Source organism: Macaca fascicularis, chromosome 8, assembly GCF_037993035.2.
Source record: "Macaca fascicularis isolate 582-1 chromosome 8, T2T-MFA8v1.1".
Lineage (NCBI taxonomy): Eukaryota > Metazoa > Chordata > Mammalia > Primates > Cercopithecidae > Macaca > Macaca fascicularis.
In genome coordinates, this window is record NC_088382.1 from 93,128,203 (window position 1) to 93,200,291 (window position 72,089).

Below are 72,089 nucleotides of genomic sequence, written 5' to 3' on the forward strand. Positions count from 1 at the left end.
GTCATCACTGGCCATCAGAGAAATGCAAATCAAAACCACAATGAGATACCATCTCACACCAGTTAGAATGGCAATCATTAAAAAATCAGTAAACAACAGGTGCTGGAGAGGATGTGGAGAAATAGGAACACTTTTACACTTTTGGTGGGACTGTAAACAAGTTCAACCATTGTGGAAAACAGTGTGGCGATTCCTCAAGAATCTAGAACTAGAAATACCATTTGACCCAGCCATCCCATTACTGGGGATATACCCAAAGGATTGTAAGTCATGCTGCTATAAAGACACATGCACACGTATGTTTATTGCGGCACTATTCACAATAGCAAAGACTTGAAATCAATCCAAATGTCCATCAGTGACAGACTGGATTAAGAAAATGTGGCACATATACACCATGGAATACTATGCAGCCATAAAACAGGGTGAGTTTGTGTCCTTTGTAGGGACATGGATGCAGCTGGAAACCATCATTCTCAGCAAACTATTGCAAGAACAGAAAACCAAATACGGCATGTTCTCACTCATAAGCGGGAATTGAACAGTGAGATCACTTGAACACAGGAAGGGGACCATCACACACCGGGTCCTATTGTGGGGAGGGGGGAGGGGAGAGGAATCGCATTAGGAGATATACCTAATGTAAATGACGAGTTAATAGGTGCAGCACACCAACATGGTACATGTATACATATATAACAAACCTGCACGGTGTGCACATACACCCTAGAATTTAAAGTATAATCTTAAAAAAAAAAAAGAAAGACAGATTTATTAAAGAAAGTATGAAAACACATTGCCAGGGAGCAATGGGCAAACCAGCAGGAGAGGAGCTGACTGCAAGAGACAAGGGCTTGTTGGGCATTTTTGAGAATGGTGCTTGTGCTGTGTTCAGAAGAGGACTTTGTGTAGTACTAATAATGTCAAGGTTGCAGGGAGTTAACTTGCAATTTTCTATAAAACATGGATGTGGTGACAGCTAGGTACAGGAAGATTGTGAGTTGTTTGCGCAGGAGGGTATGTGTCCTGGACTCCATACAAAGGCAAACTTATAACTTATATTCTTTCTCTTTTTGCTTTCGCCTGGTCCCACAGGTCCATTATTTTCCCTGATTAAGATTCCACATATCTTTTAAACAGAAAATGTTGCTTTTGTTCAATTTAAAACTATTTTGTAGAAGATGATTTAAAAACTCATATATGTGTGTGTGTACACACACATGCATATATTGTATATGTATTTATATCTATGTGTATGTGTGTGTATACATACACATCAGGTTAGTCAGTTTGGTGCAAAAGTTATTGCAGTTTTTAGCATTAATTTTAATGGCAAAAACCAGAATTACTTTTGCACCAGACCAAAATACACACACATATTCTGTAAAGAAATTTAATTTTTAAAATGGATGTAATAACTGAGTGAAGATCTAAAGGCCTTTTATTGTATGCTACTCTAGCTTTCACTTAAAAGGAAAACTAGGTCTTCATAAGTTGCAGCAAATGATGGGGTATGTATACACATACACACAAGAATACACCTACACATACAAATACACATATATACATATACAAATACATATATACTAGTATATATATATACACTTTAAATATATACTATATATATACACACACACACGTGTGTGTGTGTGTGTATGTGTATATATATTTATCCTTTTTTTCTAAGCCGTGGGGAAAGATTCCTTTCTTGCATCAAAAACTCCATTGTAAATTTCATAGCCAAATAGATATGATATCATCCTTCTCTCTGGACACCCTAAAAAGTATGAGAAAAAGAACAGATAAAAAAGGAAATGAAAGTTAATCCCTTAGATTGTCCCCACAGAGTTTCTATGGCAAGGTTTTGTTTTTTTAGCCCAGTTGTATTTTCTGTATGTATTTTTAATGCAGAATAGATTTCTTGCTTAATATTACAATGAAAGGAAAAAGAAGAGACAGTCTCTCTTAGACAAGCTATTAGTGTCTGTGGGAAGCCAGACAACTCATTCAGCCTTTTATGATTTATATGTGACGGATTGAGTTCTGTTCTTCTGGAAATATTAACAAACATTTGATGGGTACATGACTACGTGTCACTTTATTAACAAGTAAATACATTGTATTAGTAGAGAAATAAATAGTAGCCCAATTTTGGAATTGTATTTTAGTATTAACAAGATGGTTCTAGTAATAATGGTAATTGCAATAATTATCTTGAAGTTTTACATAGATTTGACTAGAAACCCATAAACTATAAAGACAATAATCAAATTTGGGGTAATTCAATAGATAGAAATGTATGAACCGTTATAATTAGCTTTTCTGGCGGCGCTTTTGTCCTAACCACTGGAAGTGTTCAACACTTGATGGAAATTAGGCCTAACAATGTCGTCAGTTTCCTTAAGATAGTGTTAAAAAAAAAAAAAAAAAAAAAAAAAAAAAAAAAAAAGGCCAGGTATGGTGGCTCACGCCTGTAATCCCAGCACTCTGGAAGGCCGAGGCGGGTGGATCACGAGGTCAGGAGATCAAGACCATCCTGGGTAACACGGTGAAACCCCTTCTCTACTAAAAATACAAAAAAAAAAAAAAAAAAAATTAACTGGGCATGGTGGAAGGTTCTTGTAGTCCCAGCTATTTGGGAGAGAGGCAGCTATTTGAGGCAGGAGAATGGCATGAACCCGGGAGGTGGAGCTTGTAGTGAGCAAAGTTTACACCACTGCACTCCAGCATGGGCAATAGAGTGAGACTCCATCACACACACACACACACAAAAAGACTACCTTCACTTATCAGATGAAGAGCTAAGAAATTAGCCCAAGAAATTTCCTGGAGTCTTAAGATGAGTTTATAATATTGGACAGAGCCTAATTACAAGAGAGAAAATAATGGCAAGCACAGGTAAGTTTGATGAATATAGATGCTAAAACTTAGCAATTAGGCTTTAGTTTAAGATCCATGTTCAAGAGTACATAAAATTAGTAATAATTTTCTTCAATTATCTCAGACAAAAATCAATAAAAATTAAGTTTGGGAAAAAAGCTAATGAGGAAAAGCTACAAAATTTTAATTATCCACAAATGATAAATGGCTCTCATTATAAATTACTGTCTATGACTTTTTTATTTCACCCTACAAATTATATTTAGTTGATTAAAACAACTAGATTATAAGTGAAAAATTTAGGCAAACATGACTATTTGGCATTACAGTCTAACAAAACAAAAATATAAGCTTGTGCCTAAGCATGATCATATTATTTATGTTATTTTTTGCTTTTCTGAAATCACAACAAATCTATGTGTCAATTGATATGAATTAAGTTCTGATCATTTGGCCTCAGTCTTCATGACGCATAGTAGAAAATGCAAAAGTATATGACATATGTCTTCTTGTGCAAACTCACAATTTACTTGTTAAAATTATCAGATATGTAAAGATAAAATGCACAACTGTTAAATATTATGTTATTCACTCAATTATAAGAAATTCTCAGCCAGTGGTGCCATAAATATGATAAGAAAGTGGCACATGTAATAGGAAAAAAATAAACTTTGCATTCAGAAAGAAGTGGTTTTGGTTTATGGCTCTTCCACTTGTTTTATGATTCTGTAGAGTAATGCTTTTATGCCTCTAAGCTTAAATTTCCTAACTGTATAAATTTACTTCTTACTTCTATCTAAGTTGTTGTGAGGCCATCATAAAAAAATACCAAGTGTCTATCACACAGATTTCTTCTAAATTTTGTTTATTTATTCCAACAAACAATAATTTTGCCTTAGTAGGTAGAACAACATGCTCAAGGATCAGAAACAAATGAAATAAACTTGTTTTATTTCTGGAGACCTCAAACTGCCTGAATGATTACAAAATTGTTCCAGGGATTAGTTCATTTTCTCCCTGTAGAAGAGTCCACTAGAAGATAACCTATATCTGGAAGTTTGTTATATGGTGTGAAATTAGAATCAAGGAAAGGAATTGGATTATCTTTATTAGTAAGTCATAACAGCCAGATACAGCAGTGTTATTTATAGGCTGAGAGCAGGAAAGGGATAGATCTAGTTTAAAAAAAAAAAAAAAGCCAGACACAGGAAGGTTCACCATCTTCATGATTATTATCTATTTTCTTTCAAAACATTCTTTCTCCAGAAATTGTTCTTTCTCATTGAGAAAAATTTGTCCACCTAATTTCCTAGTGGTGGCTTCCCAGTGTCTTTAATAGAATGTAAAATTCTACAGACATATTGACCACCTTATGTTGATTTGGGAGTCTTGTTTGTATATTTGACACTTGTGCTTTCTCAATTTCTTTCTCCCAAAATAAACAATGCCAACCTCTGCTTGTATCTTTCATTGTGCCCTATAAAGTATTTACAAATAAATACTTCCAAAGACTTGTAATTTTTAATATTAAGTAAACAAAACAAACTGCTGCTTATTTCAGCAAATTTCATGGTAAAAAATGTCTGTAATGATGTACTGTGAAATATCTGAAAAAATGCAATAGTTATCTAAGTCCTATAAAGTCTTAAATAACTTATTTGAGAGATAATGCTCTCCTTGCTTAACAGAAGCTTTAAATTAGTAACACTTCTTAAAAGGATCTTCTTTTGAAACCAGCCAAAATGACCCATAGAACTAATGTCTATGGTTTGTTTTGAATAAACATAGAAATTGGCCCTCCCAGTGTTAAAACGTGAGAAAATTACATTTGTCTTACTGAGTTCCTTTCTCAGGAAACCAACCATCAGGCCTCCTAGATAATACCAAGGAACTGAAACTTACCAAACTACCACATCTGGTCAATGAGACACCAGACAACCCCATCATGAGTGCCTAAATGGACCACCTGCTTCTTGTTCACCAACTCCTTTTCCTTACACCTCTCTAATTCCTGTTTTGCTGTGTATAGTATACATTTCTTCCTTGCTATATAAGCCCCTGATTTTAGTTGGTCAAGGAGATGAATTTGACACTGGTCTCTCATCTCGTTGGCTATGGCACCTGAATAAAGCCATCTTCCCTGGCAATACTCATTGTCTCAGTGATTGGCTTTCTATGCAGTGAGCAGCAGGACATAGCCCCAAACCCTGGCACTTCAGTAAGATCTTTCCACCAAAATAAAGGACCTAAAGTGCCTAAAATTCTTTTACAATCCAAATGCTGATAAATGACCATTTTTTCTTTGGTTCTCTTCTTTTTACCCTCTCTCTTCTTTCTCTTCCTCTCTTTTGTCTCCTTTTCCTCCTCCTTTCTTTTTCTTATTTTTCTTTCTTGAGTTGCCTATTTGATTTGCACTTAACAGTTTGACCTAATAAAAGGAAATTTGGTGATTATATTGCACATGCTCATAATTTCTTTATAATTTTGTGAAATCAAAACTCTTAAAAACATTGTCTCGTCCTATGCCACTCCCTCAAGATAGTTATACTGTTATACAGCCAATGAAATATGAGAAGAATGTTAATTAATATGAGATTTTGTCATGTTTTATCATGTATCACTGTGTCCAGAGTTGGTTCCTTCCGGTGGGTTCTTGGTTTCAGTGACTTCAAGAATGAAGCAGTGGACCTTTGCAGTGAGTGTTACAGATCTTAAAGGTGGCACAGACCCAAAAAGTGAGCAGCAGCAAGATGTATTGTTAAGAGCAAAAGAACAAAGCTTCCACAACATGGAAGGGGACGTGAGCATGTTGCCATTGCTGACTGGGGTGGCCAGCTTTTATTCCCTTATTCGTCCCCACCCACATCCTGCTGATTGGTCCATTTTATAGAGTGCTGATTGGTCCATTTTACAGAGTGCTGATTGGTGCATTTAAAATCCTTTAACTAGACACAGAGTGCTGACTGGTGCATTTTTACAGAGTTCTGATTGGCGCATTTACAAACCTTTTGCTAGACACAGAGCATTGATTGGTACATTTCTACAGAGTGCTGACTGATGCATTTACAATACTTTAGCTAGACACAGGGCGCTGATTGGTGTGTTGTTACAGAGAGCTGATTGGTGGATTTACAATTCTTTAGCTGGATAGAAAAGTTATCCAAGTCCCCACTGGACCCAGAAGTCAAGCTTGCTTCACCTCTCATCACTACAGGAATTTTTAGACAAAATATTTTCTTCACATAAAGGAAAAATTATTTTTGTTATTGTTATCTAACAGTACCTAAGTTCATACGTATGAGTATTTTGACAATTACAGCTTGTCTACTTGTGCTTCAAATATACTGTTTGTATCATCTTTAACATATATAGAGTTATGTATAATGGAACAATTAAACATTAACTCTTAACCAAAAAAATGTTAATTTGAGTCCATTTTCCATTTGTGTGAGGAAAAAAAGTACATAAAAAGAAAACATCCAATAAAATATAGAATACTAGTTTCTATCTTTGAAAAAATAGAACTACTATTAAATATTGATTCCTTTTACAGAATTCTTTACATAATGAAGACTATTTTCTTCAGCATTTACCTTAACTTACTAGAGTGCTTAGTTAATTAAATATACTCAGTCACTTTAATTTTTCCAGCTAACTGTGATTTGACTAATTAAAAAAGTAAAATTATTGTATTAGACATTTTTAAGGAGGGACATTTGCTTCACTTCAACAGCTTTAATGACACAAAATGCCAGTTAATTAACTGTCATCATTTACGCCATTTGAGTGCATGGCAATTTTCAACAAATAAAGTTCTTCACAGATATGTGTTTTTATATGTGTATATGTGTATTAAGCTTCTGTTATGAACCAAATATAAACTACCCAAGAAAGTAGACTATACCAAAATTCCAAGAAAAAATAAAATGGTTTCCAGAATACAAGGACTAGATCACATTTTGACTAGAACAAACAAACACAAAGCAAATCTCAGGAATGTATCTTAGAAATAAAATACACTGAGATTGAAATGTGTTTCTGGATATGGAATTTTGATGTATCCCATATTGCAAACACTTGATTTGAGCATTTCCAGATATTTGTATGTTTCCATTTATTTTAGTATATGAACATATTACTATTAAAAAAATAGCTTTCTAGTGTCCTTTCTCTTTTGTGTTTGCCATTCATACAGGCATGATCAAGGAAAGGAAAATGTTGCATGAAAGACAACAAAAAGGATAGCTAGTCAACTTTATGTGTCAGAAAGTTTTTAGTGGGAACTGCTATGACCAATCAACTTTTTTGATATATTAAGATATATAACTTGGTGTATATCACTTTACAAAATCAATTTTTATCCAGACTTAAGAACATTTTTCTGTGTATATTAAAGTGTACATTATGAATACACACTAAAATATGAAAAATTTAGAAATTTAATTCTTTTTTTTTTTTTTTTTTTTTTGAGATGGAGTCTCGCTCTGTCGCTCAGGCTAGAGTGCAGTGGCGCGATCTCGGTTCACTGCAAGCTCCGCCTCCCGGGTTCACGCCATTCTCCTGCCTCAGCCTCCCGAGTAGCTGGGACTACAGGCGCCCACAACCGCGCCCGGCTAATTTTTTGTATTTTTAGTAGAGACGGGGTTTCACCATGGTCTTGATCTCCTGACCTTGTGATCCGCCCGCCTCGGCCTCCCAAAGTGCTGGTATTACAGGCGTGAGCCACCGCGCCCGGCCAGAAATTTAATTCTTAAGTTTCATCTGAAAGGTATTAGTTCAGTTATTCATAAAATATATAATATATATATACCAGGCACTCTGTGAGGAGATGACTCGTGAAGCACACAGGCTAGTAAATTTAAAGAAAAAAAAAAAAAAAAAGAAAGAAAGAGAATATAATCTCAGACTAACAATTATACCAAAGCTTTTTGAAGGGCATAATTAAAGTAAGGAAAATATGAGACAGTCCAAGAAAGACAGTTAATCCATTTCATGGTAATTACATGCCGCTTCTTATAGAAAGGGGTACTTCTAGATCTTGACATTATTTTAGTAATTAGGACAAGAAACAACAACAACAAAAATATGGATTATGTACATGAAAAGATTAACTTGTGTTATAAATACCACCACTTATCTAATGCCTGGCTTTCCCCTTCTTCTTTATTAAAACATCCTCAGTTTTGCTCAGATACCACTCCAGCAGTAAATTGCATGGGAAAATAATTTATGTTTCATAGTAGCTAGAAGAGAAGAACAGTAATTTCCTAATGCAAAGAAAATATAACAGTTTGAGGGGATGGATGCCTCAATTACCCTGAATTGATCATTAAACATTGTAAACATGTATCAAAATATCACATATACCCCAGAAATATGTACAAGTATGAAATATCAATAAAAATACAAATATAATAATAATGTTCATAGGGACATATAGGTAGGGGTTTTCATTCACTCCAATACCCATAGAAATACTTCACTTTGGTTCTTATCCACCGTTATGAAAATTGGTTCTTACTCATTAGAAATTTGTTAAGCAATTGATTAAATTATAACTTGTATTTCAATAATTAGGATAAAATTTATAAATTATGATTCAGAATTTGTATATGTATATACAAAATCATGGAATAGAATAGAATGTGTCAGATGCAATAATATTAGAGTAAGTATTTCTTCATAAAACCTCTGATGAAAAATAAATATTCTTGGGATTCCCATGCAAGATGGCTGAATAGGAACAGCTACAATCTGCAGCTATAAGCGAGATCAACACAGAAAGTGAGTGACTTCTACATTTCCAACAGAAGTAACCAGTTCATCTCACTGGAACTGGTTAGAAAATGTGTGCAGCCCACAAAGGGCAAGTAGAAGCAGGGTCAGCTGTCACCTCACCCAGGAAGTACAAGGGGTCGGGGAACTCCCTCCCTTAGCCAATGGAAACCATAAGGGACTGTGTTCTAAGGGACAGTGCTATCCAGCCCAGATATCACACATTTCTCACTGTCTGCAACCCACAGACCAGGAGATTCCCCCAGGTGCCTACACCACCAGGGCCCTGGGTTTCAAGCACAAAATTGGGTGGCTGTTTGGGTTGACACCGAGCTAGCTGCAGGAGTTGTTTTTTGTTTGTGTGTATGTGTGTGTGTGTGTGTGTTTTTTGTCCCCCCCCCCCCCCCCCCCGGTCGTGCCTGGAATACCAGTGAGACAGAACCATTCACTCCCTTGGAAAAGGGGCTGAAGCCAGGAAGCCAAATGGTTTTGCTCAGTGGATCCCACCCCCATGGAGCCCAGCAAACTAAGATCCACTGGCTTGAAATTCTCGCTGCCAGCACAGCAGTCTGAGGTCAACCTGGGATGTTCCAGCTTGGTGAAAGGAGAGGCGTACACCATTACTGAGGCGTGAGTAGGCTGTTTTCCCCTCACAATGTAAACAAAACCACCAGGAAGTTTGGACTGGGCAGAGCCCACCACAATGCTGCAAAGCTGCTGTATCCAGACTGCTTCTCTAGTTTCCTCCTCTCTGGGCAGTGCATCTCTGAAAGAAAGGCAGGAGCCGCAGTACAGGGGCTTATAGATAAAACTCCCATCATCCCGGGACAGAACACCTGGGTAAAGGGGTGGCTGTGCGTGCAGCTTCAGCAGACTTAAATGTTCCTGCCTGCTAACTATGAAGAGGGCAGTGGAACTCCCAGTAAAGCACTCAAGTTCTGCTAAGGGACAGACTTCCTCCTTAAGTGGATCCCTGACCCCCATGCTTCCTGATGGGGAGACACCTCCCAGCAGGGGTCAACAGACACCTCATACAGGAGAGCTATGGCTGGTATCTGGTGGGTGCCTCTCTGGGACAAAGCTTCCAGAGGAAGGAGCAGCCAGCAATCTTTGCTGTTCTGCAGCCTCTGCTAGTGATACCCAGGCAAACAGCATCTGGAGTAGAACCACAGCAAACTCCAGCAGACCTGCAGAAGAGGGGTCTGACTGTTAAAAGGAAAACTAACAAACAGAAAGCAATAGTATCAACATCAACAAAAAGGATGATCAAGGAAAAACTCCATCTGAAAGTCACCAACAGCAAAGACCAAAGGTAGGCAAATCCACGAAGATATGGAAAAAATAGAGCAAAAGTTCTGTAAAGTCAAAAACCAGAATGCCTCATCTCCAAAGGATCACAACTCCTCACCAGCAAGGGAACAAAACTGGGCAAATAATTAGTTTGAAGAGTTGACAGAAGTAGGCTTCAGAAGATGGGTAATAACAAACTCCTCCATGCTAAAGGAGCATGTTCTAACCCAATGTAAGGAAGCTAAGAACCTTGACAAAAAGTTACAGGAATTGCTAATTAGAATAACCAGTTTAGAGCAGAATATAAATGACCTGATGGAGATGAAAAACACAGCACTAGAACTTTGTGAAGCATACACAAGTATCAACAGCTGAATCGATCAAGCAGAAGAAAGGATATCAGAGATTAAAGATCAACTTAATGAAATAAAGTGTGAAGACAAGATTAGAGAAAAAAGAATGAAAAAGAACAAATAAAGCCTCCAAGAAATATGAGACTATGTGAAAAGACCAAACCTATGTTTGATTGATGTACATGAAAGTGACGGGGAGAATGGAATCAAGTTGGAAAACACACTACAGGGTATTATCCAGGAGAACTTCCCCAACCTAAAAAGACAGGCCAACATTCAAATTCAGGAAATACAGAGAACATCACAAAGATACTTCTCGAGAAGAGCAACTCCAAGGCACATAATCATCAGATTCACCAAGGTTGACGTGAAGGAAAAATGTTAAGAGTAGCCAGAGAGAAAAGTCGGGTTACTCACAAAAGGAAGCCCATCAGACTAACAGCAGATCTCACTGCAGAAATCCTACAAGCCAGAAGAGAGTGGAGACCAATATTCAACATTCTTAAAGAAAAGAATTTCCAACCCAGAATTTCATATCCAGCCAGATTAAGCTTAATAAGCAAAGGAAAAATAAAACCTTTTACAGACAAGCAAATGCTGAGGGATTTTGTCACCACCAGGCCTGCCTTACAAGAGCTCCTGAAGGAAGCACTAAATATGGAAAGAAAAAAACAGTATCAGCCACTGCAAAAACAACCCAAAATGTAAAGATTATCGACACTATGAGAAAACTGCATCAACTAATGGGCAAAATAACTGGCTAGCATCATAATGACAGGATTAAATTCACACATAACAATATTAACCTTAAATTTAAATGGACTAAATGCACCAATTAAAAGGCACAGGTTGGCAAATTAGATAAAGCGTCAAGACCCATTGGTGTGCTGTATTTAGGAGACCCATCTCACATGCAAAGACACACATAGGCTCCAAATAAAGGGAAGGATGAAGATTTACTGAGCAAATAGAAAGCAAAAAACAACAACAACAACAACAACAAAGATCAAAAAGACAAAGAAGGCCATTATGTAATGGTAAAGGGATCAATGAACCAAGGAGAACTAACTATCCTAAATATAATGCACCCAATACAGGAGCACCCAGATTCATAAAGCAAGTTCTTAGAGACCAGCAACGAGACTTAAACTCCCACATAATAATAGTGGGAGACTTTAGCACTCCACTGTCAATATTAGACACGTAATGACACAGAAAATTAACAAGGATATTCAGGACTTGAACTTAGGTCTGGACCAAGCAGATCTAACAGACATCTACAGAATTCTCCACTCCAAATCAACAGAATGTATTTTCTTCTGAGCACCACATAGCCCTTATTCCAAAATCACCTCTATGAAAATAAACTATAAAATCTAGAAGTAATGGATAAATTCCTGGACACATGCACACTCACAAGACTAAACCAGGAACAAGTCAAATTCCTGAGTAAACCAATAACAAGTTCTAAAACAGGGGCAGTAATTATTAAAATATCAACCAAAAAAAGCCCAGTACAAGATGGATTCGTAGGTGAATTCTACTGGTGGTGTGAAGAGGAGCTGGTACCATTCCTTCTGAAATTATTCCAAACAATAGAAAAAGAAAGACTCCTCCCTAACTCATTTTATGAGGCCAGCATCATCCTGATACCAAAACCTGGCAGACATACAATAAAAAAATAAAATTTCAGGCCAGTATCCCTGATGAACATCTATACATAAATCCTCAATAAAATACTGGAAAACCGAATCAAGCAGCACATTAAAAAGCTTATCTACCACAATCAAGTTGGCTTCATCCCTGGGATGCAAGGTTGGTTCAACATATGAAAATCAATAAATATAATCCATCACATAAACAGAAACAATGACCAAATGTACATGATTATCTCAACAGATGCAGAAAAGGCCTTCAACAAAATTTAACACCCTTCATGCTAAAAACACTCAATAAACTAGGTACTGATGGAACTTATCTCAAAATAATAAGAGCTTCTTATGACAAACGCACAGCCAATATCATACTGAATGGACAAGAGCTAGAACTGTTCGCTTTGAAAACCAGCAGAAGATAAGGATGCCCTCTCTCACGACTCCTATTCAACATAGTTCTGGTCAGGGCAATCTTGCAAGAGAAAGAAATAAAGGGTATTCAAATAGGAAGATAGAAAGTCAAATTATCTCTGCTTGCAAATGGTATGATTGTATATTTGGAAAACCCCATTAGCTCAGCACAAAATCTCCTTAAGCTGATAAGCAACTTCAGCAAACTCTCAGGATACAAAATCAATGTGCAAAAATCACAAGCATTCTCATACACCAATAATAGACAAACAGAGAGGCAAATCATGAACAAACTCCCATTCACAATTGCTATAAAGGGAATAAAATACTTAGAGATAAAACTTACAAGGGATGTGAAGCACCTCTTCAAGGAGAATTACAAACCACTGCTCAAAATAATAAGAGAGGACACAAACAAATGGAAAAACATTCCATGCTCATGGATAGAAATAATCCATATCATGAAAACGGTCATACTTCCCAAAGTAATTTATAGATTAAATGCTATTCCCATCAAACTACCATTGACTTTCTTCACAGAATTAGACAAAACTACTTTAAACTTCATCTGGAACCAAAAAAGAGCCCGCATTGCCAAGACAATCCTAAGCAAAAAGAACAAAGCTGGAGGCATCACGCTACCTGACTTCAAACTATACTACAAGACTACAGTAACCAAAACAGCATGATGCTGGTACCCAAACAGATACATAGACCAATGGAGTGGAACACAGGCCTCAGAAATAACACCACACATCTACAACCAGCTGATCTTTGATACACCTGACGAAAACAAGCAATGAGGAAAGGATTCCCTATTTAATAAATGGTGTTGGGAAAACTGGCTGGCCATATGCGGAAAACTGAAGGGGACCTCTTCCTTACACCTTATACAAAAATTAACTCAAGATGGATTAAAGATTTAAACGTAAGACCTAAAATCATAAAAACACTAGAAGAAAACCCAGGCAATACGATTCAGAACATAGCCACGGGCAAAGACTTCATGACTAAAACACCAAAAGCAATTGCAACAAAAGCCCAAATTGATAAATGGGATATAATTAAACTAAAGAGCTTCTGCACAGCAAAAGAAAGTATCATCAGAGTGAACAGGCAACCTACAGAATGGGAGAAAATTTTGCAGTCTATCCATCTGACAAATGGCTAATATCCTGAATCTACAAGGCACTTGTAGGGGGACAAGAGGAGGGATAGCAATAGGAGAAAAGTCTAATGTAGATGACGGGTTGATGGGTGCAGCAAACCACCATGGAACATGTATACCTATGTGACAAACTTGCATGTTCTGCACATGTATCCCAGAACTTAAAGTATAATAAAAAATAATAAATAAATAAATAAATATTCTTTTGAATTTTTTGGTAAAAATTACCACACACTCCAGCTAAGTTCATCTGAGTAGTGCTTGTTTTTATAGTATGTGATTTGCCTCTATGTGGGCATCAAATGAGTGGTGAGGGAGAAACACATGTTCACTATGAAAGATGGCTTTTTCTGATCAAATGAGGGAAAACCCATAGTTCTGCTCCTCCTTTGTCTTCCCGTGTGAGATATTTTCACATATATATATGGTGAGTCTCTTTCTTGCATGTGGATACAAGATAAAGAACTAAAAGCCTGTGTACTGAGTATGACAAAGCAGGAAGCTGGATAACACCTGGGTCATTGTTGATTTTTTGAGCTTTTTTTTCTTTTTTTTCTTTTTTTTTTTTTTTGAGATGGGGTCTCCCTCTGTCACCCAGATTGGAGTGCAGGTGGAGCGATTTTGACTCACTGCAACCTCTGCCTCCCTGGTAGCTGGGACTACAGGCATGCATCACAATGCCTGGCTAATTTTTGTATTTTTGGTAGAGATGGGGTTTCACTGTCTTAACCAGGCTGATCTCAGACTTCTGATCTCATGATCTGCCAGCTTCAACCTCCCAAAGTGCTGGGATTACAGGTGTGAGCCACAGCGCCCAGCCTGAGCTGTTAAACTAAACTTGGAATAGTCTATCTTCAGATTCTCTTTATGTGAGATAAATAAATGTCCAGCTTTGAAACTACTTTTGGTTGCCATTGTGTTTCTTGCAGCCAAATACATCTTAACTGATACACTACGAGAGTGCATGCTATTATCACAGAAAAAAGCAAATAATGTACTAAAATAGGAAATTAGGTTCCATGTGCGTTTTAAGTAGGAGTACAGTAAGTCAGTTTGCACTTTAAAACTTTTGTGTACAGAGGAAAAATTAGTAAGGGTCTGAATCTGAGAACAACAGGCATATGTAGAACATGTTTAATTCATAAAATATACTGACCAATGTTAATGAGTAACTATGGGGTTGGACAAAATTTGAGGACAATTTGGAAAGGTAACTGATGTACATAAATATGCTCTTAGAATAGCTACCTGCTTTCTAAATATATTAGTATATAATTCATATACATGAAGTGTTGAAGGAAAGGCATATTTGGAAAGTTCATCATTGGTGATAATTTGGACAAGTAATTTAGACAATGCTTGTGAAATTTGTGAATGTATGTCTGATAGCTGGTTGAATATATGGATTGAAGTATCAGGAGAGACGTTTTAACTAGCAATATAAATATGTAAATCATAATCACATAGTGATAAATTCAAACCAAGTGCATTCCTTTATTTTACAAGTATTTATTAAGTGTCTAATGTATACTAGGACACATTCCTATGTGTCTTTATATGTATATTAAAATAAGTAAGTAGTATGCAAAAAAGAAGCAGTCACTTATTCTTCCATAGTTGAGCTTATTTTTTTTTTTTTTAGTGGAGACAAAAATTAAAATTAAATGTAATAAATATGTAAAATCCATTTATTATAATTTATTATATAAATAAAAATTATTATACAAATACTAACTTATTATATAAAAATTAACAATTACATAAACAAAATTTATTAATAGTTTTCTATAATTTGGTAAATGCTGTGAAAACAGAAAAAGAGAAAGAACAAAAGAGAGTTAGGAGTACATGCTTAGTGTGTGTGTCTGTGTGTGTGTGTGTGTGTGTGTGCACGTACACATGCTTTCATGTGTGTATTTAAGGTAGGGTAGACCTAATTGAAAATTGTGTCATTTGAGTATACTTTAAATAGTCTTTCCATAAAAAATAATTTTCATCACCTATATTGTTGTTTTGCTGGAGAGTCAGTTCATCAAGGTCCTTACTCCATGATTTTAGAAGTTCTGTGCCAACTTTTTTGAGAAATGTTCTTTTTAATTGTTTGTTTATCTAATCTTTGGGAATGCTGAGTGATATTACTTACCAATCATAGCTCTCAGTATGTTAGGATCCTTGGTAGTCACTTTATTTTTTCTGTTCTTTACCAAAATGGCACCCACTTGGCATCTAGCAGTTTAGTGTCACCATCTGACTTATAGCTTTAGGGTTAAATCATTGCCATTACTCCCAGTTAACCCAGTCCTGAAATGTATTCTGGATCATAAAATAGATTCTTAGCTATATTGGTTTATTATTCTTTTCTCATGCTGCTATGAAGAAATACCTGAGACTGGGTAATTTACAAAGGAAAGAGGTTTAATTGACTCACAGTTCTGTTGGGGAGGCCTCAGAAAACTTACAATAATGGAGGAGCACACCTCTTCACAAGGTGGCAGGGGAGAGAATGAGTGCAAGCAGGGGAAATGTAGGACACTTATAAAACCATCTGATCTCATGAGACTCACTCACTATTATGAGAACAGCATGAGGGAAACTACCCCATAATTCAGTCACCTCTACCTGGTCTCCCTCTTGACACATGGGAATTTTGGGGATTACAATTTAAGACGAGATTTCAGTAGGGGCACAGAGCCAAATCATATCATTCCATCCCTGGCCCCTCTCAAATCTCATGCCCTCACATTTCAAAACATGGTCATGACCTTCCAATATTCCCGAAAAGTCTTAAGTCATTCCAGTATTAACCCAAAAGTTCAAGTTCAAAATCTCATCTATGTCAAGGCAAGTCCCTTCAATCTATGAGCCTGTGAAATCAAAAGCAAGTTAGTTAGTTCCTAGATACATTGAGGGTATAGGCATTGGGTAAATAAATCCATTCCAAATGGGAGAAATTGACCAAAACAAAGGGGTTACAGGCCCCATGCAAATTTGAAACTCATTAGAGCAGTCAAAGGAGACCATTTTGAAACTTAAAAATCTCACATCCAGGGCACACTGATGCAAGAGGTGGGCTCCCACAGCCTTGGGCAACTCTGCCATTGTGGCTTTGCAGGGTACAGCCCCACTCCTGGCTGCTTTCACAGGCTGACATTGAGTGTCTGCAGCTTTTCCACGTGCATGGTGCAAGCTGTCAGTGGAGCTACCATTCTGGGGTCTGGAGTATGGTGCCCCTCTTTTCACAGCTCCACTAGGCAGTGCCCCAGTGGGGACTCTGTGGGGACTCCAACCCCACATTTCCCTTCTGCACTGCCCTAGCAGAGTTTCTCCGTGAGGGCTCTGCTCCTGTAGCAAACTTTTTCTTGGACATCTAGCATTTCCGTACATCCTCTGAAATACAGGCAGAGGCTCCCAAACCTCAATTTTTGACTTCTATGCACTCGCAGGCCCAACACCACATGTTAGCTGCCGAGCTTCCGGACCTGCACCCTCTGAGGCAATGACCTGAGCTGTACGTTGACTCCTTGTAGCCCCAGCTCAGATGCAGGGCACCACGTCTTGAGACTGCGCAAAGCGGCAAGATCCTGGGCCCCACCCACAAAACTAGTTTTCCCTTCTAGGCCTCTGGGCCTGTGATGGGAGGGGCTGCTGTGAAGGTCTCTAAACATGACAGAGAAATTTGTCTCATTGTCTTAGTGATTAACATTTGGCTCCTGATTACTTATGCAAATTTCTGCAGCGGGCTTGAATTTCTCCCCAGAAAATGGGTTTTCCTTTTCTATTGCATTGTCAGGCTGCAAATTTTCCAAAGTTTTATGCTCTGTTTCCTCTTGAGTGCTTTACAGCTTAGACATTTATTCTGTCAGATACCTTAAATCTTCTCTCTCAAGTTCAAGTTGCACTTCTAGGGCAGAAGCAAAATGCTGCCAGTCTCTGCTAAAGCATAGCAAGTGTCACCTTTGCTCCAGTTCCCAACAAATTCCTCATCTCCATCTGAGACCAGCTCAACTTGGACTTCATTGTCCATATCACTGTCAACATTTTGGCCAAAACAATTCAAGGAGTCGCTAGGAGGTTCCAAACTTCCCCACGTGTTCCTGTCTTCTTCTGATCCCTCCAAACTATTACAATCCCTGTCTATTACCCAGTTTCAAAGTTGCTTCCACATTTCAGGTATCTTTACAGCAGCATCCCATCTACTGGTAGCAATTTACTGTATTAGTCTGTTCTCACACTGCTATGAAGAAATACCTGAGACTGGGTAATTTATAAAGGAAAGATATTTAATTGACTCACAGTTACGCATGGCTGGGGAAGCCTCAGGAAACTTACAATCATGGAGAAACACATATCTTCACAAGGTGGCAGGAGAGAGAATGAGGGCAAGCAGGGGAAATGGCAGAAACTTAAGAAACCATCAGATCTCATGAGACTCATTCGTTATCACAGGAACTGCATGGGGAAAACTGCACCGATGATTCAATTACCTTCACCTGGTCCTGCCTTTTGCACATGCGGATTATGGGGATTAACAATTCAAGGTGAGATTTGCATGGGGACACAGAGCCAAACCGTATCCATTGGTATCTTCTTCAGATATTCTTTAATTGTTTACTGAATAGTTTCCTACAGGACCTCCTAAGGACATGGTCAGAAAGTTGATTGTCTGTCCTTACATGTTATATGTACAATACCGTGATGATGTCTGTAAGCCTTTCCTCCCCATTTCCACTCTTCCCTATAGCAGATCTGGCATTTCTTTCTTACTTAATGAGGGTTATCATTTTTAATAGTCATTCTAGGAGTTTCTTAGCATCATTTCCTTGAATTCTGGTCAAAGTATTACATTCTTGGAAATTGCTCTCAAATTAATAAGGCTTCCCTTATCTAATTTTGTTATCTTTCCCCTTTGATCTAACACACTGAGCATATATCCTGCCTTCTCTTTCTGGTCCTGCAACCCTTTCTTGATATTATTTCTTTCCTCCTTTAGCATGTCTGGCAATTAGTAATACTATTTGACCCAAGTTATGGATGAGGCGACCGGAGGTCAATGTGTGTAATATCCTGAGGAATCTTGAGGAAGCATATGTTGTCTTGCAGGACAGAGTCCTCTGGTCCTCTTCAAGGAAAGTGGAGTGCTAGCTCTTTAATAAAAAGGAGCTGACCATTTCTGCAATCCAAGTTCATCAACCTAGACATGCCTATTTCGTTGTCCAAGGTCTAATTTTTTTTTTCATCAGGGACCTGAGCTTGGCATAGCATATTTTTCTAGCTTGGGAATTAATCTCCAGAGCTCTCCTCTTCTTATGACTAAGTTCTGCTCTCAGTTCTAAGTTCTCTTTGCTCTCTAGGTTCAGGAAATTAGTTTCCCAACAAGTTGGTTCTATAGCTTTTACCTTTAGTTTTTAATTATTAATTATTATCAGCTTTTAAAATACCATTTTTTCCCTAGAAACCACTGTTAAATTGTTTACATAAATTGTAATTCTCCCATATTTCCTAATACCTGATATATGCTACTGGTTCATTTTCATCTACCAATACAGTATTCTAGTTTTGCACACTCTAGTTTACCATTTACCATTGCTACTGGTAAATGTTACCATTGGTAACAACTGCAATGCTACTTTATTCCAAGGGCCATGTATACTGACTGCATATGCTGCCAACAATAGGAATACTCATTGGGGATCATCCAACTCCAAAATCCTATTTAAGCATCTGCTTTCTAGGATGATCCCTATACCAGTGTTATAGGTTAGATTTCCTGGGAGGCAGACTACGAGATGTACGTTAGCATGTGCAATGTTTATTAGCAAGTGCTCTCAGGATAAAAATCTGCTTGGGAAGATTAAGAGGCAGGATAGGAAAATCTGGGAGAAAAGTTGAAAAGTGAGGTGGCTCTTCAAAGAAATTATTCTTTGGGAATGGGGCCAGAATATAATACTCCAGCATCCAGTTAGGACATGGGCTGCATGTTGGCTCTTTTTAACTGGATTATTTCCCAGATAGATGGGAATGCTGGAAGCAACTGTGGATGGAATAAGTCCTTTACCCCTGCAGGAGAGATTTGCATCACAGCATTTATTACAACCTTGCAGTTCATTGGAAGGCCTTTACCTTTTCCTTTCAGTGAAAAGCAGTTTTAAGCAGAATAGTATGAAATGAAGAAGAGGGGAAGACAGAAGAGTAGCTTGGGAACAATTAAATTTCAAGTGTTGCAGGAAGGTAGGAAATTCCATCAAAATCACCTAAGAAGAAATGAGCAAGAATGACATGATCATTTTTTAAGACAGAATTTCAATGGGGAAGTAAATAACAGTGTCAATACAACCCAAAGGCAAGATTGGATTTGGTAAGTAAGAGATAAATGGTGGCTTGGGTGAATTAAGTTTAGTGAGGAGTTGGGATGAGTGTGCCCACTGAATGAGTGGTGAGAAAGAATCCATTCATAAAGATTTTTCTTAGCAAAATGGAGAATAAAAAGAAGAAGAAAAATATATACAGCAGGCTACGAAATGCCAGTCTTTTATTTGCTTGTTGTGGTCTTTTGGAAGAAACTTAAACACATTCATATGCTGAAAGCAATAAGCAACCAAAGAGTGAAAAGTTGAAAATGAGGAGAAAGAATAATGGCCTGATGCATGACGAGGATGAGATCCAAATTTGCTTTTAACAAAATTCTACAGTACTTGAAGAAATGGAGAGAAAAAAAGGGAAAGAAACAGAGCAATAACATCAAAGGCAAAATTAAAGGGCATTGTGCTTAGTGTTCTCAATGAAAATAAATACAACATGAGAGTGAGAAGACAGATGAGCATTTGTGATTAGAATAAAGAGCACTGCAATTCAAGGGTTCAGACATGGAATATTTCTGAGTGAGGAAACATTAGAGATGGAAGTTTAGAGATAATGTTGCAATATCTGTGTGGAAAAATAAAAATGATGCACCTTGTCTATCCAGACCGAAGTCAGCTTGTCAGCAAGAATGAGGTCTGCCTTGAAGTCGTCTTTCACAAAACTTGGGGAGAAACGAGAATATTCGCAGGTAATAAGACTGAGGGAAGGTAGAATGATCCATAGATTCAGATGTATAACTGAACCTCAACACAGGGAAATTTATAGAACAATGCAGCAATCTGAGAGTGGCAATGCACAACCAAAAGAACATCAATCTCTTTCCTTCTGTTTGGGCTTGTGAGAAAACATTTCCCTCTGAGGAGAGTGTCACACATAAATGCCTTTTCTCAGGTTGGAGCTGGGCTTCAGCAAAGCAAAGAAAGTATCAGAAACATCTTGTCAAGACCTGGGGAATTTAGGTAAACTTATCTAAAGTGAAAAAAGGAAGGCTTATAGATTGATTATGGTACTGATCATTCAAACCTGGGTGCTGTTGCACGTATCGGGGTCAATATCAGTAACTGTGCACTGAGGAGAGGTTCATATCAGGAAACCAGAATGTAAAGTCATCCTAAATATAAAAGATGCACTTAAAATATTCTGGAGAGATGAAAATGGTAAAAGGTGAGCCCATGAATTTGCACAGGGTTTTGGAGAGAGGAGAGAAAAGGCTACTGTGTAGAGCCTTAGAGAGAGATAGGTGAATAAAGACAGAGTGGGATTTTATATACATTTTCCAAAAATCTAAAAGGAAAACACTGTTAACCTGAAAGTTTTTTCCTCAAAAATATACATTTATGAATATCAGTATCAATACATGAATTCAACCTATTATATTGCTGTTTTTATGATATATTATTATAGATTTAGAAGGTACAATGCCAATTTGTCACATGCATTTAAGTCTTCGCTTTCAGTGACCCAGAAAGTGACCATTGCACCCAATAGATAGTTTTTCTTTTTGATTTAGTTTAATTTTATTTCACTTTTTGAGATGGAGTCTTGCTCTGTCACCCAGGCAGGAGTGAAGTGTCACGATCTCAGCTAACTGCAACCTCCATCTCCTGGGTTCAAGTGATTTTTATGGCTGCATAGTATTCCATGTTGTATATGTATCACATTTTCTTTATCTGATCTATCATTGATGGGCTTCTGGGTTGGTTCCATGACTTTCCTATTGTAAATAGTGCTGCAATCAGCACACACATTCATGTGTCTTTGTAGTAGAATGATTTACACTCCTTTGGGTATATACCCAGTGATGGGATTGCTGGGTCAAATGGAATTTCTGATTCTAGATCCTTGAGGAATCACCATACTGTCTTCCACAATGGTTGAACTAATTTATATTCCCACCAACAGTGTAAAAGTGTTGCCACTTCTCCACAGCCTCTCTGGCATCTATTGTTTCTTGACTTTTTAATAATTAACATTCTGACTGGCGTGAGATGCAAACCTGATTTGTGATGCAAGGGAATACTATTTAAAATGATTAAAATTACTGTGAAATGTCTCATAGCAATTTGGTCAAGTAGAATAAGATTCTGTAACATTATTTTACCTGGTTTAGAAATGTAATACTCAGATGTCTAGCTCATGGTAAAATAATTTATGAATTATTTAAAGTGTTTTTCAAAATGCTTCCTGTCTTATATATTTAACAAGAAAATGGAGCCATATATTTTCGGAGATAATCCACATAGCTGGCAAATTTTGAACTCATCTCTGGTAATGTATACTAGGAATATCTTGAAATATGTGATATCCTGTAATTTTATATAGAGTTTTGTAAAATGGAGGGAGATTGTCAACATTTGATATCTGTACCCATATCTTTTTATGTATCTATGTCTACATATTTATCTATATATATTAACATCTACTCCTATCCCTGTATCTATATCTATATACTAATATTCATCTATCTACCTATCTGTTATTTACCAGCCTACCTGGTATTATATGATATCTTTTATTCTCCAAAGTCTAAATCAGGTTCATTACTTTGAAACACAATTTCCAAACTTCTCTGTCCCCAGTTCTTTATAAATCTTACTCCAGAATCCTTTTCCAAACAAATACATTTAAAATGATTAAGATAAAATGAAAGAATAAATAAAGAATGGGCCTAGATAGAGTTTGGCTCTATGCCCCACCCAAATTCATGTCAAATTGTAATCCCCACACTTTGAAGGAGGGGCCTGGTGGGAGAAGATTCAATCAATCAGGGGGGAGTACTTCCCCCTTCCTGTTCTCGTGATGGAATTATCATGAGATCTGGTTGTTTAAAAGTGTGTAGCACCTCTCACTTTGCTCTCTTTCTCTTGCTGTCATGTGAAGATGTGCTTGGTTCCCTTTCACCTTCTACCATGATTGTAAGTTTCCTGAGGCTTCCCCAGCCATGCCTCCTGAACAGCCTGAAGAACTGTGAGTCAGTTAAACCTCTTTCCTTTATAAACTACCAAGTTTCAGGAGTTTCTTTATAGCAATGTCAGAATGGACCAATGCAAGTTCTTTTGCAAAATAAAATAGTTGTTTTAATGAAATTGACTAACTGTATTTTATTTAATGTAACCCAGGTTGGAGTGCATTGGTGTGATCATAGCTTATTTCATCCTTGAACTCCAGAACTCAAACAATCATTCCACATCAGCCTGCTGAGTAGCTAGGACTGCAGGTGTGCACCACCACACTTGGCTTTTTTTTACTTTAATTTTTTGGAGAGATGGGGTCTTGCTATCTGGTCTTCAACTCCTGGCCAGACTGGTCTTGAACTCCTGTTCTCAAGCAAATCTCCTCCCTTGGTCTCCCAAACCATGCCTGGCCCTGAAATTGATTAATTTAAAATGTTAAAGCTTTAAGTTTAAATGATAAGAAAACAAGTATAAGTTAATAATCCATTAATTGCTAACATCAGTCAACAGTTTTGAATAATCTGATTGAATTTTGTCAGGTTCACTTTTATTGAGCTTATTTATGTATTACTTTAAGTACATTGAATACAGTAAATGGAAAACATATAACTGTGTTTGGCTTTGGATCCTATATAGAGGCATCTCTAAGCAAATGTTTTAAAGGACCTTGCTTTGTGAATAGATCAAACAATACTATTGCATGTGTGTACGTGTGTGCGTACACCTGAGAGAAAGAATTATGAATTGTATCTATCTCCTATATAGACAATGACGACGAGGGACAAGATAGTTAATTGTTCAAGCCACTGCATAATTTGCGAAAATAAAATTTAGGAGCTCTAACATACGTGTAAATCAAAGCCCTTTGTCTATTTTCTGTATTTTGCCACTAGGAAAAAAGGAACAAGCTGGGATATTAAAAATATTTTTTCTACACTGAATTGCAAATTAGACTATGAATACATATTTACTTGCAAGGAAAAAAAATAATTTTATTATATTGATAACTTCTTCTGTTTCCTTTGTAGGTACAGTGTATCTAAGTTTTCGTGTTTTTAAATCATAATAATAATATGAAGCTGTGAGTTAAATTTTCTCCTTTGACTTTTGTTGCTAGATTAATATTACTATTGTTTCCTAGATTCTCTAGGCACAACTCACTTGTTTTTTGTTATTATAATCTTCAAAAATAATTGCTTTATTTTAAAAGGCATTATTTTAAGAGGACTCATTTGAACCTCTAACAAACAACTCACATTTTTTTATATAATGATCCATAACATTGCACTTTCCTTTAGCAATAAGTACTGCTGGGATTTACACTGAACTTTAGCAGTCACCTATAGTAGTCTTCCTTGCTCACTATTCTGTCCATGTGATCCAGTTCAGACCATCCACAATATTAAAAAGCATATATGTATACAATCTAGGCATGGATAACTGGCTTGAAAAAAATACATACAATTAGTGGCTACTATCCCAATGGATTATTTAATCAATTTTATGCAATTAAAGGCATTTTTACACACCTACATTATATCTGGCACTATGTTAAGTGCTAGGAATATAAATAAATATATGTTCTAATTGCTCTTTCAAAGAGCTTATAGTTTAATACGGGAAACATAATTAATTGCAATATAGTTATAATATTTAGCAGAAGCCCTAAGGTATATAAGACTAAATTAAAATAATCATACAAGCAGTTATCAGTTCTATATCCTTTACAATTATACATACAGTTCCTTGCATAGACTATATATATATATAAAATGTATATGTGTGTGTGTATATATATGTGTGTGTCTGTGTATATTTGTGCTACATTTATTGATGCAAGAGTTGTTGAGTAAAAGGCTAAGTGAAGGAGAGTGTGACTAAAGTAAGCCAGTCTAACACTTACTAAGTTTAACATTTACTAAGTAAGTTTAACACTTACTAAGTTTAACAGACCCACCAATGAAGCAATAATTGCCTATGCTTGAAAAAATCAGGAAAGTCTTCACATAGAAGAGAAAATTAAGTTCAGTCTCCCAAAACACAAAGGAGCTGGCCAAACTGATTTATATAGGACATGAACATTCCAAGCACAATGTAGAACCTAAGCAAAAGCTCAGAGGTAAGGAATGGAATAGGTCATTCAAGAACTATGAATGTATTCACTTGGCTGTAGGACAGTAGAAGAAGGAAGAGCTCAGGCTGAAAGGTTTGGCGGAGAGGCCAACCACACATTTGACACTTTTAAGTGGTATTGGAACTCTCTGCTTCATTCTGTATGACAGATATCATGAAGCAATGTGGTGAATTTTCTTCTGTTTATCTTGTCTGTGGCCTCGGAAATTTATCACATTAACTCCAAACAGTCACTAACAATATTTTGGAGCAGTCATACTCCATGAGATAATCTGTAGTTGGCATCTGTACTATATTAAATAATTAAAGAATATTAATGAAATGATGATTGCTGGCATTTTGGAAAGATTCTTTGGGCAGCAGGAGAATGAGTTAAATGGGTGCAAATAATAGGTAATATTTCTCTTTATGTATTAGATCTTGTCAGCCCAATATTTATCTGCTTAGTCAGAAATGTCCTGAGTACTAAAAAGATATTTTTTCAAGAATAGATTTAAGTAGCATAGAGGATATAATTAGGTGGATTTGGCATTTACAACTGCTAACTTGCCAAAGGGTATATTTTAAATATCTTTAAATTAGATTTCTGTGTATTCCCCTGAAGGTAACATTTGCATTTTCAAACTGCAAGAGTGGAGAATAAAAACAGTTCAAATCTCCCCGGTTTACCTTTGCCTGCTGTTCTAACCAGTAACTGCCAGGTCATTCGTTATAAATGCAGCCAAACTAGAGAGATATAGATATTTGTGTATCACAATAATCATAAATATCAGCTTCTAAAAATCCAAATACACCTAAGGAAATCACTCCTTAAATCTCAAAAATCTTAGTGAAATAAACTCATACTCTTTCCTATTCCCAATAAGTTCTTACTTTGTCTTCTTAATTGGAATTCCCTCTGAACAGACTTTTAAATATCAGGATAGCAGTGCTTTTTTTCACTGTCATAAAGAAGAGTCAAAAATTCATATGCAATGGGATGGGAAGGCTTGCAGGGAGAGTGGCAGCTATGGGTCAGAAAGAGTCTTATGTGTTCTTTAGAGTTTGTTATCCAATGTGTACCATTGCTGAATGAGAACATATGAATAAATTTTATGTAAGAGTTTGCCATGTGACCTAATACTTAAGAGAAGTTCATTTTAGCTGTAATGCTATGAAGCTCAATTTTAAATAGAGATAAAAATATTTTCAGTAAAAGTATACTGCATTTAGGGTACAAGTATTTAATGCTATATCTACTCATATGTGTACTCACACATAGTATATATCTTCATTAGAGTGTACATATATAACCATAAATTGTCAAATGACTACTATTGACTAGTGGCTTCTTTGGTCCCCAAAAGTTTTCCTGACAATACTGTAGAGTTAAGGCGACGGCAAACACAGAGTGAGAGGATTCCAACACAAGGGAATAGAATTTTTAGTCAATGTTTAATGGTACATTGTTTAAGATATAATGTCTTAGAGAGACAATGTAAGTTCAAAGCTTCAGTTTCCCAGCTTTAAAACTACAATTATTGACCGGGTGCAGTGGCTCGCACCTGTAATTCCAGCCCTTTGGGAAGCTGAGGCGGGTGGATCACCTGGGGTCAGGAGTTCAAGACCAGCCTGGCCAACATGGTGAATCCCCGTATCTACTAAAAAATATGGAAAATTAGCCGAGCATGGCGGCAGGCACTTATAATCACAGTTTTTCAGGAGGCTGAGGCAGGAGACTCACTTGAACCCAGGAGGCGGAGGTTGCAGTGAGCCGAGATCATGCTACTGCACTCCAGCCTGGGCGACAGAGTGAGACTCTGTCTCAAATAAAACAAAATCAAACAAAACAAACAAATAAAAAAAAACCCCGGGGCGGAGCAAGATGGCCGAATAGGAACAGCTCCAGTCTCCAACTCTCAGCGCGAGCGACACAGAAGACCAGTGATTTCTGCATTTTCAACTGAGGTACTGAGTTCATCTCACTGGGGAGTGCCGGACTATCGGTGCTGGTCAGCTGCTGCAGCCCGACCAGCGAGAGCTGAAGCAGGGCGAGGCACTGCCTCACCTGGGAAGCACAAGGGGGAAGGGAATCCCTTTTCCTAGCCAGGGGAACTGAGACACACAACACCTGGAAAATCGGGTAACTCCCACCCCAATACTGCTCTTTAAGCAAACAGGCACACCAGGAGATCATATCCCACACCTGGCCGGGAGAATCCCACACCCACGGAGCCTCCCTGATTGCTAGCACAGCAGTCTGTGATCTACCTGCAAGGCAGCAGTGAGGCAGGGGGAGGGGCACCCGCCATTGCTGAGGCTTAAGTAGGTAAACAAAGCTGCTGGGAAGCTCAAACTGGGTGGAGCTCACAGCAGCTCAAGGAAACCTGCCTGTCTCTGTAGACTCCACCTCTGGGGACAGGGCAATAACAAACGCAGCCGAAACCTCAGCAGACGCAAACGACTCTGTCTGACAGCTTTGAAGAGAGCAGTGGATCTCCCAACACGGAGGTTGAGATCTGAGAAGGGACAGACTCTCTGCTCAAGTGGGTCCCTGACCCCTGAGTAGCCTAACTGGGAGACATCCCCCACTAGGGGCAGTCTGACACCCCACACCTCACAGGGTGGAGTACACTCCTGAGAGGAAGCTTCCAAAGCAAGAATCAGACAGGTACATTCGCTGTTCAGAAATATTCTATCTTCTGCAGCCTCTGCTGCTGATACCCAGGCAAACAGGGTCTGGAGTGGACCTCAAGCAATCTCCAATAGACCTACAGCTGAGGGTCCTGACTGTTAGAAGGAAAACTATCAAACAGGAAGGACACCTACACCAAAACCCCATCAGTACATCACCATCATCAAAGAACAGAGGCAGATAAAACCACAAAGATGGGGAAAAAGCAGGGCAGAAAAGCTGGAAATTCAAAAAATAAGAGCGCATCCCCCCCGGCAAAGGAGAGCAGCTCATCGCCAGCAACGGATCAAAGCTGGACGGAGAATGACTTTGACGAGATGAGAGAAGAAGGCTTCAGTCCATCAAATTTCTCAGAGCTGATGGAGGAATTACGTACCCAGCGCAAAGAAACTAAAAATCTTGAAAAAAAAGTGGAAGAGTTGATGGCTAGAGTAATTAATGCAGAGAAGGTCATAAACGAAATGAAAGAGATGAAAACCATGACACGAGAAATACATGACAAATGCACAAGCTTCAGTAACTGACTCGATCAACTGGAAGAAAGAGTATCAGCGATTGAGGATCAAATGAATGAAATGAAGCAAGAAGAGAAACCAAAAGAAAAAAGAAGAAAAAGAAATGAACAAAGCCTGCAAGAAGTATGGGTTTATGTAAAAAGACCAAATCTACGTCTGATTGGGGTGCCTGAAAGTGAGGGGGAAAATGGAACCAAGTTGGAAAACACTCTTCAGGATATCATCCAGGAGAACTTCCCCAACCTAGTAGGGCAGACCAACATTCAAAGGCAGGAAATACAGAGAACGCCACAAAGATACTCCTCGAGAAGAGCAACTCCAAGACACATAATTGCCAGATTCACCAAAGTTGAAATGAAGGAAAAAATCTTAAGGGCAGCCAGGGAGAAAGGTCGGGTTACCCACAAAGGGAAGCCCATCAGACTAACAGCAGATCTCTCGGCAGAAACTCTCCAAGCCAGAAGAGAGTGGGGGCCAATATTCAACATTCTTAAAGAAAAGAATTTTAAACCCAGAATTTCTTATCCAGCCAAACTAAGTTTCATAAGTGAAGGAGAAATAAAATCCTTTACAGATAAGCAAATGCTTAGAGATTTTGTCACCACTAGGCCTGCCTTACAAGAGACCCTGAAGGAAGCACTAAACATGGAAAGGAACAACCGGTACCAGCCATTGCAAAAACATGCCAAAATGTAAAGACCATCGAGGCTAGGAAGAAACTGCATCAACTAACGAGCAAAATAACCAGTTAATATCATAAAGGCAGGATCAAGTTCACACATAACAATCTTAACCTTAAATGTAAATGGACTAAATGCTCCAATTAAAAGACACAGACTGGCAAACTGGATAAAGAGTCAAGACCCATTAGTCTGCTGTATTCAGGAGACCCATCTCACACGCAGAGACATACATAGGCTCAAAATAAAGGGATGGAGGAAGATTTACCAAGCAAATGGAGAACAAAAAAAAGCAGGGGTTGCAATACTAGTCTCTGATAAAACAGACTTTAAACCATCAAAGATCAAAAGAGACAAAGAAGGCCATTACATAATGGTTAAGGGATCAATTCAACAGGAAGAGCTAACTATCCTAAATATATATGCACCCAATACAGGAGCACCCAATTCATCAAGCAAGTCCTTAGAGACTTACAAAGAGACTTAGACTCCCATACAATAATAATGGGAGACTTCAACACTCCACTGTCAACATTAGACAGATCAACGAGACAGAAAGTTAACAAGGATATCCAGAAATTGAACTCATCTCTGCAGCAAGCAGACCTAGTAGACATCTATAGAACTCTCCACCCCAAATCAACAGAATATACATTCTTCTCAGCACCACATCGTACTTACTCCAAAATCGACCACGTAATTGGAAGTAAAGCACTCCTCAGCAAATGTACAAGAACAGAAATTATAACAAACTGTCTCTCAGACCACAGTGCAATCAAACTAGAACTCAGGACTAAGAAACTCAACCAAAACCGCTCAACTACATGGAAACTGAACAACCTGCTCCTGAATGACTACTGGGTACATAACGAAATGAAGGCAGAAATAAAGATGTTCTTTGAAACCAATGAGAACAAAGATACAACATACCAGAATCTCTGGGACACATTTAAAGCAGTGTGTAGAGGGAAATTTATAGCACTAAATGCCCACAAGAGAAAGCAGGAAAGATCTAAAATTGACACTCTAACATCGCAATGAAAAGAACTAGAGAAGCAAGAGCAAACACATTCGAAAGCTAGCAGAAGGCTAGAAATAACCAAGATCAGAGCAGAACTGAAGGAGATAGAGACACAAAAAACTCTCCAAAAAATCAGTGAATCCAGGAGTTGGTTTTTTGAAAAGATCAACAAAATTGACAGACCACTAGCAAGACTAATAAAGAAGAAAAGAGAGAAGAATCAAATCGACGCAATTAAAAATGATAAAGGGGATATCACCACCGACCCCACAGAAATGCAAACTACCATCAGAGAATACTATAAACACCTCTACGCAAATAAACTGGAAAATCTAGAAGAAATGGATAATTTCCTGGACACTTACACTCTTCCAAGACTAAACCAGGAAGAAGTTGAATCCCTGAATAGACCAATAGCAGGCTCTGAAATTGAGGCAATAATTAATAGCCTACCAACCAAAAAAAGTCAAGGACCAGATGGATTCACAGCTGAATTCTACCAGAGGTACAAGGAGGAGTTGGTACCATTCCTTCTGAAACTTTTCCAATCAATAGAAAAAGAGGGAATCCTCCCTAACTCATTTTATGAGGCCAACATCATCCTGATACCAAAGCCTGGCAGAGACACAACAAAAAAAGAGAATTTTAGACCAATATCCCTCATGAACATCGATGCAAAAATCCTCAATAAAATACTGGCAAACCAGATTCAGCAACACATCAAAAAGCTTATCCACCAGGATCAAGTGGGCTTCATCCCTGGGATGCAAGGCTGGTTCAACATTCGCAAATCAATAAACATAATCCAGCATATAAACAGAACCAAAGACAAGAACCACATGATTATCTCAATAGATGCAGAAAAAGCTTTTGACAAAATTCAACAGCCCTTCATGCTAAAAACGCTCAATAAATTTGGTATTGATGGAACGTATCTCAAAATAATAGGAGCTATTTATGACAAACCCACAGCCAATATCATACTGAATGGGCAAAAACTGGAAACATTCCCTTTGAAAACTGGCACAAGACAGGGATGCCCTCTCTCACCACTCCTATTCAACATAATGTTGGAAGTTCTGGCTAGGGCAATTAGGCAAGAGAAAGAAATCAAGGGTATTCAGTTAGGAAAAGAAGAAGTCAAATTGTCCCTGTTTGCAGATGACATGATTGTATATTTAGAAAACCCCATTGTCTCAGCCCAAAATCTCCTTAAGCTGATAAGCAACTTCAGCAAAGTCTCAGGATACAAAATTAATGTGCAAAAATCACAAGCATTCTTATACACCAGTAACAGACAAACAGAGAGCCAAATCAGGAATGAACTTCCATTCACAATTGCTTCAAAGAGAATCAAATACCTAGGAATCCAACTTACAAGGGATGTAAAGGACCTCTTCAAGGAGAACTACAAACCACTGCTCAGTGAAATGAAAGAGGACACAAACAAATGGAAGAACATACCATGCTCATGGATAGGAAGAATCTGTATCATGAAAATGGCCATACTGCCCAAGGTAATTTATAGATTCAATGCCATCCCCATCAAGCTACCAATGAGTTTCTTCACAGAATTGGAAAAAACTGCTTTAAAGTTCATATGGAACCAAAAAAGAGCCCGCATCTCCAAGACAATCCTAAGTCAAAAGGACAAAGCTGGAGGCATCACGCTACCTGATTTCAAACTATACTACAAGGCTACAGTAACCAAAACAGCATGGTACTAGTACCAAAACAGAGATATAGACCAATGGAACAGAACAGAGTCCTCAGAAATAATACCATACATCTACAGCCATCTGATCTTTGACAAACCTGAGAGAAACAAGAAATGGGGAAAAGATTCCCTATTTAATAAATGGTGCTGGGAAAATTGGCTAGCCATAAGTAGAAAGCTGAAACTGGATCCTTTCCTTACTCCTTATACGAAAATTAATTCAAGATGGATTAGAGACTTAAATGTTAGACCTAATACCATAAAAATCCTAGAGGAAAACCTAGGTAGTACCATTCAGGACATAGGCATGGGCAAAGACTTCATGTCTAAAACACCAAAAGCAACGGCAGCAAAAGCCAAAATTGACAAATGGGATCTCATTAAACTAAAGAGCTTCTGCACAGCAAAAGAAACTACCATTAGAATGATCACGCAACCTACAGAATGGGAGAAAATTTTTGCAATCTACTCATCTGACAAAGGGCTAATATCCAGAACCTACAAAGAACTCAAACAAATTTACAAGAAAAAGACAAACAACCCCATCAAAAAGTGGGCAAAGGATATGAACAGACATTTCTCAAAAGAAGACATTCATACAGCCAACAGACACATGAAAAAATGCTCGTCATCACTGGCCATCAGAGAAATGCAAATCAAAACCACAATGAGATACCATCTCACACCAGTTAGAATGGCGATCATTACAAAGTCAGGAAACAACAGGTGCTGGAGAGGATGTCGAGAAACAGGAACACTTTTACACTGTTGGTGGGATTGTAAACTAGTTCAACCATTATGGAAAACAGTATGGCGATTCCTCAAGGATCTAGAACTAGAAATACCATATGACCCAGCCATCCCATTACTGGCTATATACTCAAAGGATTATAAATTATGCTGCTATAAAGACACATGCACACGTATGTTTATTGCAGCACTATTCACAATAGCAAAGACTTGGAATCAACCCAAATGTCCATCAGTGACAGATTGGATTAAGAAAATGTGGCACATATACACCATGGAATACTATGCAGCCATCAAAAAGGATGAGTTTGCGTCCTTTGTAGGGACATGGATGCAGCTGGAAACCATCATTCTTAGCAAACTATCACAAGAACAGATAACCAAACACCACATGTTCTCATTCATAGGTGGGAACTGAACAATGAGATCACTTGGACTCAGGAAGGGGAACATCACACACCGGGGCCTATCATGGGGAGGCGGGCGGGGGAAGGGATTGCATTGGGAGTTATACCTGATGTAAATGACGAGTTGATGGGTGCAGCACACCAACATGGCACAAGTATACATATGTAACAAACCTGCACGTTATGTACATGTACCCTACAACTTAAAGTATAATAATAATAAATAAATTTAAAAAAAACCCTACAATTATAGAGTTGTTATTAGAATCAAATAAGAAAATGTTAATGATAGTACTTCCTAGTATCTATATGTAGCTATGGATATTAGCAGTACTTTTGCCATCACGTGTAACAGATTTCAATTAAAAATCAATTAACTAAAAGTTTCTTATTTGCAGTTCTGCCATGCATTTAGATAATTGTTTGTGCTTGAATCACTCCTTAAATATTCTTGAATTAACCTTAGTGTTAGCGTCAGAAGTATTTGCCATTTCAACTTTTCATGAACAATTGTAAAGATCCATGGTATATAATAGGTACAAAATTATAATTTTGCTGGAGCTCACATTTGAATTATGGGCTTTTAGATTGATCCCATCCATAACTATACTGAGTGAAATTAGTTACATTAAAAGAAACTACATCTCTAAACTTTAATCTCAGTTTTCCTGAAATCAGAGCCTTAGACAATGGTATTCATGCAGGTGGTATATTTTCGATGTGATCTCAAGCATCAGGTATAAGGGACAAGGTGGGAAATGTGAAATGAACGAAGGAAAATGGGTTATATGAGGGAGGGGGTCAACAGAAAGGTGTGCTATAAAGTTATCTACTGCCACATGCACGTGATACCTGATCCTGTGAGAACTTTGGACCGATCCTTAAAATGTACTTTTAGATTTTCTACCCAGGGTAAAAAAAGAGGAAGCATTCTTTGTTGAATCTGGCTCCCATTGTTCCAGAGTAGCTTAGAGGACATTCACTCTGCAACAATTACACGTTATGCATATGTGAGGAATGTGCATTTGTGAGTTCAGAGATCATATCTACAGGCATTTCATGTTGCAACATCAGGGAAACTGAGCAAAAAGCAAGCAGTATGCAGTATAGGTGAGGAGTGAGACTGTCAGGTTACATGAAGTCAATAGGAGCCTTTGTGGAAATAGTCATCACAACAGTGAGTGACAATGCTTCAATGAAAGTTATTTCCTAGTCCTGATGTATCTGTTAAGAATAAAAGGGTTTATGACACATATATAATAATATAAAATAATTATATATAATACATAATAAATATATAATAAAATGTATATGTACATATATAAATTCTCAGATTCTTAACATATATGTCAAAAGTAAGATATAGATAGATATTGATATAAATATATAGAGATAGATATAAATATATATAGATAGCTATAAATAGCTATAGATATAGATATATATTAATATATATAGCAGCCTCTGCCTTGAATGGAGAATGAGTATAAATATGAACATTATGAAATAATTTTAGGAAAAAAGTTACATATATTAATAAGTGATTCTCTTTTGTGAATTAATAACATCAAATTTATTGTGTGGCAAGTGAAGTTGAAACTTTATCATTTTATTGTCATCTCTTACCTGGGCATATTGTGATTTAAAATCCTGCATTGACCAGTTATGTTTAGTATAAGAAAAATACAAGTAAAATTAAGCTGAAGGAGAACACAAATGAGCACATTTGCAATACAATCATTCTCTCTATATTCAGTTACTAGCTTTGTAACCTCTACACAATACCTTTAAAGTTAGTCTTCAATGCTAACTTGAATATTCGTGTCACCTCCAATATTTGGGTATTGCCAGTGTGATCCTGTTAAAAGGTAGGGCCTAAAAGTGGATTAGACCGTAAAGGCTCCTTCCTCATTAATGGGATTAGGGCCCTTACAAAGGAGGCATCATGAAGCTTTGGCTTGCCCTTCCATCTTCAGCCATGTAGGGATGCAGCAAGAAGATCTCACCCGACCAAACGTGGGCACCTTCATCGTGAACTTCCCAGCCTCCAGAAGTATGAGAAAATAAATTTCTGCTTTTTATAAATCACCCAGTGTTGGGTATTTTGTTATAGCAGCACAAATGGAGTAAGACAATCGATTTAATTTAATTTAAGTCATCTTAACAAATATTTACTAAATGAATACCATTATGATTTTAGCCCTCTAGGAAGGCTAAAAGAAGAATGACGATAAAATTTTAAAGGGGAAGAATAAGGATATACATTTTAGACTTGATTTGTCATGCTCTATTTTGTGACGTTAGGAAATTAATTTAAGTTGTGGAAGATTTGTTTTTCTCATTTTTAAATGGGTGTTATGGTTTGAATAGTGTCCCTTCCAAATCTCAAGTTGAAATTGAACACTTGATGTGGCATTATTAAGAGTTGAGGCCTCTAAGAGGTAACTGGATCGTGAAGGCTCTCCCTCATGATTATATTAATTAATTTTAGATTCATGGATTGATGGGTTATCATGAAAGTATAACTAGTGGCTTCATAAGAAGAGCAAAAGAGACCTGAACTAACATGTGAGCATGCTCAGCCCCTCACCATGTGATACCCTGCACCAACTCGGTACTCTTCAGAGAGCTCCCAACATCAAGATTTTCACCATATGCGCCATCTCGACCTTGGATTTTTCAGCCTTCATAACTAAAATAAATAAATTCATTTTTCTTTAAATTTATGCAGCTTAAGATATTTTGTCATAAGCAAAAGAAAATGAACTAACATAATGAGGGATTCAATCAAACAGACTCTATTACTCCCTTTAATTATATAATTCTAGAAATCTTCTTAACATAGAACCTCCTGCCAGTATGTCCCTTCTGTGCGCATCTCAATATGGAACGAATCTAGTGTCATAGGAGATATTTCCCTATATTCCATACTGCGGATACTTTTATAACACTTTTTCCAAGCATAGGCAACTGAATCTTTATAGGATTATAAGTGTCTATGTTACAATAACTATTACTAGGATACCCTTGCCTTTTCTATCTGACATTTTACTATACAAAAAAATTGTTTGAATCAGAATCATAAATGTGTTCAAAGACTTTCACAGTCTTTCTTAAAAGCATATGTAAATGACACTGACTTTCTTGAACTTATCATTATAACTGTTGACCATATAATAATGTTTTATAGGTTTTAATTTTATATTCAGTCAAAGGCAATTAAAAATGCTAGTTTATATCATTTATTTGAGTCAGGGAATTTTTTTATCATTTAAAAATGTTCCATTTAAATCATGGAAGTAAAACATTATGCAGCTTCTTATTGCTTGCTGTCATTTTGAGAGACATAGTTTTATAAAATATTGAATTCAGTTCAGAAATAGCATTAGCAATGCAGTTTTTCTGTGCCTGGGTGACAGCTAGTAGGGAATTTACTCGTACTTAAAGATTGCTGTATGTGCTGTCAGGTTTATTGGTTAATTTTACCCGTTACCATTGCTTCCAACTTAACTATTATAATGTCATTCTATTAGAAATTCAGTCCTCGCAAAATTGCATGACTTTATGTTTTTTCCATTGTGGTTTTTTTTTTTTTTTTTTCATACTTAAAGCTGAAATCTTTAAAAGACTAGCCAGGTTTGACACTGACAAAGAAGAAACAAGCAAAGAGTTGCCAGGGGATGATTAAACACACCCTACTTTCTCAGTGGTACAACACTGTGATCACAGCATTTTATGAATAACTTTCAAGACTCAACAAAACTATTGAGTGCTTCAGTACCCATATCATCACTGTTGTATTTCCTTTTGGCAGCTGTGATCACTATTAGCCTTGTTGGGATGACAATGATTCTCTGGATGCTCCTTTAGGCTCAGCTGTTCTTGGCTTCCCCTTTTTCAGGACCAGCGAGAGCCAAACCAGAGCAGTGACCTGGGAGCAAGCCAGGGTGAAATTTTGCCTGGCTGTTTTGTGAAATGAATGCTTAATAAATACAGTGTTTAAAAGGCATAGAAATAAGAGCATGTAAAAATTTTCAAACCTAATATTCACTTTTCTGGAAATTGGCTAATATTATGAAAGAGAATACACTGGTTCTTAGCATGTGAAATGAATGAAATGAACTAGGTCAAATCCAAATTCTGCTATTGACTTTTGTTCCTTTATTCTCAGATTCAGTTTTCTCATCTAAAAGTGGAAATAAGAATACTTGGGTTTTCAAGATTACTGAATTGTGAAGATCTAACTTTGAATGAGGTATTGTAATGTGAACACAATGTGGTTTACAAACCACACACTTCTACAAATTTGTAAGACCTGTCTTTCAATATTGACCAAATCTGTCTTAGATTATATGTGTGTGTACATTTAAAAATAAATTACATTTTTCAAGTCACAGAATAATTGCTTAGCGAGTTAAAAAATGTTTTTCTATATTTGTTAACAGTTTGAAGTCTAAATATAAAGTTCACGTAAACAGAATATCTAAAATGAAACCAATGTGGTCTTTAATGTCAATTCACTGTGTGATTTTATACATTGAATCATACTTCACAGGCGTGAAATTAAGTACCTGTCACTAAGATGTGTAATATAAATAACTTTGGAGCCAAATCCTTCAGCTCTAGGGTTTTTTTTATTCCCCCATTCATTTAACAGTGGCCAATATTAAGTTTCCTTGAGAAAACTTATTAATCGGAATCCCAATAGGGAGTACACTTATCTTCTTCATGTTCTATGCAAAATTTTGGAAACTATCTGTGCTTCATAAATGTTAATTACAGAAACTGATGAACCAGTGTAAGTCACATAAATGCAATTTTGATTCTTCACAGTGTTGGTTAGCATACCTCTGTTGGAGCTAAATAGCTTTTCAAGAGGAATGATGGAATGCAAAGCATTAATAACATGTTATAATTAATTGTGAAGTCTTTTGTTTCCTTTCTGATATAGATGTCTTTAAGGATACACTTTTATATAAACATTTATAACTTTTGTGCATTTATTAATTGTAAGATTTTTCTTTCATTAGCATGTTAGAGGATTAAATCTACAAGTTAACAAACTCACAGTTTTCCCAGAATGTATTAGAGTTATCAGGCTTATTGTATAATACTGTACTGTAAAATGTATGTACATATGTATGTATGTATGCATATGTGTGTGTGTGTGTATATATTTTTTCCCACTTTTAAAATGTGGGAATAAAAATATGATAATTATTTGTATATATCCTCTATATGTGTATAAGTATACATTAGAGAACTGGAACATTTATATATTAGGAAGGAAGCATTAGAATATGATACGTAACACCTCCTTGTTTGGGCTTTAAAAGATAAGGGAAAACTATTATCAGCTATTGGTTGCCTTAGATGTCTAGGATCTGGAAATACAAATCAATGGACTCTAAAAAAAGAAACATCTAGCAACACCTAGATTCTTATGAATGTAAGATTGGATAACCCTATTGTATTCCTAACAGAAATGGTTGCTTTAGGGTGAATTCTCCAAGCTCCACTCTGCTTGCCGAGAGGCAAGCCTGAGACTGTTCTATCGAAAATAAGTACTATGTTGTGATTTAAAGTACATCTTTATTTTCCTTTTCACTGTCCTATGCCATTTATCCAGGATGTCTTTGTCTGAAGTATAACCTTGAGGAAATTTCACCCCTAGTCAGACAGTAGACTTTGTAGGTCAAGAAAAAAGATTAGCTAATCAGAAAACATTCTCATGTATAGGAATTACAGCTTTTGGCTCATATTCTTTTCACGTAAGTATTAGGATTTTATAAATGGAATACTAATGCAGAAATGTTGTCTGCTATGAAGGATTTTATAACCATATTAAAGTAATATTTATTAGTTTGCTCTGTTCAATCCAATGTGCCAAACTTATATTCAGGTAATGTAGAGAGTGATATATAGAGGGAGAACAAAAATATACAATTCTGACTTAAAATATAGGCCAGTAGACAATATACATGTGTAAGCTAGTCGCATACAGTGTTAGGTGCTAAAATATATATTCAGAATGTGTCATTGTGGAGTTAGACACATACCTATTATAGTACTCTGATACTTTCTAAAATTTGACAATAAGTGAGAGGTTTTCCCAGTTTTACTCTATAGTATCTTTGGGGTCCTCTGAGATTAAAGCCTTAGTTATGATTGAGGTGGAAGGAGGACCAAGCTAGCTTGTTTCTAAGCCCTGGAGCTACATCTATATATACACAACAACTCCATTTTCAATCTGTGCTTAATGAAAGGGTTCCACTGCGAAACACGCTTGAAAACACCTGGTTTAGTTCTAAGCCACAGTGATACTTAGAGGTCAACAAATGCATCTTTCAAAGTTGTAGCTGGCTATTACTTGGAACACTTTACTTTCTGATTGATGTATTTACATGCAAGAAGTTCACTTACAATGAACAAAACTGCCTACTATGTAGTCAGAAATGATGGTGATGTGTTAAAATTATACCTTTTTGCACACTTTCTTTAAGAAAAGTGAGCATTAGGGTGTTACATTCTGAATATTTCCTTTTAATGCACGATGACCTTGTCAAGATGCTGCAAAAAGGAAGCAGGTAAGTATATTGTGCATGGGTCATCAAGTTTAGGCTTGTCAAAAACATGATCTACTGCTGTGTCTACGTTCATTTCTCAGCAGGAGGCTATCTGAAGTTGTAGTACAAGAAAATGCACCAAAAACATTTAAAAAAATACAGATAATAGACAAAAATTTCTAGGCTGTCTTCCAGCTTAATTACTTCACATTATGTGACATTGTAACATTTAAATGAAAGTATTAGCTAGAAATGATTCTGAATTACAGCAAGAGATTCGAGCTTCCCCAGTCAATCATCAGAAATTTATCAGGTTTTTTTTGTTGTTGTTTTTTCTGGTTTGGTTTTCTATGTGGCTTTTTTTCTTAGCATCAAACTACTCTAAATAATTCTGACATATATCACAAATTAGTGTCAATAGGTAAATGCTTTTGCATTATCTTTCTTTCTAATGTTGTGTAAGCTAATTTTGTATTTAATAAAATAAATGAACTCCTTGCCTTAAATTTCCATTCTTAACTTTGAATAATACTTGCCCTGGCTATCTTATAGAGTTATCAAGAACAAATGAGAATTTTATATGGAAAAACACAATAGTGGTTGCTGTGATGTGCTGCCCAGATGCTTCTTCAGTAACAAAAATGTCTTTTTTCTGCTGCTTGCATTGTTGCCACCAGACAGCCCTCAGATCTTAGCTTAGGAACTGATTGGGCTGAGAAAATTCCTCAGGTCTATGCCCCCACCACATTTGCAGGGAAATATGCATCAAATTATCCGTTGTTAAACTACATAAAGGTCTGACACCTCTCTCTGACTTGGGAAAATTCCAGAAGCTCTTATGAAGTTTGTGTAGGAATTTGTTGAGGCTATAATACAGCCCAACTTCTCCCTGCCCAATGCTGTTTTGTTGTTGTTGCTGTTGTTTGTTTGTTTGTTTTTCATTCACAGGTATTGAACCCAAGAATATTCCTTAACACACTGCACAGTCATCTCTATCGCGGTTTCTTCTCTGGAAACCCAGCCTGCAAAAGAAATCCATTACATTGTATGTTACTGTCATCAAGCTAAGAAGTATTTGTCTGTGAACAAAGTTTGCTAGGCCAATTATAAGAATGCATGTTCACATTGAAACTGCTATTGAAAGAATAACATGAATTTCCATATATTTATTGTATGATTGAGGAAATAAATTTAATTAAATTTGAAAAGGTTATAATTCTTTATATTCCATATCTCATTATTATAACTCCCTTATCATCTTATAGTGCTGTGTTAAAGACCAAGATCAAAAAAAAGATAGAATATGATTAACACTCCTGTAAAGTAGACAAAACTACATTTGAAGAATTATTACATTATATAAGTGTTATACTACTACTACTAACAATCCAGGTACCCGGGGAAAATTTGCTCCCTTTATTCTGTAATATATATGAGTCATTTTTTTTCTTAAAGAAAACTTGAAAGATTTTGACTCTAATTTAGACCAGAAATGCTGAACTAGTTGAATCAAGAGGGAATAATATATGTCAGCATGTTTTTGGAATAAAATACTTCCTGGTCATGATATTCATACAGTTTAAGTTATGTTTTGGATTTGCTTGTATTTTTATGATGAAACTGTTTTTCAAGACTAAAGCTGGCTTTAATTATTATCTTATTACTAAAGAAGATACTTTATATATATATATAAAAAATTTTATATTTTTACATGTATTCTTTTTTTCTTTTTGAGATGGAGTCTCACTGTGTCACCCAGGCTGGAGTGCCATGGCATGATGTCTGCTCACTATAACATCTGCCTCCTGGGTTCAAGTAACTGCCTCTGCCTCCTGAGAAGCTGGGAATACAGGCACCCGTCACCACACCCAGCTAATTTTTGTACTTTCAATAGAGATGCTGTTTCACCAAGTTGGCCAGGCTGATTATGAATTCGACCTCAGGTGATGTGCCCACCTGGTCCTCCCAAAGTGTTGGGATTACAGGTGTGAGCAACCTCGACCAGCCTATATATGAAATCTAAACATAAATATATGTATCTATGTATGTATATTATGCTTGAAGAAAGAACTAGATTATTGTCATCCAGAAGAATAATTGCACAAATTCATAAATATATATCAGCTTTAGCCAGAAGAGTAATTGCACAAATTTGTAAATGTAAATCAGCTAATAGTTTTATTTCGGGGATATTTTTATGTATTGCTTTAAAGTATCCAGGGTAATGAAATGTGCATTCACAAAGCTTCTATCATTCCTTTTATGAAGTGGAACTTGTGTATGTAACATGACATATATTTGAAATTAAGACACATTATCTTTCACATATAAGTTTATTTTAAAATTGTGGTACAATACATATAACATCAAATTTACCATTTTAACCATTTTTTAATGTACAGTTTAGTGGCATTAAGTACCTTCACATTGTTATGCAATAATCATCACTATCCATCTCTAAACTCTTTTTATCATCCCAGACTGAAACCGTATACCCATTACACAATGTATCTCCTTCCTGCAGCCACAGGAACCACTATTTTAGCTTCAATTTTTATATATTTGGCTAATCTACTACTGCATATAAGTGAAATCATATAATATTTGTTATCTGTGTCTGGGTTATTTCACTTAGCATGGTGTTACCAAAGTGTACCCGTGCTATATTATGTATCAGCATTTCCTTCTTTTTAAGGCTGATTAGTATTTCATTCTATGTATGCATCATATTTTGTTTATTTATTTGTCTGTCCATTGGACATTGGATTGCTTTCACTTTTTCACTATTGTGAAGAATATTGGTATGAACATTTGTGTACAAATATCTGTTCAAATTTTTGCTCCCTGATTTAAATTTTTTGGGGTATATATCCAGAGGTAGAATTGTCAGATTATATGGCAATTAAAAATATTTGAGGGACTATCATTCTATTTTTCTCAGTGGATACATCATTTTACATTCCCACTGGCAATGCGCAAAGATCCCAATTAATTTCTCCACATTCTAACCCATTCGTTATTTTGTTATGTTGGTTGGTTTTTCCTTTCTTCTTTAATAGCCACCCTAATAGATGTGAAGTATATCTCATTGGGTGTGCTTATGATTTGCATTTGCCTAATGTTTACTGATGTTGAGGATCTTTTTATGTGTCTTTGGCCATTTGCATATTTTCTTTGGAGAAATATCTACTGGAATTTTTGTGTTATTTAATTGGATTGTTTGGTTTTGTTGCTGTTTAGTTGTAAGAGTTCTTTATATATTTTTGATATCAATGCTTTATCAGCTTTATCAGACATATGATTTGCAAATGTATTCTCCCATTCAGGGGATTGCCTTTTACTCTGTTGACTATCCTTTGAGATATCAAAGTTTATAATTTTGATAAAGTCAATTTATCTCTTGATCAGTAGTTTTAAAGTTTTTCTTCAAAAATAAGACATCAAAGTTGGAAACAGAAGAGGAATTAGATGCTATTTACTTTGTGGCTAATTATTCTCTGCTATGTTAAAATAGGTTCTCTCTCTTTCATTATAACTTCCCTACACAGTGTCTATATGAAGCTGCTTTTATTATTATGAATTTTACAATGGATATTTGTATGTAAGAATGGCAACAATTGCTAACCTCCAACTGGGTAAACCTGAGAAGACTATGCCAACCTTCCAGATATCTACTTCTCCATTCACTGACACTCTAACCTTGGGAATGGCTTAGCCCCTTTGAAACTCAATGGATGAACCCGAAAAATAGGCCAATACATATGTCATAAGATTGTTATGAAAGTTAAATGAGAAACACATTTTATTAAAAAAAAAAAAAAAGATAGCACTTTACTAAATAAATACTACCTAAGGTGATTTAATATCTAGAATACTATTGTGAGTTTTCCTAATTCCAGAATTGAGATGAGAAAACAAAGGCACAAATAATTATATAACATGTTTAACCTACCAAAACTAATAGATGATAGACATAATAACTGGGAATCTAACTCAAATTTGTTTGTTTCCAAAATATTCTGTTTTTACACAGTGGCAAAGTTATGACTGTTAAACCCAACATCCACCATGGACAAGGCTGTGTAACCACTCAGTGGGTTCAGTTTGCCACTGCCTCGACAGAGCCAATTTATCAAGACAGGGGAATTGCAATAGAGAAAGAGTAATTCATGCAGAACTGACTGTACAGGAGTTTTATTATTACTCAAATCAGTCTCCCTAAGCCTTAGGGGATCAGAGTTTTTAAGGACAACTTGGTGGGTGGGGAGAAGCCAGTGAGCCAGGAGTACTGATTGATTAGGTAGGAGATAAAATTATGGGAAGCTGAAGCTGTTCTCTTGTGCTGAGTCCGTTCCTGCGTGGGAATCACAAAATCAGATAAGCCTATTTATTGATTTGAGTGGTGCCAGATGATCTGTCAAATGCAGGGTCTGCAAAATACCTCAAGCACTGATCTAAGAAGCAGTTTAGGGAGGGTCAGAATCTTGTAGCCTCCAGCTTCATGGCTTCTAAACCATAATTTCTAATCTTGTGGCTAATTTGTTAGTCCTATAAAGGCAATCTAGCCCCTAGACATGAAAGAGGTTTGTTTTGGGAAAGGGTTGTTATCGTATTTGTTTTAAAACTATAAACTAAGTTTCTCCCAAAGTTAATTCAGCCTATGCCCAGGAAGGAACAAAGACGACTTAAAGGTTAGAACCAAGATGGAGTTGGTTAGATCTCTTTCACTGTCTCAGTGATAACTTTGCAAAGGCAGTTCCAATCCCTCCTTTTGGGTTTTAAAACACCTTAATCTTAAGGTGTAGACTGTGAAGATGGGCCATCAATTGCTCTGGTTTCTTCCTGCTTACAAGGGGCATCCTGGGGTTAACTGTTGACTCCAAGGTGAGAGGAGTGGACCACTTTGTAACTGTCTGCATGGACTCATGCAGGCCTGGCTGGAGTTCCAAGGCTTGCATGGCAAAGGCTTTAGTATTGTCATCTATAGTTTTAGTACTGTATTTAAGGGAAGAGAGTACTAAAAGTTAAATAATGACTACTAGAGTAAGGTGTGCAATTCCCAGTTTTAAAAGAAAAGATTTGAAAGCATTAGTCTGGGGAGTTGTAACTGGCAAAGAATTTAGAATTGACTCCAAACTACAGAAAAAAAAAAAACCAAAAAACAAAAAACAAAAAAACACTCAAGAACAGCTAATAACCTGTGTATGTATAGCTTTTCTTTTGAAGCATAATTTTTCTTTCTCCAACCCCCATTTGTATTCAAAACAATTTATAATAGAATTGATTTGTTCACAAGATAAACTTTAGTCTTATTGTACCTGGCCTGATTATTTGCATAAAGAATTATTATTTTTTCACATAGGCTTTTAAAATTGGCTTTGATATAGCACTCTGTTCCGTAAGAAATCTCAGGTAAGACATTTTAAAGCTGAGCCCAGCCATAGGTTTGTACCCTCAAATACCTAGGAGTTGGATAAATTCCTCTTGAGGTCCCAAGAGAAGTTGGGGCTCTTGAGCCTGTTAGAAAGTTACATTCTTTACTTACAACAGGTCAGGAACCTTTAATAGGGACCGTGTAGACAAGGTATGAGGCCAGATTTCCCAAGGGGCTTTCATTGGGGCTCTATAAGTCAACTTTGATTATTTAAAGAAAGCATGACATTCCAGTCAAAACCTTGGTAAAACAATCAGTTTCTCCAATTGTGTCCTGTTACAAAAGAAAACAGATTCTTATTGCCCTTATGCAAATAATTACACTGCCATAAGTTGAGAATACTCACAAATAGTTTTCAAATTCTGGAAAAATCAGGTAGAGAGAAACAAATATGCTCCAAATTTTGTTCAAATAAGTATATTTTACTCATTTGTTAAAAGTGGTAAATAGCTCAAAAGAAAAGTTTCCTTAGCTCTGGAAAACCAAAAAGTATCATCAACGTTTTAAGCAAAAAGTCAAAACTTTTACTTCAGTCTTCTATTTGAAAGTTTTTCCTCTATTGTAATGTCACACTCTCCAGAGTTATTAATCAGAAACATTCATTTGACAGCACCTATTAGAGTTTCATATCTAATTACAGAACCATCATTTAAAGATGAGCAAAAGAAGACAATTGTCTATGGATGACAAAAATATTAGAGCAGTCACAGTTAAAGATACAATTGCCAAGTAAATTTGTTACCTCAGTGGTACACAATAATTTAACATAAAAATTAAAATTATTACTGATAACATATACTAAGTCATATCAGAATTATAGGAGTTTCTCTTAATTTTGGAAGACATATTAACAACATATTTATACAAATACAGTCCAAAGAATGTCAAACACCATTTTATATTTGACAATGCTTCCTGTATTATTTTTATACAAAATAAGCCAAACATGCCATTTTTGGACTTCAGGGGACCTAATACCTACAAGATTAGTTTAGAAAGAGACATAATTCATAATGTGATTTTGGAAAGTTTATCATATATCAAATATTTAAAACACTAGATATTACAAAATAGAATCCCAGGTCACCATCAGTCATTTATTTGGCCAAAAGAACTCCAAATTTTTGAAAAAAGAGAAACCCTTACATTAATAAAGCAGACTTAGCTTTTCAAACAACAAGACCCAATGAAGATAACATGAGGCCAACTGAATCTATCTCTTCTCTCTCCTCCCACTTTTTTTCCTGCTATTTACCCAAGGGCCAAACAAAATCCTTTCATTATCATTTAACATTATAGAAAAATATTTTTCAAAAGAGGAAATCAAACTTTATATTTGCATGAGTGCGTCTTTAATGCTAAGGATAGTTCTTAAATAAAGTTTTACATATCTAACCAGTTTTAATTAATTTGACAATAAGGTAAGATTTTCATAAACTATTTAGAACCCTTTATAATTTTCTGTTAAACACCACATCAATTTTCTAAGAAAACTCTGTTATCTGGACAGATGGACCCAGACCAGATTCTGGCCCTGCATAGTGTGCTTTTATTTCAATGTTCAACCTATGGAAAATAATTAAATCTTAGCCAACTTGCTCATACCCACAGAACTTTCTTTACAAGACTAACCCTTCATAAACCTTTTTCACCATTCTTAAACCTTGTTTTGTCCTGGTACTCTTTTAGGTTAAGCCAATCTTTAAAACTCTGAACTACACAAAATTACATTCCCTTTAACAAAAGCCGTATTTCCATGCCTTCCTAAAACATGTTACACTTTCCTTGCACATCTTGTGTGTAAAACTGTTTCTCCAGTAGTCTCAATTACATGTCACAATGTTACCACTTAGCAAATCTTATTTTTGGTGAAAACCTGATTAGTAAGCAATTTTACTTATGTAGCACATGTGGAACCTAGGATATCAGACAGAAGTGCAGATAAAGTCTGACTCTCTTCAGCATAGCTATGGGGCCTGAGAAGCTCCACATATCCCCAGGCCTTATCCAGAATCTAATGCTCCAAAGTTGATAAATTGAACAAACTTTAAAAGTTAAAGAAGCAGTTTGTTACCTTAAAACATTTAGCAAATCTAACATCTCACCTTAATTTAGACCAAACGTCTAAATTTTGAAGATATATTTATTTTACCAATAATTTTTAAACTGTCTTTATTTTCAGAAAATTACTTAAGTCACACGAACAAAATACATTAAAGTTTTTATTTTTCTGATAAAATATTTGATTTAAGCACTTATTTTTCTAAGTCAATTAATCAGAACTCTTTTTATATAAACATTGCACAAACAATACATATAAAGACAGAAGATTCAGCATTTCTAAGCCTTTTCATTTGCCTGTTTCTGAATCGAATTACTGGCTTCAGGGTGGAGACTTTGGAAGAGTAAGGCCAGGAAAGCATCCAGTTTCTGGGGCCTAATAAGGAAGCACAGCTAGAAGGCAAAAACTGATCTCCCAAATTAAGGGTGCCATTTTATACTGGATCCTGGATCCACAAATGGAGGGAAATACTGTGGGAGAAGACATTACAGTGCTTCCACCAGGCACTTTATTGCAAGGCAACCCAAAGCCAATCAGCCCATAATGTAATCACCCATCCCCCATGGGAGTCTCACCTTCCCTCAGTGGAGGTTGGGGATGTTTCTGTATCTTCCAGGTGGCCAACAGCGTGCTTCTCTGATTCAAGTACACAAAGAGCTCTCTGTTCATAACTGACATTAGCCATGTCTTAAAGTGTGTGTGTGTGTGTGTGTGTGTGTGTGTGTGTGTGTGTGTATATATATATATATAATATATATATATATATATATAACCTAGATATTACACAACAAGGCTAAAAGCTCTCCCTTAATGCAAAGTAATTTTTGATACCCCCAAAACTCAAAACCATCAGATAACACAATACAAAGAAGAACAGGGATTAGATTTTGTGAGGGATCAATTTCAACTACTCTTTCAATATCTAGGCTTCAGTGAGGAAAACCAAGGTTTTCCCACAATGGGATCTGTGGTTCCTCTGTTCTTCCCTGGGAATCCCAGACTGTTAGAATTTAAGTTTCCTCTTGTGGGAATCAAGAGTGGCAGGAAGACAAAATGGAGAATAATTGAATCTACTTTGAAGAAACAATTTTTCAGAAAAACAGAATTCATGAAGAGGGAAAATTTAAAGTCTCTTAAATACATATAGCTTGGATGCCCATTCTTAAATAAGCTGATTTAAACCACAGAGCTCTTTTTTTCTTTAAAAAAAAACAAAAAAAAAACTTATTTTAAATATCTTATTACCAGTTATTTTAATTATCTTCTTTTGCCAGGACAGCCAATATTGCTGGCTTTTGAATTCTACCAGGTAACTTCCCACATGAAATTAACAAGTTTTAACTAAGGTTATAACTTAACCATGGATGCATAAGTTTTCTCAAAGAGATGGTAAGCAGGTTCTTTCTTTCTTGTTAAGATTTAGAATATCTACAAGGGTAATTTATGAAAGGAAAATCCTAAGACAGAAAATCGGAAGCTATCCATGGGGAAGGGAGAACCTCAATAAATGTCAAAGTTACACAAATAACAAACCAGAAATGAATCTTTCTGAAAGCCAATAATTGAACCCGAGCCATCACTTTGAAAAGATGAAACCTTAGCTACTAAGCTACACAACATTGGGCAGTTTCTGTTGCTTTTCCCAGAAGAAGCCTAGAGCAGCCAATTATAAGTTTGCAAAGGCTTTTAACTTATCAAGATAATTTTAGGGATAACTCTGATATGAACCCCCAAATTCCTATCCTCTGGATGGTGGAAACCAAGAGAAAGTATCCCCACATGGTCACAAGGTTAAGGTCTTAAAGACACAAAACAAGACAGAGAAATTTCGTCTGATATTGGTTTCAGGGACACACAGCAAAGTTTGTAACTGATCAGCCTGCTGGGCTGGCTTGAAATGCAGGCTTATATAGGGGTCTTAAACCCACATTCCATCCTGTGATACTCCTCTCTCCATTACAGAAAAACACAGAAAGACAAATTCTTAGCACTAAGTACATCAGATTTCCTATAACCTCAAAGACTATTCTCATGAATTCTTTCTTTTCTACTAATCAAACCCTTGCAGAGGAGACAAAGAGTGATATTTACCATTTACACACACACACACACACACACACACACACACACACACACAGAAAAAGAAGGGGGGCGGGAGGCAGAGAGAGAGAGAGAGAGAGAGAGGGACAGCAGAAACTTGGCTGGTAAGAATTTCTTACCCTATTTGCCAGCATATCAGGTTTCCAGGTTCCCTTTCTCTCCAGCTTCCAGAAGAATGGAGTGGCTTTTGATGACCCTGGTCACTGTGCCATAGCTGTGGGGTTCAAGCCACTTTACAAAAGAAAATCACTCTTTTCTGTTTTATGGAACAATAGACAAAATATTTTTAATTTTGTAGCCCAATGGGCTGCATGGAGAATCAAATTAACATTTTCCATGCCAGTCGAAGCACGATACACATAACAAAACAGATATTAGTCACCTTATTCACCCCTCAATATCAACCAAGAAAGCTCAAAGTTTACTGATCCCTCTTTTCTTTGATCCACTTCAGGTCGAGAGGGATAACCTCCAGATGATAATTCACACTGGGGTCTCTGGGCAAGGTGAAGAGCAGATAGTCACCCCAGGCAGTTATGTTGAGTTTTCTTCAGGGCTCATCAAATGTGACCAGACACATAAAGGGGGTTGTCTGAGTTAGGCCTGCTGGACTTCTATCATTAATTTATTCAGGGATCCTCTCCACATATACAAGCACACACAAAGACAAGATGGACAGAAGGATTTCCAACTCAGATCCTTAACCAAGAACTCCAAGAATATCCCTTCCTAATTTATGCTCTTATTTTCCACCTGAAATATTTCCCCTACATCTTCCTGACTGAGAAGTGTCCTGAACCAAGACTCTTCCTACTGGTTAGGGAGAACCAACTGAGACCCACAAGGAGCTGAACTGAAACAGTCACTCCTCAATGGGGCTACAGACAAACCTTCAATGGAGCTACAAACAGAACCCTGAAAGGAGCCAAACAGAGACAGACAACCTGTGGTAGAGCTACAAACAGACACACCACCATGGGGCTACCGACATACCCCACTGTGGGGATACAGAACCAGTCTGTAGAAGGAAGGAGGTGTTGGCAATGCCTAGGATACTCACCAACCCAGACAATCTGCAGTGTGGCTCCAGACAGATACCTCATCATGGGGCTACAGAAAGACACTCTGTGATAGGGCTACAGTTAAAGGATGTCTCCCCAGGACTATTTCTCTATTGCTATTAAATCCATGCACATTGAGTTGGCAGCACCCTGCCAGTAGAGAGTACCAGAGTCAGTCCCTGGTCTAAGAGAACTAGGCAGCTGCTTGGGCTGGTCTCTGGATCCATCGCTGGAGGGGAGCTACTGAACCATGGGCAGGTAGCTGCAAGGGCAATCCCAGATGATCCCCCAACTTTCTAACCACCCAGTGGGTTCACCTTGCCCACTGCCTAGACAGAGCCGATTTATCAAGACAGGGGAATTGCAATAGATAAAAAGTAATTCACACAGAGCTGGCTGTGCCGGAGACAGGAATTTTATTATTACTCAAATCAGTCTCCCCCAGCATTTGGGAATCAGGTTTTAAGGACAAGTTGGTGGGTAGGGGGAAGCCAGTCATTCAGGAGATGAAATCATGGGAAGTAGAAGTTGTCCTCTTGTGCTGAGTCTGTTCCTGAGTGGGGGCCACAAGATCAGATGAGCCAGTTTATCCATCTGGGTGGTGTCAGCTGATCCAAAAGTGTTGGGTCTGCAAAATATCTCAAGCACTGATGTAAAGAGCAGTTTAGGGAGGGTCAGAATCTTGTAGCCTCCGGCCGCATGACTCCTAAACCATAATGTCTAACCTTGTCACTAATTTGTTAGTCCTACAAAGGCAGTCTAGTCCCCAGGAAAGAAGGAGGTTGTTTTGGGAAAGGGCTACTATTATACTTGTTTTAAACCATACACTATAAACTGAGTTCCTCTTAAAGTTAGTCCATCCTATGCCCAGGAAGGAATAAGGACAGCTTAAAGTTTAGAACAAAGATAGAGTCAGTTAGATTAGATCTCTTTCACTGTCTCAGTCATAATTTTTCAAAGGCTTTTTCAGCTGCTCAAGTTTTCTGGAATGACAGAGGAACAGCAGCACAACTAGGGACAAAATCAGTGGCGAACAATACTTTAGAGATGGCATATCAGAAAAAACTTGAATTAAGAGAATAGATATTTAATTTTATGTTGTGTTTTATGACCCCAAAGTCTTTTTCCAGCAAAGCTCCTTTTGAGTTTCTGAAAATTCCTTTAATTTTTTACCTATCTATGTCCTCTTGTATTTGTTAAAATGACAGTTTACTTCAAATACTGGGTGGAGACAGCTGATAAGTTGATAAAATGTAAACACACACACACATACTCACACACACAGAGGTTTTTAACCTCCTTTATTTATACCCATCAGTACTCATGAATTGACTGCTTGAAGTGGGGTCACTGGAATCTCATCATTTGGAAGGTCAACCAAATAATCATAAAACCTCAGAACTATAAGAAAATACATATCTTATTAAACCTCCATCATCAACTATTATTTAATTTATGTGTTATTGCCACACTTCCATATGTATTATAGACTGTTACATTTGGACTTGATAAGTTCTCATTAACTAACACCATTGGTACTTAGATAACATCAGGTATAGTTTCCCTATCTTTGAAATAAGTTCATGGTTACAAGCCTAAAGGCTTTTTTTGACTGATGGGAGGCAATATTTAGGATAATAATAGAATATAGATAATGATATTTTTGTGGCCTAAAATACCAAAAATAACCTCTAAATCATTGTCTTGCACAGAAATTTCACTGTGAAATTGCTTCAATTAATTAAATTAGATCTATCATACAATATAATTAATTACAGCAATGTAGTTATTCATGAATTGATTACCTCTAGGAAATATTGAAACAAAGACAGCTAATTCGATTCTTTAAAAATCATCTTATGCTTGAATTTTCCTATATCATACTGAAATTATTTAAGAATGAACAGGAAGTTTAGCTTGCTTTTATCTCTTACTCAAAACAAAATAAAAATATATAATTTTGGAAAAATAATAGTTCCACCTTACAAGCAACAGCAACAAAATGCATTAAAAGCCAGTGAAACTCCAGGCAGAATCATATGTTGGTTACTTTTATGTGTCATTTTGAATGGCCACAGGGTGCCCAGATTTAACACTATTTTGGGTGTTACTGTGAGGGTGTTCTTGGAAGAGATTAGCATTTGAATGGGTGGATTCAGTAAGTAGACTTGACTCCTCAATGTGTGAAACTGGTCATCATCCAATCCATTGAGAGATTAAATAGAACAAAAGGTGGAGGATGGAGGAATTCTCTACTTTTGCTTCTTGCCTGCCTAATTGAATTGGAACATCTCCTCTCATCTTCTCTGACTATCCCGGTTCTCAGACCTTTGGCCTTGGACTTAATCATACTGTCAGCTTTCCTGGGTGGCTAGTTTGCACACAGCTGATTTGGGGACTCCTCAGTCTCCATAATCACGTGAGGTAATTTCTCATACATACATATGTATATATGTGTATACATACATATGCATATTTGTGTATATATATGTGTGTGTATATATGTATATGTGTGCATACATATATTTGTATATGTGTGTATACATATGTACATGTGTGTATACATATATATGTGTGTATACATATATATGTGTATGTTTATATATATTTATATCTCCTACTGATTTTGTGAGATAGATAGATATAGATATAGATATATAGTAACATTTGTGTGGAAAAACTTTAACTAATACAACAATAAGACAAGATTGAAACCCTTCTCAGTTGATGGTCAAGAGGCTGAAAACAGGCAGATGACTGCGATACAGAAATCATTATGGTTGAGGGAGAGAAGATAAGGGAATAAGAGGGAAAGGAGAAACATCAAAAAGGATCAGGGAAGTGGTAACAAGTGGAAGTACAGGGGGTGTTACAATAGTATCAAAAAGAAGTAAAATATTTAGAAATGAATTTAACCAAGGAGGTGATGTAACAAAGTGGAAAGCCTTAAATTGCATTCTTAAAATTTTCTTTTTCCTGTCTGTCCTCCTTTCTCCCCAGTTTCAAGATGCAGCTCTGAGATAAATTACACATGTGTTTTACAGCCTTGGATTGTTTTCTTTCCTCCACTCCCTTCCCTTTCCCACTTTATTCTCCTCGTGCACATTTGTTTACCGAGGTGTTTGTAAAGCACACATCATGCTCATGTACCTGGTCATATATTTCCTTAGAAGCTTCAGGGGTCAGATCCTGTTATGGACCAGACACCTCCAGAATTTTTTCTCCAACAAAAGATTACTTCAAGGTGGGAATCCACTCCTGGCTAGAGATTTACTGCAAGATTGTGATTAATCTGTAACCTGATCGGGCCCACAATGGCATCAGCCCCTTCACTAGATGGAAAAATATTTCAAGATGAACCATTGGAGCAAGTCACCCTGTCTGACATCTACTACCCACCTCCACAACCTCTTCTGGATTTCAAACTCTCCCTTTAAAAACCCCTGTCTTTCCTCCACCAGTTGAATAGTGAAAATTTTTTCTATCCACTCTTCCCCTTGCTGGCATGGATAATAAAGTCATAAAGTCTCCTCTTTCTATCACACCTCATTATTATTTCAGCACCTTTTACAAGCAGCGAGCAGCTGGATCATTTTTCCAGTCACAGTGAAGGATCTGTTCTCAATAAACTATGACATAATTGATGAAAGAAATTGAACAAATATGCACCAAATAATTGGAAAGATACCCATATTCATGGATTGGAAAAATATCCATACTGCCTAAAGCAATTCGCAGGTAGAGATTCATTGCAATCCTTATCAAAATTCCAATGACATATTTTTTTTTCATAGAAAAAAAAAAAAATCCTAAAATTCCTGTGGGACCACAAAATATCCTGAATAGCCAAAGCAATCTTGAGAAAAAAAAAAAAAAAAAAAAAAAGCAAAGCCAGAGGCATCACACTACCTGATTTTAAAATCTACCACAAATTTATAGTAACCAAAACACCATGGTCATGACATCAAAACAGATACATAGAGCAATGACACAGAATAGAGAGCCCAGAGATACATACATGCATTTACAGTCAAGTGATTTTCAACAAAGATATCAAAAACACAATGGGGTAAGGAAAGTCTCTTTAATAAATGATGTTGGGAAACTGGATATTGTATGCAGAAAAATGAAATTAGACCCTTATTTTACATTAAACACGGGGATCAACTCAAAATTAATTGAAAACTTAAACATAAAACCTGAAACTGTAAAACTACTAGAGGAATGCAAGATAAAAGCTTTGTAACATTGATCTGGGCAAATATATTTTTGGATACGACCCCAGAAGCACAAGCAACAAAAACAAAAATAGACAAGTGGGATTATATCAAGCTAAAAAACTTCCTACACAGCAAAGGAAACAACCAACAATCAAAGTCAACACATTAAAGAGACAGCCTACAGAACAGATGAAAACACCTGCCAAGAATACATCTGATAAGTAGATAATATCTGACATATATAAGAAATGCAAAGAAATCAATAGTAAGGACACAAATAACATGATTTTAAAATAGACAAAGGACTAAATAGACATTTCTCAAAAGGAGACACACAAATGACCAACAGCTTTATGAAAAACATGCTTAACTTGACTAATCATCTGGGAAATGCAAATTACATCACAATGAGACGTCACCTCATAACTGTGAGAATGGCCACCATCAAAAAGACAAAAGATAGCAAGTGTTGGGAAAGATGTGGAAAAAAGGTAACGCTTGTTCACTGTTTGTGGGAATGTAAGTTAGTATAGATTTTACGGAATATAATAAAGAAGTTCCTCAAAAAAATAAAAAAAATGGAACTACCATATGATCCAGCAATCTCACTTTTGGTTGTATATACAAGAGAAATGAAATCAGAATCTGAAAGAGACATCTGCACTCTTTTATCCATCACAGCATGGTCCTTTAAGAGCAAAGATAAAGAATCAATAAGGAATCAACTTAAGGGTCTATCACTGGATAAATGGATAAATAAAATTATATATATACACACACACACACACACACACACATAATATGTATACACATTGTAATATGTTCAGCCTTAAACAAGAAAAAGAAAAGAAAGTTCTTCCATTTTCAAAAACATAAACGAATCTGAAGGACATAATGCCAGTTAAAATTAAGCCAGCCACAGAAAGACAAATAGTGCATGATCTCACTTATATGTAGAATCTGAAAAAGTTGAGCTCCTAGAATTAGACAGTTGAGTGGGGCTTCCTAGGAGATGAGAGTGAGAAGGATGAGGAGATGTTTGTCAAAGAGTACAAAGTTTCAGCTATGCAAAATGAATAATTTCTAATTATCATACAGCATGACAACTGTAATTAATAATAATGTATCATATACCAGAAAATTACTAAGAGATTAGATCTTAATTTTTCTCACTACAAAACAACAATGATAACTATGTGAGGGATATATATGCTAATTTGCTTTATATGATCACTTGACAATGTAGACATATAACCAAAATATCACCTTGTACACTGTCAATATCCTCAGATACTGTCAATATATACAATTTAACCTGTCCATTATATTGTAATAAAGCTGAAGTGGGGAGAAAGAAAAGTAAAATCAGGAAAACAAAGGATAGGGGAAAACAATATAAGTTGGAGTGGAAGAAGGGAATAAGAGGAAAAGAGGGAGAGAAGAAATATTTAAGTACAGCATGTGAGAACAGACGAGGAAAAGAGAAAAACTAATGTAAGATAAAGATAAAATAAAACTGCAACCTGAAGAGAAAGGTAAAATGGAAAGAAAAAGAACAGAGAAAGCTAGGATCCAAATTCAGTAGATGAAGAGAAGCCTATACTGATGTCTGTTGGAAGGTTTCTTTTAAAAAAAAAAATACCATATATTCTTCTAGACTGAAGTTATTATGAAGATTGTAGACATTATAGTAAATCAATATGGCAAGTTTGATCAGCCTTGACTTCCTGGGATAGGTGTCCACCTCTATGAATGTGTCTGAAGTGGGTTATAGTAAACATACAAAAGGATGTTGCCATTGTTTTCCACAGCCTTCAATTCACAAATCTAAAATGACTGAACATTTGAACCTCACTATGTCATTCTTTAAACGCCAGAGGAAGCAAATAAGATTATAAATGGAATAGGGTATTCTTGAAGAGCAGTATTCTCACCCTTAAGTGACAGACTCTTCTACAGAAGACGGTACGGTTGAGTTTTCTGGAAGCTGTCACTTAAATGATGCCCTCAGCATGCTAATTTACATCTAATTAATATGCACTTTACCCTCTGAAAAACTTACTTGCCTTGTTCAGCATTTGCCAGAGCGACATTTCTTTTTAACAATGAAATCTTACCGACATAATCAAATGTCCTCTTCAGGGTCATGCTATATAGATGAGCATGGCATGTCCCTTCCAAGGTTTTAGAATTAATTTGTATTAATTTGGCTCGTGACATATACCAACTACTTAGTCTTAATTACAGGGAATGGATCATCTAATTCAACTGGACAGGTTTCAAAGATGGCTCTAAAATTCTTCCTTTCTATCATATCCATATGCCCAAATTTCACAGATTTTACCAAATAAATCCTAGAAACAGTGTTTTTTTCTCCTGCATTCAGGGTTTGAATATCATCCATTGCTTTCTGGCTGCTTTTAAATGAGACTTGCTTCTGATCTGCAAAATCTCAGACAGGCCATCTGCTTCTGTTAGAGGGCACAATCTTTCAAGTTTATTCTATTGCTTCCTGAATACAACAGCAGTTAAAATCTCCCTAAATGGTTATTGTAGGGAATGGTGATTTTAGTGTTTAAAAATGTATCCTAGTTAGAAGACAGAGTTAGAACTCTTTAATTTCTTTTTTTGATTATTGATCTCAAATTGTAGAATAAAGAATTGAAAATTGCTTTTCTCTTTCCATCAGTTTTTCATAGAAGTGATTGTCTTTAAAAGGTGTTGTGTTTAGATCTGATTAAGCTATATATCCTATTAAGTAAATTGGCCCTATATGTTATATATTTGGTCATAAAAGGATGCCTGTTATATATTTATCAAAGATTTGTCAGCAACATGACTAAAAATGAGAGTTGCAGGGAAAAATATTATTACACTGTTAACTTCTTGAGTGTTGTCTAATTAGATCTAGTGAGAAAATATTTACTTACATTGTTTGCAAGAATGAAGTTGAATTTCAAGTTGACTTTTTACCATTCCTTGACCTCATTTCGTTCTTAATCTCTCTGTCTTTAAAATGTAAAGGTAAATTGCATTTATGGAATATACAAATGTATTACATTATTTTTATTTTTATTATATGTATATTAAATTATATGTAAATAAACATCAATGTATGTATCATTCAAATTATAGTAAAATTTGATCTTCATCAAATTTCTAAGAAGACTCATTTACTTGGGTTTAGGAGGAAATTTACAGACAAGAACTTCTGTCAAATTATTCCCACCACTTTTAAAAATAGTTTTGCCATATGGAGGTGAATTTCATAACTCTCATGTTTTTAGAAGAAGCATTGTTATACTGAAGGGAAATAATTTCTCTCTTTGTTCTTACCCTGGACTTGGACCTCCTTAAGGGAATGAGCCATTTCTGTTCAATCAATACCTAGTGCAGAGCCCAACATGTATTAGGACTTACTACATACCTAGTAAGTCAATGTTAAATAAACAGAAACCACTATTGTCATCCTGTGTCTAAGTGGACACAGACACATTGAATGGTGCACTTGGGATAAATATAATTTAATTTTGAACTCTAAATACATTGAGAATAAAACAAAGGAGGACTTGTTAAACTTTCACGTGCATTGGAATTATCTGCGTGATCTGCTCATTCTGATTCAGGAGGTATAAAGAATAGTCTAGGAATTTTTACTTCTAACAAACTTCAAGGTAATACAGCAGCTGCTCAGAGAATCATACTTTGTGTAGCAAGTCACCAGACTATACATGTAATTATATTTAAAAGCATATTTACTTAGCTAAAACATTCATTTCCTCTATAAAGAATCTGAGCCATTATATACTTAAAATATTTATTTTTTTAAGATTTTTAAGTTCTAAATAACTTTATTAACAAAACTCTCATATGTAATCAAGTGCCATATACCATGTAAATATGAATGAAGGAGGATATGACTGGATTTGAAGTTAACACTCAATTCCAGCAAGCTTCATTTCGAATTGTTATTATATTTACTATATTTATAGTGTTACAAGATAGAGCTGCCCATTTTTTCAAGATGGTTAGAAACTGAGCCAGCTTTTCCACAGTCAAAAATGATACATCAGATCTTATCCGAGAATAAGATAATGAATCCCATTAAAATAATTTAGTGAAGGTTAGGGTGACTACTTCTATGGTTATTCCAAACAAAGTAATAGGATAGAAAATGTAAGTGGGTTTGTTTTTGCTGAGATTATATTTTAGCTTGTCTTTGAAATGTGAACAGCTATTTAGAACGTAATCAATTTGCTTCAGAGACACCTGTTCATCTTAATCACCATAAACTCCACATTTGAGTAATTGTCCATTTAATAATGCCATGATATAATCACATGCTCATCTTATGACCAGATATGTAAACACGTGGGAAAAAGTTGAAATACAATGACATTTATTTTGATTAGATAAAACAGTGTAAATTAGTATTAAGAGAATTTATGTGATTAAAATTTATCATTTCATATAGAAAAACTGGTTTTACTTTTTCTTTCTTTCAGTGTAGGGACAGAGATGTATTAGAAAAGCCTTTATCTGATCTTTAGTCAAAGGGAACTTCACATAGTATGCAAGGCATCTGCCGTCTATTCAATTACCTTACCTTTCTGTAATGGTAGGATAATTCTTTGTGACATATTTCTAGAATTTCTTACATGTTCTATTTTTGCATTCAAAAAATACAAAAGACAAGTTAGGCCCAATAAGCATCTCATTAAGGCATAACACTCAGTACTTGGAACATGCCTATTGATTTTTATAATCTTAATTGCTGTATTACAAATACAAACTTTTTCAACATATATTTTTATAAGATAAAAGGAGCAAAATATTATATTCAAGTGCTTATACAAAAACATATGCTTATGCCAATGAAAACACAACATTGATAAAAATTGAAATATTGTTTGGCAGACAGCACCTGGAATGACTGCTCCCTAACTGATACCTGAAACTCACATTGAGCACAGGAAGGTGAGCTGAGGCATTCCATTCACATGGAGTGACTGAGATCTAACTGATACATTAAATTCACCTTGAGCATAAGAAGGTGAGTTAAGAGGTATCTGGTGTATCATTTTTGTTGAAAAGCTTGCTCATTATATTATAATCTTGTTTTTGTTGTATGAAAATGGAGTACATGAAATATGGGAATCATATCTAAGTATCTATGAAACAAAAGCCTAAATACATTCTCTAGAAAATTACACATATATTGATATTTGATTTTGAAGGGACTATAAGTGAGGTTCTTTTTTCCAACAGTTCATCAATGACCTATTTCATGCTTCCTCTAAAATAGAGTAGTGCCTTGTGATACATCACACTAATTAGACAGCCATTAAAACTATGCCATTTAATGAGAGTGACTTCAAAATTTGTTTGTTTTAAACAAGTCATAATTGATAAGTTGGACTGGACTATAAATGTTTTAAAAACTTTTTTTTACCACTAAGGTTAAGAAAATAAAAAATTCTGTTTTATGTCAATTAATGTTTACATTTTGTATGTCTGTAGTCCAATGCATCAGAATTATTAGGATTCTTTTCACATTATCAAAACCAAACATAAGCAATAAAAATAGGAAAACCTTTTTTTTTTTTTTCAAAATAATACAAAACCATAAAAAATGTTAGCTCTCCAGATGAAGTTAGTGGCAACACTGATTGGGCAACAATTTGTGTTGCCCTAAATTGGTGAAGGGGGTTTGAAATGAGGGAGAATTTGAATAACAAATTAACAGATTTTTTTTTAACATATTTTGCTTCTAAAAGCAGGCAAGTTCCTAGTAAATCATGTTCAGAGAAAGCTATTTGTTGGGTGTGTGTACATGTGTGTGTACGTGTGTGTTAACGCTTAACTAGGGTGTACATTCAGCAAAACTTGACCAAACAACTTCCGAGCTAAAGAACTATGTGTAAGTAGAATAAATTCTCAATATTTAGGGCACAAAAACCCAGCCGTAGATTGACCTCACTCTTTTAAGAACTCTATGGAGTTGTATTCCCTAGAAAATGCAGGCTAGTGAAGGTTAATCTGCAAGTGGAATAAAAAACGTGCTGAGTAGTGGGGAATGAAGTGTTTCCCAGCCAGTGTCAGAGAACAGAAGTGCAGAGAAATGGCTGCCCACACAAGGACTTAGTAGAGCAAGGACCTGGTGGAGTGCACATGGAGGGGATGTAATCTGCTGATTGTTGGAAAAGAGCAGTAAGCCAATCACTGAAAAGGAGCTGAATATTAAAAATTTGAATAACTCGGATATACCAGGAGCATGGGCAGCAAAATGACTTTTGAAATTCAATGAAAATTGAATGGAAAATGAAAGCTAATGAAGCTTGGGACATAAAAAGAACATAGAAATCTTCTTTCAATGGCAATATTACCCATTTTACAAAGTAGAAGCTTTAAAAATCAGACCAAAACGCATAGTGGAGTCTTACAGGGCACATTTATTATGTTTTGCCCTTTATGGCTCATACTTGTCTTCACTCAACACGCCCTACACCCCACCCTGAGAACTTCTGATTGTGGGCCTTGTATTAAAAAATAACTGGTAAACATTTTATCTTCAATTAGATAAAATAGGAATAATGAAGCAAATTAAAGTAAATTATAGTAAGATGTAAGAGAATGCAGAAATATGTTGAGAAATGTGTTACAAATCCATGTTTACAAAAAGACTTTCATTAAGAGAACAGAGATTTCAGGGCCTGGACTCAAAGCCAATTAGAACAATCATTTGACTGAACATTTGATTCATTTAAATTGATTAATGTATGCAAATAAATGATTTAAATGTGTTTTGTTTTTGACTCAGTGTTTCAATATTTGAATTGATAGAATTAAAATGTTTAAACCATTTTGAAAAACCAGTCACAAATTCTAAATGAATTAAATGAGTATTTTAAAACCATTTTGTTCAAATAGTAAGAAAATTCATGAACTGAATTTTAGACTACAGTTATCTTCTCTTAAAAATAAATAAAAATAAGCAAATAGGAAATATATTCTCACGAAAGAGCCAATACATTCACTAATACACAATTGTATAAATGAAAATTAAAGGTGGCCAAAACTCCTGACATGATCTGTCAATTTACTCAGTTATCATATAGTAAAGTAACTATGAAGGATCACAGTTTAGATACCCTATTGATCATTAAAATTCTAACAAATATCAAATGTAGTACTAATCAAAAGTAAAACTGAACTCAGAACTTTTCAATTTATTTATTTTAGTCAATGTTTTTATGAGCTGCTAGTTTTTTTTTATAACTCGGGATAATTATTTCTTCAAACAACATTTTATACTTGCTACCCAACAGTTACTCTTCCTAACCAATTAACACATACACAAGTACTCACACTATAACTTAATTTAAATTTAAACCCATTCCCTGAGACTAACAATCTCTGAACTTTTAAACTACATATCATCTGACCGGGTGCAGTGAGTCTTGCCCGTAATACCAGCACTTTGGGAGGCTGAGGGTGGTTGGATCACGAGGTCTGGAGTTCAAGACCAGCCTGGCCAACATGGTGAAACCCTGTCTCCACTAAAAACCAAAAAATTAGCCAGGTGTGGTGGCATGCACCTCTTATCCCAGCTACTTGGGAGACTGAGGCAGGAGAATTGCTTGAACCCTGGAGTCAGGCATTGTGGTGAGCAAAGATCCAGCCATTGCACTCCAGCCTGGGCGATAGAGCAACACTCCTTCTCAAAAAAGTATAAAATAAAATAAAATAAAACAAAATAAAATAAAAAAACAAAATAAAATAAAATAAACAAAAATTAGCTGGACTTGGTGGCAACCGCCTGTAATCCCAGCTACTCGGGAGGCTAAGACAGGAGAATTGCTTGAACCCCAGAGGCGGAGGTTGCAGTGAACCAAGATTGTGCCACTGCACTCCAGCCTGGGTGACAGAGTGTGACTCGTCTCAAAAATTAAATACATAAATAAATAAATAGAAATAAACTACATATCACTTGTAAGACATTTTTGTTCAATAGCCAAAGTATGTATTTGTTATCAATTTTATATATACATATATATCTGTCCTATTCTACTAAAATCATGTCCACTACACAACATAACAGCTAAAAACAAATTAAAATGAAAATGGATTTTAATAAAAAGGAGTTATAATTTACTTCCCATAAGTAATAGTATCACTTCTCTTATCCTCTAAAGTAAAGGTTCTTAAAATGTGGCTCAGCATCAGCTGCACCTGGAAACTTGTTAGAAATACATGTTTTCAGGTCCCATTACAGGGCTATTAAATCAGAATCATGGAGTGTGCAGTCAGCAATCTGTGTTTTAAGTCATCCAGGCCAGGAGCGGTGGCTCATGCCTGTTATCCTAGCTCTTAGGGAGGCAGAGGTGGGAGGATAGCTTGAGGTCAGGATCTCGAGAACTGCCTGGGCAATATAGGGAGACCCCATTCTCCACACAAGGGAAACAAAGACAAAAAAAAATAATACTAAGGGTAACAAGCCATCCATATATGATGGCTACTAAACTCTGAAAACAACTGATTTATACTCTCATATCTCCATACCCCAGAGATTGCTTTTGTTCTCCTGCAATCAAAATAGATAATAAAAAAGATAATGAATTCAACCAGCTCCTGTAGCACTACCACCCTATTTCAAATCATCTTCATCTGTTCCTTAAACTAAACCTATAAACAGGTTCCCTCACCCACACCCATTCTCTACACAGTTGCCACAATGATCTTGTCAAAACAGAGAATTTAGATTGTCTCTGTTTTGGTGGATTCCTATCATACTTAAAATGAATTCCTATAGAGGCACGTTATGGCTGTTCCTTACAACCCATTCTCATTTCTGACCACTCTCCTGTTTCCTATGCCTGAAATGCTTGTCTGAAAGATATTTTCATGGCTTTACTTCTTTTATTATTATTATTATTATTATTATTATTATACTTTAACAGCTACATAGCACAAGTATACATATGGCTTTACTTCTTTATCATATTTGTAACCTTACTCAAATTCCCCTTGCATTTAATGATCATGCTCTAAAATAGCAGACACTCTCACCCTCTGAAGAGCTGTCTATATTGTCTCCCTTCTTAACTTTGGTATAGTATTATCATTACCTAGAATTCTATGTCCCTTTGTTTATTTTTCTTCCTGTCTCTACTAGAATGTTAACTTCATGAGAGTAGAGACTTGCTCTGTTTGTTTTTCATTGTATTCTCAGTATCTCTGTAGAACACATGGTAGATTCTCAATAAATATATGTTGAATGAATAAATATATGAATGGAAAATAATATGCTGTTTAGTGTTTGTATGCCTGTTCATATCTTGCATTGCCTGTGAAATCAAACTCCTATACGCACTAATATAAACAAATAAATGATATCTCTAGTTCTAAGGATACGGGTAATAATAGCTAACACGCAGATTGCTAGATTGCTTACTATATGCCAGCTCTGTTTTATAATTTTGTATATATTAATTCATTTAATCCCTACAACTCTACAATCCAGGCAATATTTACATTACTATTTTAAAGATGATGAAAGAGCCACAGAGATTGAATAATCTGTCCATGGTCACACAGTCATTTAGTGATGGAACTGAAATTCAAACTTTGGCAGGTCATGTCCTTAACTACTATATAGGACTGTCTTTTTCTAAAATGACAGCAGAGTTTAATACGACTATTTGGAAATTGGTTCAATAATCAGAAGAAGCTTTAAAGCAGTCAGAAGTTCTAGCAAGTCTGTGAATTTTGCAGTATTTAAAGAACCAGAAATATCCCCTGTTTAGTCCCAAGAGCTGTGCTTTATAGTCCATCTATGTGTGAGATAATTATTATCAAATAGAGACTCTTGAGCACACCTAATATTCAGATCTTGGTTTCTAATACTATTCTCCAATAAAACATGTAGGGATTCTTGAAGAAATGGTTAATGCTAGGATTGGTACAAGAAACATACTAAGCCTGGAACATCACATAGTGCCAACAACTAAGAAAGAACTGGCACACACTTGAACATGCAGGCGCGCGCACACACACACAAACACACACACGTTATGTTAATATACGTGAAAGGGATAGAGGAGCCAATTGAAAGAGCTGCAATGACCAAAGGTTGAACAATTTGAGCAAAAAAAAATGTATTGAATTGCACCCAAAAGTATAAAATATTAATCATAAGTACATATTGATATAACTAAATGATTAAATGAGTAAATAAATAGGTGAGAACAGTATGTATGTATATCAAATCTTCCATGCAATTTTTTTTTTTTTTTTTTTTTTTTTTGAGACGGAGTCTCGCTCTGTCGCCCAGGCTGGAGTGCAGTGGCCGGATCTCAGCTCACTGCAAGCTCCGCCTCCCGGGTTTACGCCATTCTCCTGCCTCAGCCTCCCGAGTAGCTGGGACTACAGGCGCCTGCCACCTCGCCCGGCTAAGTTTTTGTATTTTTAGTAGAGACGGGGTTTCACTGTGTTAGCCAAAATGGTCTCGATCTCCTGACCTCGTGATCCGCCCGTCTCGGCCTCCCAAAGTGCTGGGATTACAGGCTTGAGCCACCGCGCCCGGCCCCATGCAATTTTTAAATAATTTATGGGCCACTGCTATGAAGGAGGAGGAGAGTTAATCTCTGCTTCTTTGGTGTGCATTGCACATAGTGTCTTTCTTCCAAATAGTATAATGGCAGTTTTAGAAAGCATTACATATTCAATACAGATTAGTGCTCTATAAATTGCCTTTGTTGGATTTCACCTTTTTGTTGTACTATTTGTTTTGAAAGCATATTAGTAGGTAGATTGTATTATTCTAAATTTAATTTCAGGACAGTGAAGATGGAATTTCTGAAATACATACCTTTAAAAAATGGCATGTTAGCATTATTAGAGTTGAAAATTAATGTTCTCCAAAAAATTAACTCATATCACTAGAATCTGGAGACAGTTTGGGATGGGAGAGGAATTCATTAACATGGCCAGACTTTCAGGTTCTGCTGCAACCAATGTCAGACTGCAACAAAATATTAAGTTTTCCTGAATCTATCAGTGATGAAAATAAAAATAAAATGAAAATAAAATAAAACAAATGAAAATAAAATTATAAGTGTCAAAAGGAAATATTCCGACTACTGTGATAGACTGATGTACAAATAATTTTATAGAAAAGATGCAATAATTGCTAAGAGTTTATCTGAATATACATCAGAAGGAAAAAGGGCTTTTCAAGGTTGCAGTCTTCTATTCATTTTCTGAGCTAGGTTAAACTCCTTCAACAGTGTAGTCTCCTTTCCCAGCAGCCCCCGCCCACCAAAAATGGAGAATGTGATGTATCCAAAAACCCTATCTAAAAATTAAGTAGAAATGTTAAAGCAGAAAGTGCTTAGAAAAAGAGTGAGTGTGGCAATTAAATTAAAGTGAAAATAGTACAGCTCATCAAGCATTGAATCTCTTTAAACTTTATACTTATATCTATATTGCCTATGCATAAGTATGTGAAATACTCAAGATAAAATAAGAAGTGCAGATATTTCTCAGGCCACCCAGCTATACAATTTAGAAACATTATGATTCACATCAAATGTATTTTAAACTGCTTGACTGCTTTTCTTTTGCTTGGATTTATTTAAATCTAATCTCATCTAAACAATATTCTGTAGGTTTTTAGTGTTTCATCAATATAACTTGATTTAGATCTCACTGCAGTAATTGCCAGTTCCATGCACACATAATATTTTATTTCTTTCCTTTCAAGGCATACATTTGATACTTGTTCCAGTCGAAATTACAATCATTAACATGGTCTTCATTTTTTTAATTATTTAGTCACAGTGTTATTAAATTATTCTAAGAGCTTGAAAGAGCTTCTGCTATGAAAATAGACTTCTGTACTATTGATTTCCTCTATATCTTAAAATCAACAAACATAATAATCTCAGTTTCAGGTGGTATATAATCTTTTTTTCTAATTACAGTTTAATCTTATATATTTTGACCTTATAAAAAATCTTTTTCAAATAGATCATGATTTTTTTTCAAATCACAATATTTTAAAACCCATATATGCCCATCAAAATGTGTATTTCCTTTGGGGATAATTTTTAAAACCATAATTAATTTGAAATGCATGATGCAATTTTAAATGTCACGTGTCCTCAAATTTTATTTTATTTTTTGTTTGAAACAGGGTCTTACCTTGTCACCCAGGCTGGAATACAGTGGCACAGTCTCAGCTCACTGCAACCTCCACTTCCTGGGTTCAAGAGATTCTTCTGCCTTAGCCCCCCAAGTAGTTGGGACTACAGGTACATACTACCATACCTGGCTAATTTTTTTATTTTATGTAGAGATGGGTTTCACCATGGTACCCAGACTGATCTCGACCTCCTGAGCTCAAGCAGTGTGCCAGCTTCAGCCTCTCAAAACGCTAAGGTTGCAGGTGTGAACCATTGCTCCCTGCCAAATTTTAATTGTTGGGATTAAAAAAAGCATTTATTTAAAAATTATAGTTTGTTAATCTTCATGTAAAAATCACCAACTCTGAAAGGAATAGGTGAGAAGGAAAAAAAGAAAGGAAAGATGGGTCTCTAAATTCGTAGTTTGTAGACGAGAAACAGTGAGAGAGAGAGAAAGAGAGGGAGAGAGAAGCACCATAGTAATTTCATTAAAATATTACAAAGGAGTCTAAACTTACCTTGACAAAAATCACAACTACCTTAAAAATGTTGGGTTACTGTGAAAACTGCCGTAAGTCCTGTCAAAAGTCCTTTTTGAGATATTTGTGAGGCTATCATAGCAATGGGATATTATTATTATTATATAATATCTTTGTTAAATATATTTTGTTTGACCAAGAGACACAAGTACTTGTGTGTAAGTAGAAACAAACTTACTCAGTTTTCTATGAAGGGGAATTTTCTGTAACAGGGAACTATCTAAGATCTCATCAATTTAAAAGTCTCATTATATTTGAGAATGACACATATAGATGCTGTTCAGAGATGAATTTTAAGATTAACAATAGCCAATTGAACAATTTTCAGAAGTTTGGTGGTTCTCATCTTTGGGTACTTCAGCAATATGAGAGATGATCTATTTGTTGATGATCCTTTTACTATTGATTTAAGCTCATCTATTAAAAATATTAGTAAATGGATTTTCAAGAACTCAATTTTATATGAAATTTTATAAGATTTCTAAGAGAATAAAGTTGATATTGATAAAAGTATTCAAATATACTGGAGAATAGTATCAATGACTATATTATATCTGCAAATAAAATATGATTAAGGAGCTAACCAATATTGCCAATATTCACAATATTCACAATATTGGCAATATTGGTGAAAGCATTATCATTTTAAACAATAGTCATAGACATTGATTCAGTTTCCAAGTTTTTTACTGAAATTTAATAATTTCTAGCTCCTTTTCAACAAAATATTCAAATGCTATCTTCATTTGAAGCAATCCTTCAAATAATGAGGTAAGGATAGCTCAAATTCATTAAAATCTACTATGATATAGATGAGAAGTTTTAATTGGATATGGTTAATGTTTGAAGTGTTCACAAAACAAGATTGAATTACTAATTAACAAATAATAATTATTGGATTTGTTGAATTCATTAAATAAATTAAAATATGAATGCAGATATCCAAAACTATAATTTGAATAGCTAAGCTTACTATCTTTCCCTCAATATCTAATATAATTACTGTTTTCTGTTTTCACTCTGTATTTCCAATCCCTCACTCAAAACTAGGACTTTTTGTCTCAAAGTAAAGTAGAAGTGGACATCAGAACAATAACATAAGGAGACTCTATTGGCTCTGCCTTGAAAATTTATAAGAATTATATCATGGCAAAATATTTTTCTGTTCCATTATTCCATATTCTTTCCTTTTCTTACTATTACTATACTTCAAATTTTAGGGTACATGTGCATAACTTGCAGGTTTGTTGCATATGTATAAATGTGTCATGCTGGTGTGCTGCACCTATTAACTCATCATTTACATTAGGTATATCTCCTAATGTGATCCCTCCTCCCTTTCCTCGCCCCACAACAGGCCCTGGTGTGTGATGTTCCCCACCCTGTGTACAAGTGTTCTCATTGTTAATTCTCACCTATGAGTGAAAACATGCAGTGTTTGGTTTTCTGTCCCTGCGATAGTTTGCTCAGAATGATGGTTTCCAGCTGCATCCATGTCCCTACAAAGGACATGAACTCATCCTTTTATATGGCTATACAGTATTCCATGGTGTATATGTGCCACATTTGCTTAATCCAGTCTATCACTGATGGACATTTGGTTTGATTCCAAGTCTTTGGTATTGTGAATAGTGCTGCAATAAACATACATGTGCATGTGTCTTTATAGCAGCATGATTTATAATCCTTTGGGTATATACCCAGCAATGGGATGGCTGTGTCAAAAGGTATTTCTAGTTCTAGATCCTTGAGGAATCACCACACTGTTTTCCACAATGGTTGAACTAGTTTACAGCCCCACCAGCAGTGTAAAAGCGTTCCTATTTCTCCACATCCTCTCCAGCACCTGTTGTTTCCTGACTTTTCAATGATCGCCATTCTAACTGGTGTGAGATGGTATCTCATTGTGGTTTTGATTTGTATTTCTCTGATGGCCAGTGACGATGAGCATTTTTTCATATGTCTGTTGGCTGCATAAATGTCTTATTTCGAGAAGTGTCTGTTCATATCCTTTGGCTTTGTCATATCCTTTGTTCATATCCTATCCTTTGTTCACATCCATTTTTTGATGGGGTTGTTTGATTTTTTCTTGTAAATGTGTTTAAGTCCTTTGTAGATTCTGGATATTAACACTTTGTCCAGAATTGCAAAAATTTTCTCCCATTCTGTAGGTTGCGTGATCATTCTAATGGGAGTTTCTTTTGCTGTGCAGAAGCTCTCTAGTTTAATTAGATCCCATTTGTCAATTTTGGCTTTTGTTGTCACTGCTTTGGTGTTTTATTCATGAAGTCCTTGCCCATGCCTATGCCCTGAATGGTATTGGCAAGGTTTTCTTCTAGGGTATTTATGGTTTTAGGTCTGACATTTAAGCCTTTAATCCATCTTGAATTAATTTTTGTATAAGGTGTAAGGAAGGGATCCAGTTTCAGCTTTCTATATATGGCTAGCCAGTTTTCCCAGCACCAATTATTAAATAGGGAATCCTTTCCACATTTCTTGTTTTTGTCAAGTTTGTCAAAGATCGGATGGTTGTAGATGTGTGGTATTATTTCTGAGGGCTCTGTTCTGTTCTATTGGTCTATATATCTGTTTTGGTACCAGTACCATGCTGTTTTGGTTACTCTAGCCTTGTAGTATAGTTTGAAGTCAGGTAATGTGATGCCTCCAGCTTTGTTCTTTTGGCTTAGGATTGTCTTGGCAATGCGGGGTCTTTTTTGGTTCCATATGAACTTTAAAGTAATTTTTTCCAATTTCGAAGAAAGTCATTGGTAGCTTAATGGGGATGGCATTGAATCTATAAATTACCTTGGGCAGTTTGGCCATTTTCACGATACAGATTCTTTCTATCCATGAGCATGGAATATTCTTCAATTTGTTTATTTTGTTGAGTAGTGGTTTGTAATTCTCCTTGAAAAGGTCCTTCATATCCCTTGTAAGTTGGATTCCTAGGTATGTTTTTATATTTGAAGCAATTGTGAATGTGAGTTCACTCATGACTTGGCTCTCTATTTGCGTGTTATTGGGGTATAGGAATGCTTGTGATTTTTTCACATTGAATTTGTATCCTGAGACTTTGCTGAAGATGCTTATCAGCTTACGGAGATTTTGGGCTGAGACAATGAGGTTTTCTAAATAGACAATCATCTCATCTACAAACAGGGACAATTTGACTTCCTCTTTTCCTAATCAAATGCCCTTTATTTCTTTGTTCTGTCTGATTGCCCTGTCTAGAACTTTCAACACTATGTTGAATAGGATTGGTGAGAGAGGGCATCCCTGTCTTGTGCCACTTTTCAAAGGGAATTACTTCCAGTTTTTGCACATTCAGTATGATATTGGCTGTGGGTTTGTCATAAATAGCTCTTACTATTTTGAGATACATCCCATCAATACATAATTTATTGAGAGTTTTTAGCATAAAGGGCTATTGAATTTTATTGATTTGTGTACGTTGAACCAGCCTTGCATCCCAGGGATGAAGTCCACTTGATTATAGTGGATAAGCTTTTCAATGTGCTGCTGGATTTGATTTGCTAGTATTTTATTGAGGATTTCTGCATCGATGTTCATGAGGGATATTGGTCTAAAATTCTCTTTTTTTGTTGTGTCTCTACGATCCCTTGGTATAAGGATGATGATGGCCTCATAAAATGAGTTAGGGGGGATTTCCTCTTTTTCTATTGATTGGAATAGTTTCAGAAGGAATGGTACCGGCTCCTCCTTGTACCTCTGGTAGAATTCGGCTGTGAATCTGTCTGGTGCTGGACTTTTTTAAGTTGGTAGGCTCTTAATTATTGCCTCAATTTCAGAGCCTGTTATTGGTCTATTCAAGGAATCAACTTCTTCCTGGTTTAGTCTTGGGAGAGTGTATGTGTCCAGGAATTGATCCATTTCTTCTAGATTATCTAGTTTATTTGCCTAGAGGTGTTTATAGTATTCTCTGATGGTAGTTTGTATCTCTGTGGGATCGTTGGTGATATCCCTTTATCACTTTTTGTTGCATCTATTTGATTCTTCTCTCTTTTCTTCTTTATTAGCCTTGCTAGCGGTCTATCAATTGTGCTGTTCTTTTCATAAAACAAGCTCCTGGATTAATTGATCTTTTGAAGGGTTTTTTGTGTCTCTATCTCCCTTCAGTTCTGCTCTGATCTTAGTTATTTCTTGCCTTCTGCTAGGTTTTGAATGTGTTTGCTCTTGCTTCTCTAGTTCTTTTAATTGTGATGTTAGGATGTCAATTTTAGATCTTTTCTGCTTTCTCTCGTGGGCATTTAGTGCTATAAATTTCCCTCCACACACTGCTTTAAATGTGTCCCAGAGATTCTGGTATGTTTTGTCTTTGTTCTCATTGGTTTCAAAGAACATCTTTATTTCTGCCTTCATTTAATTATGTACCCAGTAGTCATTCAGGAGCAGGTTGCTCAGTTTCCATGTAGTTGAGCAGTCCTGAGTGAGTTTCTTAATCCTGAGTTCTAGTTTGATTGCACTGTGGTTTGAGAGACAGTTTATTATAATTTCTGTTTTTTACATTTGCTGAGGAGTGCTTTACTTCCAACTTTGTGGTCATTTTTGGAATAAGTGCGATGTGGTGCTGAGAAGAATGTATGTTTTGTGGATTTGGAGTGGAGAGTTCTGTAGATGTCTATTAGGTCCGCTTGGTGCAGAGCTGAGTTCAATTTCTGGATAGCCTTGTTAACTTTCTGTCTCGTGGATCTGTCTAATGTTGATATTGGGATATTAAAGTCTCCCATTACTATTGAGTGGGAGTCTAAGTCTCTTTGTAGGTATCTAAGGACTTGCTTTATGAATCTGGGTGCTCCTGTATTGGGTGCATATATATTTAGGATAGTTAGGTGTTCTTGTTGAATTGATCCCCTTACCATTATGTAATGGCCTTCTTTGTCTCTTCTGATCTTTGTTGGTTTAAAGTCTGTTTTATCAGAGACTAGGATTGCAACCCCTTCTTTTTTGTTTGTTTGTTTTCCATTTGCTTGGTAGATCTTCCTCCATGCCTTTATTTTGAGCCTATGTGTGTCTCTGCATGTGAGATGTGTCTCCTGAATACAGCACACTGATGGGTCTTGAGTCTCTATCCAATTTGCCAGTCTATGTCTTTTAATTGGAGCATTTAGTCCATTTACATTTAAGGTTAGTATTGTTTTGTGTGAATTTGATCCTGTCA